Raw genomic sequence first — 72,089 nt, forward strand, 5'->3', positions numbered from 1 at the left:
TCACCACCTGCTAAGCCAGTCTCAAGCACTGTATCAGTCTCCTGTGACACTGAGTTCAGGAATTCAGAGGTAACTGCCTGACTCCTTGTTCAGAGGCTGTAAAATAAATACCTACTTTCTTTCACCATCCCAGTGTCAATAATGGACTTATTTCACAGAGGGTAGGTGGCCTTAGGATTTAGAGTTCAACAAGGAGTCCAGACCTGGCACAATGGCTCAATGGCTGAATCCCTAAGCCTTACAAGAGCTGGGATCCATTATGGATGACGGTGTGTGTCCTGACTGTTCCACTTTCAATCCATCTTCCTGCTTGTGGCCTGGGAAAGCAGCCTATGGACCCTGCACTCACATAGGAGACCTGGAGGAAGCTCCTGATTCCTAGCATTGGATCAGCTCAGCTCCGGCTGTTGCAGCCAACTGGGGAGTGAATCAGCAGATGGAAGATCTTTCTCTCTGCCTCTCCTCTCCATAACTCTGATCTCCCTTTCCAATAAAAGGAAAAAAATCCATTTTTGGGGTGGGAAAGAGTCTGAGAAATCATTTATAAAGAAATACAAATTCACTTTAGAGGAAATATATTTAGATTGATACAGAATATGGACATGAAGAAAGAAAGTTATCTCCCAAATTGATTCACTTCTGGAAAAATTTGTAGATTTATCTAAACTGCTGAGGTCTTGGGGAATGGGACCAGAGAAATCTATACTTTTAACAATATATATTAACTATATATTCTTTTAAGTTAAAAATATAGATTTTATAAATATATTTGTTGAAGGGCAGAGTCACATAAAGAGAGGGAGAGACAGAGACAGAGCCCTCTCGCTGCTTCACTCCCTAATTTGGTACCCACAATGACCTGGGGAGCTTCTTCTGGGTCTTCCATGTGATTGCAGGGGTCGAAGCATTTGTACCATATTCACTGCTTTTTCCAGGCTGTCAGTAGGGAGTTGGATAGGAAGTGTGGGCAGATGGACCTGAATCAGTACCCATGTGGGATGTTAGTGTTGCACACAGTGGCTAAGCCTGTCATGCCACTACACCAGCTCTTTCCATGTAGTTTTTTTTCAATTGCAAGTTATATTTTAAAAGTGAAACTGTATTACTTCAGTAACTTTTTAAGCAAAGATATTTTTAAAGTATTAGCTTGTACATTGTATGGAAGAAATAACTGAAATAGAGCACTGGCAATAACTGTAATTGTAAAATAAATGTAACATGTTATGTTATGTATGTTATATGTTGTGTATAAACTAAAATTGAAATGTCAATGAGGTGGTCACAGAAGGTGGTTAAGAACTCGTATTTACTTTTAACATATTGGTTACTCGTTACTATGTCAATTAATTCCATAATGATGTAAATTTTTGCTGATGGTATGTTGGAGCTTTTAGTTGACTGGGATGATACTCTGCTGGCTCTGTCTTCAGACCAGAGAGGGTATACCTAAGAAGCCGTTGAACTTGACTGGACAATAAGATGCTGGACTCTATGTTTGGTATATGCTTGCAATGGGGGAATCTCAACTGAACTTGAACTGTGGTTATGCAACAAGGTGGAGGAATCCACCAAAAAAAAAAAATAATAATAATGTAACCCAAAAGAAAGAGAACTAGAAAACAGAATCTGGAAGGGAATCCAGCCAAAAGTTTAATGGAGCATCTAAATGGTTGTAAGAAGATGTTTTAAATTACTGGGATGTTTTGCTTTGTTCTCTATGGTCAAAATAGCAAAAAAAAAAAAAAAAAAAAAAAGAATTTACATACACGGTCTTATTAAATTTTTTGTATTCATGTTATGATACATGTTCAAAAATGGGTCTCTAAACTTAGGTAAATCACAGCTTTCACAAAGAAATCTACTTAAATCAAAGTCTCCCCACCTTGGCCAGTGGTGTCCGATTGGTTCAGTTTCCTTTTCAAAGTTATTTAGAAAAAAGACAGTCATCTGTTCATAAAGGTTGTTTTCCAAAGTGCTAGAATAACCAGGGAGACGCTGTTCAAGCGTTCCTAGGAGGTGTTTGAAATCAAACATTTGACAAGTCATTTCAACAGAATTTCAAGCCTCCTCTGGCTTCCTCCCTGAGGTTTCTCTTTTCATCTCCACTGGAACGTCCCTGAGAAACCACAAACAAGACAACACCAAAACGAATCTCATATCCAGGTGCCTTCATATGCCTTCATGTTCCCTGCTCCTTCTCACAGCTTCTCTATATGGAAAGCAAGGCCAGTTTTCTCCAGAAAAAACAAACAAAACAAACAAACAAACAAACCTGGCTGCCCTGGAGGGGGCCTCATTTCTCCTAGTAGGATGCTAAGTTGGGGAGACTGCCAGAGAGAAGGATGAAGCTCTCCTTACAAGCAGTGTGGCAGCACAAGCACCATGGTGGAGGGAGACAGAGGTTAGCAGCCAGGGTGTGTACACCCCAAGAAGCAAGGCAGGTTGAAAGGGGATTTCTAGGAAAGTTTTCCTCGAATGTGCTTCAAGCCCTAGCACTGGCCTCCATCTTTCCTGTCCAGGCTTCTAACAAGCAGTGCAGTGTACATCCTTTACCCTTGGAATCCCTCTCTGCAGTTGGTTTTCAGTCAAATACAGACCAAAAACAGTACATTTGAAATTTCAGGAAGGACAATTCAGATATTTTATTTATTTGTTTGTTTGTTTAAAGATTTATTTATTTTTATTGCAAAGGCAGATAAACAGAGAGGAGGAGCAACAGAGAGGAAGATCATCCGTCTGCTGATTCTCCAAGTGACTGCAACAGCTGGAGCTGATCCATCAGAAGCCAGGAGCCAGAAGCTACTTCCGGGTTTCCCACACGGATGCAGGGTCCCAAAGCTCTGGGCTATCCTCGACTGATTTCCCAGGCCACAAGCAGAGAGCTGGATGGGAAGTGGGGTTGCCGGGATTAGAACCAGTGCCGCTATGGGATCCTGGCCCATTCAAGGTGGTGACTTTAACCGTTACGCTATCATGCTCGGCCCAATTCAGATATTTTAAACTGCAGCCATTCTGAACAGGGCAGTGACATCCCTCCCACATGTGATGGAAATCAACACTTTGTCCAGTACCTACCAGCTGTCCTAGAAGCCAAGCGAAAATTCCATGCTCCACCCTTTCAAGATTCCCAGAATAAACTAATGAAGAGTAAATAGGAGAAAAGGCATGCAAATGAATAATGTGCAGAAAGGGAAAACCACAGCACAGCATCACAGGCAATAGGCTTCCCGCCCACTTCACCTTACTTAGAAACACAAGAGGATCCGAGTCTCCTCTAGCATCAGGAAGAAGAAGGCATCATGGTAAGCTGAGCTCCACTTAGAGATGACATTAAACTTTCCCAGAAGACCTCACCTGTACTACACACTGCTCCAACCTCTCCCCATTTGTATATCCAATTAGGGTACCACTCTACCCCATACAGACGGCTACTGGATAGGGGAGCCTCTCTCTTTTTGCTCTCCCACATCATCTCCTTACGAGCAGCTCTCTCTAGCCCCATCATGTACTTGTGGAGTTACTTGCACTCATGCCTGGATGCATACCCACACTCTCAATTTAAATAAATTCTGCTCTGATCATTTCACTTCAATTACATGTTGGTTTTGAATTATTTTAGGCAGGGGAAAACCTGGAATAAAATCTGGGAAAGCCATTCCTGTGACAGTATGAAGGTATTTGTTTGCAAGTACCTTTTACTTCATGATGGTCTCACAGGACAAAGTGTGGTGATGCTGGTAACTTTATTACAGTACATGCTTATAATTGTTCTGTTATTGTTAGTTATTGCTAATGTATTAGTTATCATTAAACTCTTATAAATCAAGCCTTATCATAGATATGTTTAAGAGGGAAAATTGAAAAACATTTATGGAAAGATAAATTCAAAAGATTGCTTTGGTACAAAAATTTTGAAAGCCATTCTCATGAAAGGGTCTTTAAAAGGTACATGGGAAATGCATATTTTTGTAAAGATTTATTTTGAAAGGCACAATTACAGAGAGTGGTCTTCCATTCACTGGCTCACTCCCTAAATGGCCACAACTTCGGGGGCTGGGCAAGGCCAAGCCCAGGGTTAGGAGCTTCATGTAAGGTATCCCACATGGATACAGGACTAAAGGACACAGATAGTCTTACACTGCTTTCCCAGGCACATTACAGGGAGCTAGATCAGAAGAGGAGCAGCAACTAGGCTGCAGCCCCCATGGGTTTGTGTGAGGGCCGAGTATGAAGTGGGCAGGATTGGGCTGGATTGCAACAACCATCGGTTTGCGTGGAAGACAGGGCTCGAAACAGAACTGACCCAGCAATTACAACCACCAGCATGTGCATAAGCTGATTGGGGTGCCAGACGGTGCCAGACCCTGTTCTGGCAAGCACACACAAGAATCAGGTCAGGGATCACCTCAGACAAAGTTTCTTTGGAGATCCCTCCAACTGAACTGCTGATCTCAGAACCCCAACCATGAAGAGACTATGTCAGCCAGTGGATTCTGAATAGATTTCATTGCGATTGGAATGGTGATTTTAGCAGCAATTCAGAACTGTTTAACTATCAAAACTGCTTTGAGCAGAACCCTCAGAGCATGCCTCACACTGGGGACCTGGGATTGGGGGGGAGGCTGGGTGGGGCTTCTCCCTTTGTTTCTCCCGTGACCCCAGATACAGCGGAAAAAATGATGATATTAGTGTGGAAACAATGGTCTTACTCACTTTCCTGTAGCCCTTGACCCTTTGTACCCTAATCAGCTAAGTAAGATTATAAAATAAATAAATAAATAAATAAAATTTTAAAAAAGGAGCAGCTGGTACTTGAACCTGTGACTATTTGGGATGCCATCATTGTAGGTGACAGCTTTACCCACTATACAACACTGGCCCTTGGAAAATGTGCATTATACAAAATCATGTTTTTGTACCAAAAATGAATTTATCTGTGAATTTCATTTTCTACAACCTCTTTTGAAGTCCCTTTATAACCGGGGTTCAGTGCTATTTGTGGTTTCAGGCATCACTAAGGTCTTAAAATTACTTGAAATATTAAGATAGACTGCTTGCAATTTGAAATCTGACTCTACCAGTTACTGACCATATGACCCTGGACAAGTCAACATGCCTGTTCGAATGGATTTCCCCATCTGTGAAAATGGGAGTGTAGTCCTGCCTACTTTGTGGAATTGTGAAGATCAGCTAAACCAAACGGTTCCATAGATGATACAGTGGCTGACTATGCCGACTATGGAGTAATGCATGACTTCAGAATGCAAATCAATATAATCTTGAAAGTACTGTCAGGAGATTCTGGCTCAAAAGTTATCTTGAAATCACATTTCAGTAGTTGCCACTATTTTCTCCCCAGACTCAAGTGGTCAGCTAGTTCTGGGGATTCATCCTTGTAAGTATTCCTCTCCTCTCCAGTGCCTTGGACTCATTGCCGCTTGCTTAGATCTCTGCAATAGCTAAGAACTTGTTCTTCCCTCAGATTCTGCTAGCCTTGGTGACCTTCAAAATGGCACCACAGAGTCTCAAACAGAGCCATGTGTGCTACACCTCAATTGACAATCTGCACAATGTCCAATGTTCATTTCTCATCCTCAAGCCCTGCCTAGTCCCACTCCTATATCATCACTGCCCAAACACCTTGCACTGGCATGACCCGAGGTACTTAAATGTCTCCTACCCTTTCTCAGGGTAGACTTTATTATGACTCTTGGATTAATAAGTTGCTACCCAGCCTTTAAGATCCCAATAAAAAATGTTCTCTTCCCTGAAGTCTTTCTCAGCAATCCCAGGCAAAGTTAGTCATTCCCTCCTCTTTGCCTCCACTTTACCTGGTACATAGCCTTGTCTTAGCCTTGTCTTTGCATACAGCAGGTTGTGCTACAACTGCATGTTTATGGGTCTGCCTTCTTCAATAGACACTCATCTCCTCAAGAACAGGGATTATGCCAATTTTTCTTATCTGCCCAAAATCATGCCCACATGCTTGGTACATCAAAGATGCTTACCAACTACATGGCAAATGGATGAATTAACAAATGAATGGATTGGTTTAATACCACAGGTGAAATCTACATTGGTAGGAGAGTAAATATGAGTATACTTAACACAGAGTCAAGTAGTATATAGGTACTACCACCATAACCAAGCAACTCTGGGGCAATTCTCTGTGCCTCAGTGCTGAGGAATATACCTAGCACAGAGTAAGGAAGCTCCGTGTGTTAGTCTCTGTTGCTGTTTGTGAGGAGAGAATTACTGTAAATTCCATGAGAACTAGGCACTGTGTTCTGAATCAGCATTTAATTCCTAACATCTGTTACAGCATTTCATATACAATAGGCATTCAGTAAAGATTTGCTTAATATAAAAAGAACAAAGGAAAAGAAAACAAAAAAATTAAATAAGCTGAAAAACCCCAAAAAGGGTAAATGGGGATCCATTTGACACAAAGAACAAAGATGTTGCTAAGATAGCACATCAGGGGTTCACCCTACAGTGGGCCAGATGCCCCCAGAATTTCTGAATATTTCATTTTCGCTGGTGAGAACTGACTCTACTGGCTTCAATGTTCTCTCTCAGGGCAGCAAGGGCGAAAGGAACATTCACATAGAGTGATTTAATACGATGACATTAAGACCCAGGAAGACTTGGTTTCTCTTCCACTGTCCAAGAACTTATGACCCTGCATAAGACATCTTTGCTGGTCCTTAGCTTGATATGTTCAAAACAACCTTTAATGTGAGTATCTGCCAGGTGGTTAGAATGCAGCGCAGATGCCCCTGTCTCCTATTGGACTGCTTGGTATTGTGTCCCAGCTTGCTTCTAATTCCAGCTCCTTGTTACTGGACACCCAAAGAGACAGCAGATCATGGGTCAGGTTCTGGGCTTCCTCCATCCACCTGGGAGACATGGATTGAGTTCCTGTCTCTCAGCTTTATCAGCCTGACTGTACCAGCAGGAATTTGGGAAGTGAACCAGAGGGTGTGAATGTTGTCTCTTTTTCCTCCTCTTTCTGTACTTCTTCTTCTCTCTCTGACTCTCAAATAAATGAATAAAATTTTTAAAAACATAAACAATGATTAAGTACCTGCATGTTTTCTTACTCCCAAGACACTAGGGATCATGACTTCAACAATCTTCTTAGCCACACATGGGGAAGACAGCTATGTAAGACAAGTAGGGTGATCTGCTTCTTTACCATCCAAAAGACCTGAGAAAGTAACAAAGAGAAAGGATTATTCTATTCTAACTCAAGGAGGAACCACAAACTCTAAAAATAAAGCAAAAAAGGTAAGTTGAGCTTAAACATGGACACTTGGGATTGTATAGAAAATACTTTGAAAGCACAATGGGCACATTTTGTTATTCCATTTTTTTAAAGATTTTTTATTTTTATTGGAAAGGCAGATATACAGAGAGGAAGATCTTCCATCCACTGGCTTACTCCCCAAGTGGCCGCAACAGTCGGCACTGAACCAATCCGAAGCCAGGAGCCAGAAGCTTCTTCCAGGTCTCCCATGTGGGTGCAGAATCCCAAGGCCTTGGGCCATCCTCGATTGCTTTCCCAGGCCAAAAGCAGGGAGCTGAAAGGGAAGCAGGTTTGCTGGGACATGAACTGGTGCCTATATGGGATCCTGGCATGTGCAAGGCGAGGACTTTAGCTGCTAGACTACTGCACCAGGCCTATCATTCCATTTTAAAATAAGCAAACAGAAACTCTGAGGATCAAAGTTAAATGAATTCACCAAGAGCACGCAGCTGTAAGTGGTGAAGGTAAGATAGGGGACCTGGCTTTGACCTGATGAGCACAAGCAACAAGGACTGTGAGGGGACTTCAGGTGCCACAAACAGAACAATGCAAAACAATGAGCTGTGGGGTGCTCAAAGGGCCATATTTGTCTGAAGAAAATCTGGTTATGGTACACAGCTGGACTAACAGGAAAGTTTGAGGTGCATCCCAAGGGTCAGTCCCTCAGTCTCAGGTAAGCAAAAGTCCATTATTTTTGAGATTCAGAGAATCAAGATTCCAATTTTGATTTATAGAAATCACCTCCATAAGAGTAAGGAAACTGTGGATCATCTCATGATATAATCATAACTTGTAACAGTTGTTACTTTATTGAGTTATTTGGTTTATCTAACTACAGGACATGTGATAACACCCTTTTATGCCAGACATTTTGTGATCCCTTTTCTAGCTCTAAATATCCTGTTTTTCTATGACTTAAAAGAAAGGCATAACCAATTGTCACTTTTATTTAAGCCAGCTATCTTTATATTTGAATATGTTATTGCAAACATATTGTTTCAAGTGCATGTATTTAAAATGTGTATTATTGTACTCTTATAATTCTTACATCTTTCCACTCAAGGTCATAGACAAGAATATTGCCGAAAGTTTATGAAAAAATGGAACTGAGTTTATTTTGGTGGGAAAACTCTTTAAAGCCCATGTATAAAATTATATAAAAGTCATCCATGCCACTTTGGCCTACATCTGAACCAGTGCTGCTTACCAAGACATTAGACTTCGAGGTATGTGCCCTCCTCATTTTACTTGTCCGTTCTCCAACCATGAGCAACTAAATAGCCTCCAGCTCCCTGCCCTCCCTTTAAGGTAATGCAGGGAACATCTTTGCACATGTTCCTACATAGGCCCTTGGAAAATTTTCTTTGCAAAATATAGCAGAAGAATGGCTCATAGAATATATGTTTTCTTTGTTAACTTTTACTTATTAGGCAGAGAATGAGTAAGTGAGAGATGGAGAAGGGTCATCCATCAGTTGTCTGCCTAAAGGCTTACAATGACCAGGGCTGGGCCAGGGTCAATGACAGGAACTCAATCCTGGTTTCCTCACATCAGTGGCAGGAGTCCAAGTACTTGCACCATAATCTTCTAACTCCCAAGGTCTGCATTAGCAGAAACCTAAAACCAGGGTTGGACCTGGGAGTCGATTCAGACATTCTGATGTGGATTATACATCTCCTAACTAGTGTCTTAGCCACTATGCCAGAAATCTGTCCTGTGTATTTTTCATGAGATTAAGTCATGCTGATTCCTCTCCAGCTGCACTTGCTCATATACCCAGGAGCAGTCCTAACCCTTGGAATTATCCAAATTTCTGAAATTTGTTTGCCAGATATAACATGATATCCTTATGGATATTTTAGTTTGCATTTTCCTGAGTGCTAATAATTCACACATTAAATGACTAACCCATAGAAAAACTGATGCATCAACAAAGGGCAGGTTGAGCCTGTTGTTTCAGGTTCCTCTTGCACACTTTGTTCTGCTCCCCGGGTTAGGCCTGTATCATTTTTTGACAATCTTTTGTTAAATATGATTCATATACCATGTGGTTGACCCACTTAAAGTGGACAATTCACTTCTGAATCTGTTCACAGAGTTGTGCAACTATCACCATCATCAATTTTTGCTTATTATTGTCACCATCCAAAAAATGCTGTGCACATTAGCATTTACTTCCTTTCTCAAAGTCCCACACCTTCTAGCCCTAGATACCCAGAAATCAACTTTCTGTTTCTAGATTATCCTGTTGTGAATATTCATGTGAATGGAATTACACCCTTTATGGCCTTTCGGGATTGGCTTCTTTGGCTTATTTAGAATGCTTTATTTCACTAATTTAAAATGTTTTCTTTCTCTTTCTTTTTTATTTTCTCTTTCATTCTTAAGATTCATTTATTTATTTGAAAATCAGACTTATGGAGGGGGAGAAAGATGGCAAGGGCATGGGAGGAGAGAGAGAGATCCTCCATGTACTGGTTCACTTTCCAAATGGCTGGAAGAGTTATGGCTGGGTCCGGCCAAGGCCAGGAGCCAGGAATCTCTCCCATGTAGGTAGCAGGGACTCAAACACTGGGCTATTTTCTAATGCTTTTTTCAGGCCATTATCATAGAGTTGTATCAGGAGTAGAGTAGCCAGGATGTGAACTGGTGGGCAAATAGGATGCTGCTGTTATAGGCAGCAGCTTTACTTATTACACCACAGTGTCCACCCTGAGTTGAATGTTTTCAAAGTTCATTCATACCACCACACATATCTGTGCCTTATTCCTCTTCCTTGCTAAGCAATATTCCATTGCCTGGATGGGCCACCTTCCCAGTAACAGATGTGTTCAGTGTCCTGGAAACTCTTTGAACCCCACTGTCATGGGTTTCAAGGTAATTCCATAGATAGGCATGGTTGATTACACCTTTGGCCATTGATTATTGAACTCAATATTCAGTCTCTCTCCTCTTCAGTTGTTGGGGGTAGAGTGGGCAGGTAAAGTTAAATGGTTTTTTTGGTTTTCTTTTAATCTTCTCTTTGGGCTTAACATTTTAAATCTCCAATTGCACAATTAGATCCTTTGGCAACCATCTCCCAACCTGAAGCTAACCATGATCACCAACAATTAGTCATGTCATCAACACACAGAAATACACTCATCACTCTTGAGCTTTCCAGAGTCTTGGAAGCTCTTCTGTCAGAGAGCAGGTACTGAGACCAAAAGTAACACAAGTTGGTCCCATTAACTTTATCACTCAAAAATTACAAGGTTTTTAGGTGCCTTGTGTCAGGAACTGGGGAAAAGACTAAATGTATCATTCTTAGTTTATCACATAAGCCAATGAATGTTTGTGTGATTTGTTACACTGCAATAACTAACCAATTATGTGTCAAGAAAAAAACAACATGGGGGCCTGCGTGGTGACACAGTGGGTTGTCCCCTTTAATGCTAGCATCTCATGTCAGAGTACCAGTTCAAGTCCTGACTGATCCATCTCTGATAAAAAAAAATGGGGGAAAAAACACTGGTGTATGTTTAAGAATATAATCAGCACTTCTACAGAAAGCATTATTTCCAGGATCAACATTATCATCACCACTGATGGAATTTATTCATCAAATATTTATTGAGTGGCTAGTATATTATAAACACTTTTCTAGGAATTTGCCATCTACAGTGATTTTTAAAAAGTGCGTTGGCTATTATTTTCTCTAGCAACAGGTAACAGAAAACCCCAAACTTTTAGTGGGATTTTCTTATGAAGACAGGTGTTTAATTTCTGGTATTAAAAGATGTGTACACACAAAGGTGAACATATCAGATCTTTGGTTGTTGCCTCACATTTACCTTCTACCTCATTGCTATGCCATCTTTCCCATTTCACCTAATGATCCAAGTTGATACTTCAGTTCCAACTGGTATGTCTACATTTTAAGCAAAGGCAAACAACAGAATTGTTTGCCTCCTTCCCTGTTTCAGTGGTTCGTCAAAAAGAAAATGTGTGTTATTTAAAAAAAAAACTGTGTGTGGATTTCAAAAGATTTTTATATCAAAGTAAGTTTTTTAGTTTCATTTCTCCACAAAATTGTGGAAGTGTTCTTCCACTATGACTTTCTGGAAGTCTATATATTTCTACTTGCATTTTATTCAGCAGCAAGTCCTACATTATAAAGAAAGTTATGAAATTAGCTTATATTTTGGTCAACAACAAGCTTGAGCTCATACAAAAATCAGTTTCTGTTACTAAGTAAGAAGCATAGAAAGGATATGCAGTTGGGCATTTAGCTGTCTCTGTCACCATACATAATGTATCTCACCTCGTGGAAGTATCTCTATGTTAAACTATTTGCTATGATGTGTTAAATAATGATTGACGTCAGCTCTTAAGAGAGTCACCTTTCCTCATGTTCTTTCTTCTGGGAAATATATTATCAAAGAAATTCTAAGTGCAAGTTCCAGTGCATTCTTTTCTCTCCTTTTTGAAGATTTATTTTACTTTTTTTTTTTTTTATTGGAAAGTCAGATATACAGAGAGGGGTAGAGACAGAGAGGAACATCTTCCATCTGATGATTCACTCTGCAAGTGGCCACAATGGCTGGAGCTGAGCCAATCCGAAGCCAACCCAGAGCAGGAGCCAGGTGCCTCCTCCAGGTCTCCCCCATGGGCGCAGGGTCCAAGGCTTTGGCCCATCCTCGACTGCCTTCCCAGACCACAAGCAGGGAGCTGGATGGGGAGCAGGGCTGCCAGGAGATGACTGGCACCTATGTGGGATCCTGGTGCATTCAAGGTGAGGACTTTAGCCACTAGGCTACCACGCCACGCCCAAGTTCCAGTCTTTTCATGTAACAGTCAGAGGATGGTAGGGCCAATACCTATCATATTGCTTGGCATAGAAACTATGACTAAAAGTGGATGGATGGATCATTAACAATTTTTATTCTTATGTGTGAATTTACTTCCATATTTCTTATAAAGATATATGGCTACTGGTGACATTTTAATTGACATTAGGTATTAAATATATCAACTTATATGGTTCCAACTAAACTCCATCTCTGGGGAATTGCCTGCATTGGAAATTGGGACTGCTCCAGCAAACATGTGTCTTGTAATATCCAGTACTGGATCTTCATATCCTCATCTCATTGGTCATCCTGTTGATGACCTGTCCACTGCTGAGAATGCAATAAATCACCACTTTTTTTCTGGGCCTCTGGAGAGCACCCAGCCATACACTTAGGCCAAGAATGGATGCCCTTGTATAGTAGCTCTTTCTCCCAATTTTCCTCCATTATTTAATGAGATAGTTCCAAAATTCTTACATTAGAACTTCAAAAACTACAAAAACATGTCTTATCTCCTATGAAACAGAGGAGCCATTGGTGGTCCATTTGTTCCAGTTGGTCTCTGAATCCTATCTCTTCCCACCTACTGAGGAACTTTGCTCCTATAATCAACTCTGTCTCTTACAAACCTGTGCTTCATTTTCTTCAGAACTCTCTGAGTCAGCTATACTCTTTACTAATGGTGAAACATCCCTTCACTGCTGCCTCATTCTATGTGCCATCTGAAGTTGAAACCCCTAGGCTGTTTCCAGAGTTTTTCTTACTTCTCAATGTGCCTCCATTGCATGCAAACTGCTCATCATTGACCGCCATATGGGCAAATCCACTCCTCAATCCATAGACCTTATGTTACTTACTTACCTTCTTTTTTTTTTTTAAGATTTATTTTATTTTATTTTTATTACAAAGTCAGATATACTGAGAGGAGGAGAGACAGAGAGGAAGTGGAGCTGCCAGGACTAGAACCAGCGGCCATATGGGATCAAGGCGAGGACCTTAGCCACCAGGCCACGCCGCCAAGCCCCGTTACTTACTTTCTATCTGATACAAATGCACAGTCTCCTTGAAATTTCTTACAATTGTTTTTACCTCCCTGCATTAATGCTACTTCTCCTTTGGTCAAAGTTCTTCCTCTTTCCAAAGATTTAATTCTTCAAGATTTCATGGTTCTGATCTTTAGCCTCCTCTTTCCAACTATCCTCAGCCCACTGGTCACCTCATCCTGTGGCTTTACGACCACCTAGACACTGATGACTCCTGGGTTTATGTTCCACACTTAGGCTTCTCCTTGGAACAACAGAGGAATACACACAATCATCAGTGTTTAAATTGCATGCTTGCTTGGCATCACCAACTTAACAACCCTAAGGTAATACTCCTGATTCTCTTCCAACTCCACCAAGAGGACTTTTTTTGAAAAGATTTATTTCTTTTTACTGGAAAATCAGATACACAGAGAGGAGTAGAGACAGAGAGGAAGATCTTCTATCTGCTGATTCACTCCCCAAGAGGCTGCAATGGCTGGAGATGATCTGATCTGAAGCTAGGAGCCAGGAGCCTCCTCTGGGTCTCCCAAGCAGGTGCAGGGTTCCAAAGCCTTGGGCCATCCTCGACTGTTTCTCCAGTTCACAAGCAGGGAGCATGATTGGAAGTGGGGCCACTGGGATACAAACCGGCACCTATATGGGATCCTGGTGCAAGGCGAGGACTTTAGCCACTAGGCTACTGCGCCAGGTACTCACCAAGAGGATTTTAAACCCTCTGCCTCTGGTTGTTACTCCTATTCCCTGCAGCTTATTCTCTGCTTAGCAACTTGAGGGACCACTTGCACTCACAATTATTTTTAAATGATTTATTTGAAAGTAGAGATACACACACACACACACACACACACACACACACACACACACACAGAGAGAGAGAGAGAGACAAAGAGAGAGAGAGATCTTCAGTTTACTGGTTCACTCCCCAAATGGCCACAATGGCTGGAGATGGGCAGGTTGGAAGCCACGAGTCAAGATCCTGTTCCAGGTCTCCCAAGTGGGTGTTACAGCCCTAGGATTTTGGACCACCTTTGCTGCCTTTCAAGGAAGCTGGATTGGAATGGAGCTGCTGAAACTCGAACCAGGGCCCATATAGGATGCTGGTGCTACAGGTGGAGGCTTAGCCTGATATGCCACAGTTGTAGCCCCAGCACAAGTCAATTCTCAACTTTATTCAGCTTTTACTTTCTCTTTCTCAAGATCTTAACAGAATAGAATTCATATTCCTTCCTTTTGTTGGCCTGTAAGATCCTATAGGACCTGTCTTCTTTCCAACATCTTTCCTACTTAATTTCAGTCATTCATACTGGCTTCCTTGTCCTACTCCTGCCAAGGCCTTTGAACTTGTCCTTTCCTCTACCTGAAATACTTGGCCTGCTTTCGTGTTGGCCTTAGTGTCTGAAAGCCACAAACTCAGAGGGACTTTCCTACCTTTTTCCCTAACTCAGCCCACATTCCTTCCTTATCCCATTGTCACTGTGACTGTTCCACTGACTCTTAATGGTTACAGAGACCAAAGAATACATTTCTCTGTGTATATTCTTACAGCGTATATTCTATGAAACCGATGATTTCATCTGTTTTATTTATTATTGTATCCTTATCCCCTGTAATAGTTCCTGGCACCTAGGAAGATGCATTTCATAAACATGATTTCAGTGGATAAGTAGTTACTGAATAAATGAGGTGGTATATTTTAACAAGAGAAGAGACATCCTGCAAGAAGACAATGTCAGAGATCAGCTTAGCCTAGAGTAAGTAGGGTGTCCTGGGCAATACAGAAAAAAAAAAAAAAACAGTTATATACAAAGTAGCATAGCTGGCAAAGTTGCTATTTGCAACACAGGCATCTCATCTTGGCACTAGCTTGAATTCTGGCTACTCTGCTTCTGATCCAGGTCCCTTATAATACACATGGGAATGCAACAGAAGATGGTTCCCATGGCTCAAGTTCTTGGGGTCCTATACCCATGAAGCAGACTCAGAAGAAGACCCTGGTTCCTGCCTGGCACAGCTCTGGCTGTTGCAGCCATTTGGGGACTCCATCAGTGGATGGAAGCTATCTCTCTCTGCTTCTCCTTCTCTCCACCCATGCCTTTTAATTAAATAAATCTTTTAAAAAATAAAAACAAAATCCTAAATTTACCAAATTCCTTAGAGCCAAGGATGATGGCAGATCCTTTAAACAGATCAGCTCTTAGAAAGCCTGACTTGGGAATTACTAGCTTTTCCATTTTATCTGAGGACACTGAGCATGGCCTCAATCACACTGTTGTAAATGGTGGAGCTAAGATTTAGCAGGCTGGTGCCTTCAAGGTCACTTCCTCAATCACTACACTACACAGCCTTTGGGAAAAGGCAAGTGTGAGGCCATTCAAACTTTCCATAATCCTCAAATATTGCCCACAGTTAGTCCTTTCTAGGGTAACTTCAGTGTCCTTTTCAAGTGTTTTATAGGAGAAATAGATCTAACTTTGCAAAAATGTTTCTACCAAGTAGGGCATTTCTTTAATACATTCCTTATCTTGTTTCCTGTTCTGTTTATAGAAGTTATACTTGCCTGCAGGTGAGAAGGTGGAAGCAGCATGCGTCTGGAATACTAGATGTTTGCTCTACAATCCCCTTGACAGCAGTGTCTTGGGCAGACCTCCTTACCTCTCAGTGTTTGCATTGATTTTTCTGCAGAAGAGAAGTAGAGGAAATGAGTCTCAAGTTACCTCCCAGGTCTCAAATTCTTTGATCATATTGTTTTCTGGACAAGCCAAAGGATTTATCTGTGGCACCTGTCCCGAGCTTTGAGTTTTCGTCAGAGTTCAGAAGGAAGAAGTGAAAGTGATCACGGGTACAAGCACAGCTTTATCATGACCCTTATCCACAGCCTGATAGTGTGTTCTGCCTTCTAACAGCCTCATCAGGAAACCAGCATCCTTGTAGAATAAAGCTTTCTACTGCAGGCTCCTAAAAACAGACGGAGAATAAATCCCCTGAACTGAAATACAATGAGCCCACTTCATAAAAGGAGTGACTTTCCTGTTTTCAGTTTCCTTTCGTGTGGAAGCTCTTGCCAGAGGCAAACCCAAGTCAAATTCACCCTTTAGGCTCAATTTATATGCAACTCTGGTGGAATGAACCTACCTGCCCATCTCCCCTATGTCAGTATTTCAGGGAAGCAATGTTCTCTCCCTCCGTCTAAATACAGCAATCTCCGACACACAACATCATCGAATGTCTACTTGGCAAGACAGGAAATACTTCTCTTCATTTCTTCCTTCTTCTGTTTCTTTTCCTTTCATATACGCAAAAGGATTTCAAGAAGTTAATGGAAAGTGGAATTAAAAAAACAGGTTTGTTTTTGGTGCGATAAATATGAACTCATGCATCAATTTTCATAAAATGCATTAAAAATATTTATTTACTTATTTATTTGAAAGACAGAGAGGCAAAGACAGAGAGGTCTTTTATATGCTGGTTCAGTCACTGAATGACCACAAGGTCAGGGCTGAGCCAAGCTGGAGCCATGAGCCTACAACTCTGGGTGGGCCTCTCCTGAGTGACAGGGCCCAAGCACTTGGGCCATCTTTCTCTGCTTTTCCAGGGTATTAGCAGGGACTTAGATCAAAAGTAGAGGAGCTGGGGTTTGAACCAGTCCCATAGGGTATGCTGGCATCATAGCAGCAGCTTAATTCTGTGTCATAATGCTGCCACAACCCCCTCCCAGTCCTCTAAATGAATTCTCCAAGACTTTCTGAAGATTTTGCTCTGTATATCTGTTTCTCTCAAGGACGGTTATCAGTTATTATCTCTGCTTGCAGCATGAATTGATACCTTTTATCCTAGTGCTTTGATTCAACCACAAGCAACTGCTAATCATCTCATGACCTTTCACTTTGATCCTCCCAACTGACAAGATAAAACTAAGAGGAGAAAATTAAAATTTGCCTTTGAAAGACCCAAAGAGGCAAGAATGCTCATAGCAGGCTTAGAAAATGAAAAACCTGAGTAGAGTAAGTGTCCCTTTACCGAAGTAGTGGGACCTCAGTTTGGTGAAGAACAGGAGTGACCGATGGAAAGGTTGAAATCCGGCTCCTGATGTTAGAGATTTTAATTCTCCTATTAGGGAGGGGGATCCAGTGAAGCTTTGTGAAATGATGTTATGAGATGACAAAATATGAGCAGGGGATAGGCCTGGTTAGGAGGAGGAAAAGCCCAGGGAAAGAGCTTTCAGGTAGGAAGCACTATGCCAGCTGGCATTGCACAGCTAGGCATGGCACGATTCATGGCCAGCAGGGCAGAGCAGGATCTCATACAGTCTGTTAGGGGTCGCATTTGAGGCAACAGAGCGGTCCCTCATGTAGGCAGGCTGACGTCTCTCTCAATCACCTTTCCTTTTGTTCTCTACTGTGACTTTGCCCTCTTCCCAGGATCTAGCTTTCTATGGCTTGCACAAAGGTGGAAAGGGGGTCAGGGAACATAATTTATATTGTCCATTTGGACCTGAGTAAAATCTTCAGGTTTTACCACAAGAGGATGACTTTTTTTTCAAAGTATTTTTTCTTAGTTTTAATATGTTTCATTTCGTGAGTACTTATATCATGAATGCTGTGTGCTATTAGTTTATTTGAATTTTAAAACATTTTCTAGATAAGTCTTTCATATAAAATCTAAATAATCCAAAGTCAAAATAGCTTACAAAGTCATCTCTGAAAAAAATAAAGCTAACTCTGATTTTAAAGTCTATATTTAACACTGCCAGGGAAAGAAACACAGTTGGTTACTTTCCCAGAATATGCTAATTACCTAGAAAAATAATACTTTCTTATCTACCATTGGAGGAGAAGCTAACCAATAGAAAAGCAGTTCAGAACCTACACCCACTCCTTGTACAAAACAAGGTATGTTTGTACGTTCCAATTATGGCAAGCATTTGGTTGCTTGACAGCCAGTAACAAATGTGGCTTTCATCATCTCTCACAATGTTACCTTGAGATTTCCAACTCTAATCTGAATGACATTCTTAAGACAGAAGTCAGTTTAGAAAACTAGATATCATCTCCAACACGTTATAAGTATTTGTATACACTTCTAGCACAGGAGATACTAGAAACCATGGCAGTTTTCTTAATACCTCATACATTTTTCTGCTGTTTTCCACTTGCAAACAAACAAGACAAAGCAAAACAAAACAAAAAACCCAAACTAGCTATTCATGTGTTTGATTCCACTGACAAGAAAAGTGTACATGACATATTCTTCATGAGGATGATAAGGGGATTCCGGGCCTATTTCAGCCACATTTGAACAGCAGTGCATTTGTAGGCATTTCTTGGTAATAAATGTTAAAGAACCTTGAAGGTATCATTTTCACTAAGTCATTTGGCACCATTTCCCACAGCTAGAAGGGCACAATATTAGTTTAAATGTGTCTGTAGTGTTTTATAGCATTTCCAGTGATATCATTTTTTAAATTTCATATTCATGAGCTCCTCCAATGCACTATAAAATCTTCAAAGAATAACAACACTGCCTATTTTTATGGAACATTTGTGTTCTCTGCCTAATTGAATCCTTGCAGTAGTTCTATAAGTCAGGCAGAACAGGTTATCTTTAGAGCTGTTTATAGCTCATTAAAGAGCTGTAGTTGCTTGCCTGAGGCCCCACATTAGTAAAAAGCAATGTTGGATCCCTGGAAGGCTCCAGATTCAAATTCTGTAAAAAGATATACTTTCTGTGTTTCCACGGCACTTAGCAAGAGATAGAAGTGGGGTAGGCATTGTGGTGCAGTAGTTTAAGCTGCTGATAGGGACACCCACATTCCATATCAAGTCTTACTTATGCCTCCAATTCCAAATCCTGCCACCATGTGAGAGACCCAGATGCAGTTTCAGGGTCCTGTCCCAGTCTTGGCTATTGTCCGCATCCAGGGAGGGAATCAGCAAACGGCAGAACTCAGCATTAATTTAAACATGTCTATAGTAATTTATACCATTTCCTGTGCTGTCATTATTTTTCTTTTTTTTTAAAGATTTATTTTATTACAAAGTCAGATATACAGCGAGGAGGAGAGACAGAGAGGAAGATCTTCTGTCTGATGATTCACTCCCCAAGTGAGCGCAACGGCCAGTGCTGCGCTGATCTGAAGCCAGGAACCAGGAACCTCCTCCAGGTCTCCCACGCGGGATGGAAAGTGGAGCTGCCAGGATTAGAACCGGTGCCCATATGGGATCCCGGGGCATTCAAGGTGAGGACTTAAGCTGCTAGGCCACTGCACTAGGCCCTGTCATTATTTTTCAAGTTCATATTCATGAGCTCCTCCAATGAATTGTAAAATCTTCAAATAACACTCTCTCTTGGTCTATCAATGTTTCAAATACACAAATATATCTTTCTTAAAAGATACAGAGATGTAAGAAAATAGTAAGAATAAAGTATATGGAAGAGGGGAAAAGCTTGCTTTTTCTTTCTCCATTCTTGATAGCCTTGCATACTATTCAACAGCTGGATAACAACACTACACTTTTTGAATTGTACCTCTCTTAGGCGCATGTCTACCGTCTTCTTGTGTCCACTCAGTTTCATAACAGCAGAAAGCATGCTCATATCATTCATTCACAGTTACAAACCCAGAGACTAACATAGCACCTGAGAGATGGCAGAAATTTCATAGCTATTTCTTGAAGCAACTTATGACAATGTCTCCTAGGTTAAAATTGCCTCAAAGGAAATTCAAACAGAAGATTTTAAGTTAGAGCTAACATGTTTCAGTTGAGACAGAGAATGTGATATGAGGTTAAACGTTTTGAGGCAACAAAGTTTGTTTCGTGCTCAGGCTCCAAAGCCAGTATGGATGGCCAATGGGACTCTTTCCATGAGGGAGTGGCCTTTTCTGGAACACAATTGGCTGAAACAGCAGAACAAAATGAGACTTGGAGGGTCTTGCAAAGGAACATTAGATACAGCAACTCAGAAATGACACTGCCACTTCCACTCACAATTTATTGACCAGAGCTGCTCATAGGCACCCTGTCACCTTTTGGCACAACCCACAAAGATCCTGGCACTGCCTTGGTGGGAAATAGAAGGAAATAATTGGTCAAGTGCTAGCAATGCCTATCATATCTCCTTTTTTGATTTTGAGCTTCTGTGATTTAAATTAAAAAGGCAATTTTGTTCATAACCTTGCTGCTATTGTTCGGGCATGGTGTCTGTCCCCAAAAGGGTCATGTGCATAAAGCTTGGTCCTTAGTGTGGTGGCCCAGAGGTGACACAAACCTTCAAGGAAGTGGGGTCTAGTGGGAAGCCCTTAGGTCAAGGACTGTAGAGCCCAGCATCTCTCTGGATTTCTGTTTCAAGAGGAGATCTGTTCCTCCCATATGCACTTCTGCCTTGACATGGCACAGCCCATAATGCTTTCACTATAGTTGAGCCAAGGCCACTGCTATAACCTTGACCTTCCAAAAGTGTGACCTAAATAGGCCTCTGGATAAAGTTAGCAGGCCTCAGGTGCTTCATTATGGTATCAGAATCAGACTAATAAACTTAAAAAATACACTGCCTGCACAGTAGCTCTAATGAGAAAGTGATGTTTAGTGAAATTAAATACTTCAGTAAGATCAGATAGACTAATAAATAAAAGTAGAAATGAAGAGATTATCTAAATGTACATATCACTAGCACTGTATAAAACTTATTTAGCTTACATTTGTGAAAGTAAATTACTAGGGATATAAAATAATAATATTCTAGAATAAAAATACTGCCATAAATATAATTGAATTTCTATAGACAAGATTTAGCAATCCTGGCTTTTGGCAATTATCTTGGTGCCACAGAGAAGGGACAGCTGGGCTAGCAATTCAGGACAGAACAGCCTGAAGGGTGGACAAATATATCCTAGTGTCCCAGGCCCATGTTTTAGGCATGAAGCCAAGATTAGCAAACGGTTCTTACCTGGAAAATTATGGATTCTAAGTATAAAAAAGTTCCTAATTTAAAGCAATAAATAAACTGTTCAGTAATGAACACTAATAAAATTATCACTTCATTGTTGTACAACCATATACATAGGTAGAATTCCAGTGGCTCATTCACCTACATCCCCCACAGAACTACTCCAGACTCACAGATCTTTACTTTTATTTGATATGTCCCCACATTCAAATATTTCCCCTATTCAAAGCCCTGTGACATACTTTGGGCATAATTTCCCAATAGTTATTAGTTTTCTATAAAACATTGGCTAAAAGTAGAATGTATACAATGAAGGCATGTAGTGCTGAATCCACTTGATTCTTTTGGGACATGAAGCAGTGACTGCTGAGTCAGCTCTTGTGGTGAATTCTTTTTGGAGTATATTTGGTTGTACTTCTGAGATTCAAAAGCCAGAGCATCTAATTCAAAAGAAGTAAACTGCTGACTTAGTTGTGATAGGATATTGAATGATTTGATTTTAAAATGTAATTTCAAAGACTGTATTACCATCAAATATATTCTTCAGGACAGCCTAACTGCTTTTGCTTACCACATGATTGTGGACTACTGTCGATTAAAATAAAGGGATACAGGGATACAGCAAAGTCACTATGTCCTCCAATGCTGGGCATGTGGTTTTTAAGTGCTCAAAAATGAGGTCAAAGCTCCAAGGACAATTCAAAATACTTTCTATTTCCAAGCTCAAAAATTTCCCACGTCAGCAATTCCTTGTTGCCAAAAAATGTTCACATTTCTGAGAATAAAGCCTTTTCCTATTTGCTTCAAACTGTAGTCTAAATAGTTGAGATATTTTAATATGTTACTTATTGATGAGTACATAAAAATAATTATAACTCAGCTACTAAAATGCTCCATCAAAAGAAAAAGCCAATGGCCAAAGACAGGTACTAGAATGTTCATCATAGCACTGTCTATAATAGCTCCAACTGGAAACCACTTTAATTTCCACCAGAATAGTATTTTCATATATATATATGTATATAATATGTTCATGATATGGAATTAATCAGCCTACAACTGCACACAATATGGAAAAATCTCAAAATAATGTTGAACTAAAGAAGTCAAATATAGAAGACTGAATACTGAATGATTTTATATCAAATAGCAAGTCAGGTACAACTAATCTATGTTGTGAAAGTCAACATAGAATCTGCCCTTGGGACGAGCCTATGACAGGAAGGCCTTCTGATGGGGTTCTCAGGTGTTAGAAATATTGAGTTTTGATTTGGTGCTGGATAAAGCTGTATTCAGACTGTGAAGATTGGACTGTATTCACCTGGAGATACACACACACACACACACACACACACACTTCTCTGTATGTGTACCATAAACAAAAAGCTAAAAGGAAACCCAAGAAGTCCATGAAAATTAAATGTCAATCCAACACAGCAATCCTGAAGGTCATTCCCTGAATCTGTGTGTTGGATGTGAGAATCAGCTTCCAGGCAGCTAATTAAGCGCACTGTTTCTGCTAATACGTCAAAATAAACTAACCTTTTACCTTCAAAATCTCTCATCTCTGCTTTGCCCTACTCCCACGGATAGCTGTACATTTTAAGCCGTGTCATTTCTCACCTTCAGTCTCCTCAGCCATCCTGCCCTAACCAGCCTCCCGGCAGCCGGTTCCCTCTGTTTTCCACACATTCACTTAAGGGATTCGAGGTCCACCGGAGAGCCTTCCACACCCTCGCTGCCTCACTGAGCCGGGGCCACACTGACCTCCTTCCTACACGTACTTCCCCAAGGACGAGTCGTCCCTCCTCGCGACCATCTCTCCGCTGCCCCTGCCGCCCCCAACAACCCTCAGGGGACCAGTTCCGCGGCTCCACTGACGAGCCGCCCCCTCTGAGAAGCAGCCTACACGCCTTCCTACAAAGTTGCCCCAGAAGCTACCCTACCCGAAGTCAACCCCTCCATCCTCTCCATTCAGGCTGCCTTGTCTGTCACGTCTTGACCTGGTTCAATTTTGTTTGTTGTTTGTTTTTTCCCACACGTGCCGCCTTTTTGTCCTCCTCACTAGACCGCAGACGCCAAGGAGGCGGCTAGAGGGGCGTGTGCGGCACGACCACATCGCCAGCGCCTCACAGCTGCGTCGTCTTGCAGCGAGCTACTCGGAGCCCCCTCAGGTGGTTCAGCCGCCGCGAATGTTACCCTGTGAATTTTCTCAAAGAAGCGAAAGTGAAATCCCATGCCTTTCCAGCTGCATAACCATTGAAGAATTGGCATTCAGGGCTCGGTGTCCTAGCGGGCACAACCACGGCTCCCAGGCACCCTAAAACGCACGTCTTGTTCCTCCACCCGCGGGCCCCTCACGCATCGCCCGGATGCGCCCCGGCTCCGAGCCGGGCACCTACCGCGGGAGGGCGGGACGCCGCCGCGGGCCGCTATTGGCTGGAGCCGACGTCGCTCCGCCGCGCGCAGCGGCCCGTAGGCGGAGTCCGAGCACGGCGGCGGGAGGCTCGCTCTCAGCGGGGTTTGTGATTGGCTGCGCTCCAGGCCCGGCTCTCCTCTTCGCTGAGCGCGATTGGCCGTAGATGCCCGTCCGTCAGCGGGCTTGGCCCACAGCTGGGGAATATTTTTCGAGAATTTCTATGATACGAAGCAGTGGTGCTTTCGGTTGCTCGCTCTGGAGAACGGAAGACAACGGAGAGGGCAGTGACACTGGCCCACCACGGCAGCCCTGACGCCCTGCCCTGTCTTTGCTAATTAAAGCGCTTCCAGTGACTTAGCCAAACGCGAGGTGAGAACCTGGCGGGTGCAATTCATTTATTTCTACCCACCTTTCGCATAATTACATTTATTGGCGGCCCCGGGCGTGGAGAGTCAACGGAGAACGGCTTCCCTGCGGGGAAAGAGGGGAAGAAGATGGAGCTGAGGATGGTGAAGGAGGTTTCCTAGTCGCCGAGCCCGTATGGTGGGTCTCGGGGCGCTCCGAGCGCGGTTTGCTTCTCTTTCGAGGTCAAGAGCAGTTTGTCAGGGCGGGGCACACCCTGGCAAGTGCCGCTGGCAGCCTGCAAACGTTTCCTTTTCCTGACCACACTCGGCCTTGAACTTAGCCGCGAGCGAGGGGGCAGGTGAGGAGGGCCTCCGAGCCTCTGTCCGAGGCCGGACGCGGGGATGCCTGCTGAGGGGGTTCACAGCCACAGGCGAGGGAGACGTGGCGACCCCGAGGCTGTGTGTCCTGCTGGCGGTCCCACGGGGACCCAGCCCAGAATCTCGAACCTCTGGAGCTGGAACGGGCATGGTTGGAGGAGGAAGTCGGTGCAGAGAGGAGGATGCCGACTGGTGCTTGGTTTTGATGACAGGACTAGGGGATGTAGCTTTTGCTATGGCGCTGTTGCCGTCCTGAGGCCTTGCAGCTGGTGATGCCCCCCCCCCCCTTTTTTTTAAGTTGTAAATTGCAGCATTCTCAGGAGGCTGCAGGTGAAACTGAAATGGCATTCCGGGATTGCCGAGAGGTCTTTGTGGCCACGCTAGGCTTGGTGAGCTTAGGCCCGGAAATGTGCAGCGGGGTCTCTAAGGTGCTGGGCGTCCTTCGCCCACCAGTGCGCAGAAAAGAGCCAGGTTTTCGAGTGGCCTCAGGCTAAAGCGTGAAAGGATGCCTCGGCCTTGGAAAACCTGCCGAGGATTCTTGGTGGCTGCGGTGGCCGGAGGAAGAACCAGGCGCTCGGGGTGCCTGTTGCTGGCTGTGGAACTTGGACATGGATGGCCATTGTGATAAGAAAATGCTTGTGCTCTTGCCCTAGAGTGGTGGGTTTTCGCTCCTGTTGCTTTCTCGCAGCCTTAGTTGCGTTCTCTTGACCTCGGCCAGAATACACACAGCGGCACTAGCCTTGCCTGGAATCTTGGAGGAGAGCCGGGCAGGTGGTGGTGTAGATCGGAGTGAATGTAGGGGACAGTTCTTGTGAACCGAGTCTGAAATTACAGGCTTGGAACACGATCTGTGGCTTGGGTCCACATGAACTCGGATGTTTTCAAAGAGAGCTGTGGAATTAGGATGGGTTTTGCGGTTCTGTGTACTTTTCACCCTATTCGCAATTGGAAACATGAACTCCAGGAGCTTCTTAGGGGAGGCTTAGTGGCCTTTGTGCCTGTCGCTAGCACTTCAGTAGCCTGATACATCATCTTTCCCTTCCTCCTAGCATTCTGGGGAGGTTGCTTTTTAAGAGATGTTAAGAAAGACATTGGTTAAAGAATACTAACACCTTGGGTGATTTTTCTATTGTGGAAGTCACTGATAAAGAACCACTCTGTAATAATGGATGGGTATGAATGGTTTTTTTTGAAATTTCTCTTCTAGAAGGATACTATCTACACAGGTTTTAGTAGTTCCAATCCTTGGGATTCCTGCTTCATTTTGTCATGTTCTTAGGATGACAGAAATGAGCTGTCCTTTTGCCTGCTTCTGGCATTCAAGAATAGTTAAAACAGATTCGAATCCCTGTACATCCTTCTGCCTGAGAGACATGCTCATGTTTCCAGAAATACATTTGGACAGCTCTAGATGTTTACACCATCGAGGGAGTGTAAAGCAGGAACAAGATGAAAACATAAAACTGGCTTAGCAAACTTGGAGCTCTAGATAGGTCTTTTCTTCCCTGTTTCCTCTTTTAAATCAGGAGCAGAATTCAAATGTTTGCCACAAACTAAGTGCTTTTTTGTTTTCTTCTTCCTATTCTGGAGATGAGGTCTGTTGCTGGGGCTCTCATCTAAAATCTCTGTGTAAGCCCTCACAGTCTCACAGTGAATGTCCAGCTTACTTCTCTGCTGATATCCCTGTCTGTCTAAACTGTGTCCCCTAGTCACAGTTCTGGATCAGAGTGTCAACGAATGGAGGAGGAAGGAGGAAGACAGGAAAGGTGTGGCTACATTAATCAGTATGGACGGGGTGAAAAGAGAAAGTAGTTTCTTTTCCCGAAGATTTATATATTTATTTGTTTGGAGGGCAGAGCAATGTGCGTATACACACACACACACACACAGAGAGAGAGAGAGAGAGAGAGAGAAAGAGGGAGAGAGAGAGAGAGAGAGAGGAAGAGAGAAAGAGAGAGAGAGAGAGAGAGAGAGAGAGAGAGAGAGAATGAGAATGCTTGTATTCACTGGTTCATTCCCTGAAGGTCACAGTAGCTGAGCTTGGGCCAGGCTGAAATCAGGAACACCATTTGGGTGTTGCATTTGGGTGACAAGGTCCCAAGTGCTTGGGTTATCCTCCTCTGCTTTCACTGATGCACCCGCAGGGAGTCCATTGGAAGTGGAACAGCCGGGAATTGCCCTGTGCCCCCTTTGCATGACTCAACTCACTGAACTACCGCCCAGAGAAAGTATTGTGAGACTATTTATCAACAGTATCTAGAATGCATAGGTACTTTTGCACATGTATGTTCATGGATGTGCATATCCATGATTCCTGTAAACTCATGTGGACAAATTATGACAAACCAAAATTTTAAAAAATGTATTATATATATTTTTGAGAGGCAGAGGAAAAAAGAGACGAAGATTTTCCCTGTATTGGTTCATTCTTCACATGCCTAAAATTCCATCTGAGTATCTCAGGTGGTTGACAGAGACCCAAATACTTGGGCCATCATTGCTACCTCCCAGGATATACATGAGCAGGAAGCTGGAATGCTAAGAGGAACAAGGACTTAAATCAAAAGTGCTATAGATAGAAATGTTGAATTTTAAAAAATTTGTTAGCTGTGCACCAAACACCCATACCCACATTTGAATTTTGATTAGGAACTAGAAAGATCTGATGGATAGTTTTTAGGTTGAAGCTTGTATATTATTTGCTTTTGTTGTGTATCTCTCAGTATATTTCAGATTGATTATGTCATCATTGGTGAATCTCTGGACAAAACTTTTCTGAATGTTTAGGATTAATTCCAAGTTGTTCCATAACTTGGAAACATAGATTCTCTTTTAATGTTTTTTTTTTTCTTGAACGCAGAGTAGATCTGTATATATCAGTTACACTGCACATGGAAAAAGAGATGAAACCACTTTTGGGTTGTTTTTTTTGGGGGGGGGTTGTTGTTTTGCTTCCTCCCCCTTCAGGCTCCTTGCCTAACACCCCAATCCTGCCCCATCTTCCTCCAAACTGCTTCTTAAACAAAATCTCCTTTGTGCCTAAGTGACTGACCTTGTCTTGTGGTATTGATAAACTACCAGTGTATCTGGCTCACACTTCATCTCTGCCAGTCCTATTCCTTAGAGTAGATGTTTGCCTCTGTTCTGTTGCTGACTTTCTGAGATCATTGTAAATTGCAGGATCGAAGCCAAGCCGATGATGCATTCCAGGCAATGCAAGTCTAAAGAAAATGCTCAACTTGCATTTTCTCTTATTCTTAAAAAAATGTTTCCAGCGGATAACTTATCTCCACTGAGAATACATTTTATTTTATCACTTTCAAAATGATCAAGGAGGAGAGAAAGACAAAAGAGGGAACATTGTATTCTAGAAGAGCTGTAGAGCAACTTTATTCAGTATTTGTAATTCTAAAACTCTTGTTTAAAGAAGGTACACAGATTGGCCCAAGCCCGGCTATGGCATGCACTCTTTGGGCCAAAACCAAGATAATAGTGTTTTACTGTAATCTCTGGTACATTCCTTAAATATGATTATGTTTTATAACAAACACTTACTTAAAGCTTTGGTTCTTTCTTTGTGGTATAAAACTGCTTTGCAATTGTCTCCATCAAGAATTAGTACTTCTCTGGTAGCTTTTATGGCACAGCAGGTTAAGCTGTCATTTGAGACACCCAAATGCCCTATCTGAAGGAAAGGAACGAATGTCTCTTTTTTGATCATACAGTGTGTTACTTCACTACCTCCTTCACTTCTTCACACGTGTTACTTCTCCCCTTCTTCACTCCAATATTGTTATAAGAAGAAGTTAATATCAGTATTTTATGCATGATGATACCCAAAGAGCCGTAACAAGATGGCTTACATAATTCATCGATTGTTTTGGTGGCTATCTTTTTTCTAACCTCTGTGATGGCAGGATTCATGCATTTGTTATTGCTTAAATATCTAAGGATGTTCTTTGGAACTTCTTTTCTCTTTAATATTTTCTCCCACTGAAAGCAGTTATGGCCTTCCTATACCTATCTAGACTTATTTCCAAAAATTCACTGACAAGCAATTGTTTGAAGTCTGTAACGCATTTTTGTACAGATGCGCTTAAGCTGGATTGTGTATATGTGTGTTTGTGCCCCTTGAAGAGATAACTCTGTTATTTTTAAGTTTCTTTATGATTTTGAAAAACTCAAACCTAATATTGGAAATAATGTCACCTGCATTTCCTCTACCAGCATTATCAAATCTTAATTTATGCCATTTTGACAAGTTGCTTCTTAATTCATAAATGATGAAACAGTACTATAGAGATCACTTTCTGCTTGGAAGCTAATTTGTATGGAATTGCTAGAAGGATGGCTCAGGAATTGTCCCTAATAACACCCCATAATGGCAAGAGAGGCCTTAGGATTGAGTTTAGGAGTACAGACCAAAGCAGAGGTACCAGGTAATAGTTTTAAAGAAATGTAGTTTCTCATGTGGCTGTGCTGCTGGGATCTGGGAAGAGGGATTGCAGCTACAGTGAATTGCCTAGTTCACTTACTCATACATCAAGGCTGCTTGCTTGTCACAAATGCAGTGAAAACTATTTCCACCCATCCTCTCCATGAGTTACTTCCATAAGGGGCAGCATCAGAACTAGCTTATCTTTGTGCCTATGGGAAGGTTAGGGTTGGGGGAAGGGGGTGTTTGCACAAACCATTTTACATTAGCCATGGGCATAGAGTAGGAAATATGCTGAGAAATCGTCAAACAAAACTCAGATCCTAGATTGTGCCTTTGTGAAAACTTGGCCAGTCTTTTGGTACAAGCCATTGTGAATAATCTATGACCCATTTACTTTTTCTTTTCTTTCTAGCACTCATAAAGGACTTTGTTGCTATTGTTTTTGTCGCTACCTTTTTTCAGATCAGTGAAGTTAATGAAAGGAAGAATGTTTATTTCTTCTGTATTGCATATTCTGAAAGTGGGGCTTGCAGATCAGCAGTTCCTAACACCGGAATCTCAGGCCTGAAACAGAATTTGCATTTTCTAAAGCTCATCTAGTGATGGCAGGTTGAAGTTTGAAAGACAGGTTCTATCTGAAGTGCTCTGTGCAAGGTTTTCGTTATATTGAAATACTGTGAGTGAGGAAGGTAAATGCAACCATGTTTCATCCACGATTAAGAGAAGTAAGTTGGTGGGTATCTACCTAAACATAACTGATAGGTGTTTCCTGGCAGACCTTGTTGACTCTTGTTCTCAGTGATATCAGATAATGTATCTATTATGTTTGCAGTTGCTAACTGAGCCCCTTCTTCCATCTCTGCCTCCCACCTTCTGCCCAGGTATCATTTTCCTGAAGCCGCCCCATCATTGATCCACAGACCATTGCGTCCTCACTGGGTCCTTTGCAGCGGAGTTATGTCAACAGCTGCCTTAGTCACTTTGGTTCGCAGTGGCGGGAACCAGGTGAGAAGGAGAGCACTGCTGACCTCCCGCCTGCTGCAGGATGAACGCCGCCTAACGGCCACCTGTCACAGCTCCACTTCACAGGCCAGGTGTTCTCGGTTTGACCCGGACGGCAGTGGGCGGCCGGCCACCTGGGACAGTTTTGGGATCTGGGACAACCGCATCGACGAACCAATTCTCCTGCCCCCAAGCATTAAGTATGGCAAGCCAATTCCCAAAATCAGCTTGGACAATGTGGGCTGTGCCTCACATATTGGCAAACGGAAAGAGAATGAAGATCGATTGGACTTTGCCCAGCTGACGGAGGAGGTCCTCTACTTTGCGGTGTATGATGGACATGGCGGACCTGCAGCTGCTGATTTCTGCCACACCCACATGGAGAAATGTATTCTGTAGGTACCGTGACTGTCACTCTTGGCTGTGCAGTGCCATAGGCTTCACGTTTAAACTTTGACCCTCTGGCTGAGACTTCCTCTTAAACACAGCCACTTGGGTGATTTCCTACTGCACTCCTACTGCAGTAATTTCAGCATGCTACTCATAACTGTTGAGCCTTACTACTTCAAAATATGTGCATGGGGCGGGTGGTGGGGCCCAGCAGGTTAAGCCCCATTGTGGCTGCTCTGCTTCAGATCCAGCTTCCTACTTATGAGCCTGGGAAGGCAGCAGGATGACACAACCTTCTGGGCCCCTGTGACACACATGGAATGGAATTCTGGGCTGCTAGCTTTGGCCTGACCCAACCTTGCCAGTTGCAGGGATTGAACCACCAGAAGTACACACACTCTCTCTCTCTTCCTGTGCACTTTTTAAGTAGGTGAAATTAGAAAGACATACATATACACACCGAGATGTCTTTAAAATACATAGCTTAACTCCTCTGGTGAAGATGGTATCTGGTGTCTAGCATTTCAAGTGAATGGATCTGAATTCCAGGAGTCTCCAAAATGTTTACAGAAAATGCCTGTTATGACAATGTGCATAGATTTCCAGCATTTTTTTTTGCAATGAAATAAACTTATCTTTTAGTTCCATTTATCCACAAGTGTGCTGAAATGCTCTGGTTATGAACTTAACCCATGAGAAGCAGTTATTCCTATTAATGACAAGCTCATAGTAAGTGCTTCACAACTGCTCCTGGTTCTTTCAAGTTCCTGGACAAGCTCTGGGTCCAGGACTTTGCTGAAAGTAACTTTGGATGGTTGGTATCCAAAGTGGGAAGGAGGAAATGCATTTAATGCTGACACTTTAAATCATTTGTTTTTCCCAATTAGTATCATTGAGGCTCACACTATTGTTGGAGTTCAAAAATGGGGGACATGTGACAGAACAGAATTTTGGCCATGTGTAATTTTTCATCTTCCTGTATACTGGAAGTTCAAACTGTTGTTTTTTGCATATTTTACTTCAGTGCACCACAGAAACTTTGAGCTTTAAATTCTTGTGAAGGAACTCCACTTTCCCTAGGCTGTGGTTTGGATGACTCATTCTTTAATGTTAGAGATTTGAACTTTTTTCTCCCTGTACTCCTAAAAGCTTATCCCAGGAACCCTGGCACTTTAGAGACTCAATAAGCATTCCTCCCCAATAGCTCTTACACATCTGAAAGGCAGCTGCTGGGGTCCAATGAGGGAAAAACTGTGGTAGACACAGCGACTGTGACCAGAGAAACCTGTTGTAAAATGATTGTTTTGGGGCTCTCTTTTCCTCCCCACAAAGGGATTTGCTTCCTAAGGAGAAGAACTTGGAAACTGTGTTGACCTTGGCTTTTCTAGAAATAGATAAAGCCTTTGCCAGTCATGCCCACCTGTCTGCTGATGGTATGTAAAACAATCACATTCCTCCAGGTCTCGGGGAGTGGGGGAGGCCACAGAGAAATTCACTGAAGCCCTTTGGGGGTGGAAATTGTAATGTGTCAGGAAGCTTATTTGTCAGGAAGCTTATGTAGAAATTATCTTATGTAAACATTGGAAATGAGGTGTGGACTCCAAACTAATGTCAGTACTGCACTATGAGTTTTACGGAAAGAGAGGCAAGCACACAGCTTGGTTCTTGAATTTTAATCTTATAAAGATTTTAAAATGTTTTCATCTGTCTAATTACTGATTTTATGCACAAGAAGTCACTCTGAGAGGATCAGGGCTTTGTCTTTGGATGCATCTCTCGAGCAGATGCCAGAATACTCTGCAGGATAATCGTATCTAGCTGGGACGGTAATCGTAAAGGCAAGAAGAAAAGTGCTACAAGGTCTTGAATAAGCATGAGTTTGTGTAATTAGAAAGAAGATATTTTGTCCCCACTTCTTAAAAAAGTCCTGTCTTAAGAGCGTTTCTGTGGTGACTAGTGATATTTTGGTTAATCACAAGACATGCCAAATGAACTTTAAAATGTGTGCACTGTATACGCTTAGATTTTGAATGCAAAATGTTTCTGCTTTTGACTAAACTCACCAAGACCATTTGAGGTAATTGTAGCTAATATTTTCTACTTAGCTTGCCTCCATATCTTTGCCCTCAAAGTTAACTTTGAAAACTTCTGCATTGAATGTATGCACCTGGGCCTGAAATTGATTTGAAAATGAATCATGCATTCATCTTTATTGAGCTTATCATTTTCTTTTATAAAAAAAGAGATACATTCTCACAGTTTTGCATTGGACTGTGCAAGAAAGGGAATTCTCCCATTTCACAGATAAGAAATATAAGCTCAAGGAGAGTCAAAAGTCAGTTTAGACCTCGGCATTTTTCTGACACGCAGTATGGTTTCTGTCATGTGGTTGTTTAATGATGAGGAGGGAGGATAATTATTTTTACTACATTTTTTAAATGAAAATATTTTAAAGATCTTAATTTCATTTTTCCATGATTTCTCTTTTGAGAGACAGACAATGAGAAAGAGATCAATCTTCTATCCACTGTCACACTCCCCCAGTTCCCACAGCAGTCCCATCTGAGCTAGGGCTGAAGTGGGGTGCTGGGAACTGAATTCAGGTTTCCAACGTGGATAGCAGGAGCCCAATTACTTGAGCCATCACAGTTGCCTTCTAGGATCTGCACTGAAGGACACTGCAATGCAAGAATTCAAGTTTGCACCTTATGTCAGCTGGATAATAAATACAGAATCACCCAACAGGGACTTTTACATTACACGATCAGTCTAACCTGCCAGCACCCTATTCTCTGGATTTCCTCGCCCCCAGGGAGCAAGACCTACCAAGATTGAAATGCCCAAGAAAAGCTGGTCCAGTCCCCACCCACTCCTCCTTTTTCTTGGAATTCCCCCACCCCTAGAAGCACCCCCAAGACCCCAAACTATAAAAAACACAGCCTACTGGAGGTCTGCTCCTCTGCCATGCAAATGGCCACCTCTTTGGATTTTTCTCCAATAAATTCAGTTTGACTGTGAGTCCACTCTGGTTTCTTGTCTGTGTCTGCACCTCTTTCCTTACTTTGGGAGTCCCCGCTTTCTGTGCCACTTTGCTAACATGCAGTAGCAGGAAGCTGCAGTCAGGGGCTGGGAATGCAACCCCAGTACTCTGTTCTAGGCAGTAGGCATCTTAATGTCTAGGCCGAGTGCCTGCCTCTGTTTACTATTTGAGAAGTTTGCCTGCTCTTTTTTCCTCCAAAAACATTATACTCTACTCTCCCTTTGTCCAGGGATTCATTCTCTAGTTTGTAGGTGAGTTAGGCCCAAGTTTCTTTTCTTCGTTCTGTTGGATTACTCCCTACCCTTTCTTCTCTGGTTCCTCACCTTTAAGAAGATAGAAGTTGAACAAAGATGAATTGTATGCACAAGATTTAGCTTTTGTTTTTAATGAGTAAAAGCCAGGAAAGAGGAAACCAAAAAGCTTCTGATAATTTATTTTTTCTGAATTTAAATTCTGGTGTGTTCTTGTCTCCTCCCTAACCACATTAGCTACGACTGGTGCTGTAACTCCCACCTGTTTGCTGTGGTGCAGGTGCAATGCCCCAGCTGTTCTATAAACAGCTGCAGCTGAGTGCAGAGCTTCTCAGAAGAGAATGTTCAGAAATGTCAGGATGTGGCCAGCAGTCACACATTAACCCTTCATGGGTTCAGCCAAAAGATACTTGAAACAATTGGTGGAAAACTTGGTGTAGGATATGAGAGGGAATTTTGAACTATAGGATTTATGTAACTTGCATACCTTAAAACTTTCTAAATGTGACTTTGTCGCATAAATAAGCAGTTGTGTAAATAACATAAAAATGTCATTTCTAATCATGAAATTAAAGCATTTTTCCTCTGTTATATGCTTACAGGTAATGATCCCACAACTTTTATAAGATACTTTACATTTTATTTCTCATTTAATGACCATTGTGTAAAAGTATAGTAAAGCAAGATAGAATATTTTACTAAATGCTACCAAAAACCTATTATTATAATAGTGTCATTAGATAGTATTTTGTATTTGTTCTAATAAGTCACTTAGTCTGCATTTTTAAGTTAATTGTTCTGAGAATATTTAAAAATTTATTATTATTAAGTTATCAAAGTTTTCAATGATGGCAAAAAAAATTGCCTTTATCTACCTGGGGTCTATTTTGTGAAATATATTTTAAAAGTCACTGAAGATAGAATGTTGTATGCTGTTTAACTCTTCAACTTGTGGATTTCCAAAATTGTACATTTCAGAATTATTTTAAAAAATGTTTTTAAATGAAAAGATTTTAGTAAGAACTGAAGCAGTATCAGTATGATAAGTGACAGATCTACAGTAGAATCAGTGCTAGCTAATACAAATGTGTGGTTCCAACATTAGCCTCTCTACTCCTTTTCACCCTTTCGTTTGGCATTACCTCCTTTTCTCTCCTGTTGAACCCTTCCTGTGAGATCAGGCTCTGTGGCTTTTTTGTTTTTGAATTTCCAGACTTGAGCACTCTGCATAGCATCTGGAAGCTTCTCAGTCACTCATTATTTGGACTGATATCATCTCTACAACCTGCTCTTTCTCACCGGTTATTATTATTGTTCTGTAGCTCACATAACCGTGTTGTTAATAAAATATGTTTTAATGAGCTGTCACTCATGGTCAAATTTGAAAAATAAGTAGCAGAAACCTGAATGGGGATGCTTACACCATAGCAGAGTCTCTGATGCTGAAATTTTAGGCATGAGTGGTTAGGATGCCCCCTCCATCATTTCATGTTAGCTTTCTTTAAAAAAAGAGAAGAAGTGATAATAAAACATCTCTTTTAGACTTCAGTGCCACAGCTGTCACCTATAACTATACAGCTTCAAGCTGTCTTATTAGCATTTAACATGTTAACTGTTCCAGTTTTAACTGGGGGTGAAGAGAACAAAATCAGAATATCATTGATCATGAAACAGCAAGAATAAAATGCCTTTGCCCTTAAGAAATTGCTAGCTGCTTTTATGGATCTGTTGTCATGCATGTTGAAGTTGCCTTTTTTTCCCCGATAGCTAATGTTAGCAACCTCTTTGAGTTGTTCATATTCAGTTTGTACCAACAATGTGTAATTGTCCGATTAATGAAACTTGTCAGTGAATTCAAGTGATACCTCTTCAGGTCTGTGGTTTGCAGTTAGTAAAATAGATCAGGTGGTGAAAGATTTAGATTATAATCCTGTATATCCTGTAAACTCTTCAAAGTGTTTCTAGATTGCTTAAGCTTTGAAAGCAGCAAAGCTGCCCAGGGGACAAACGGATCAAAAAGAGAAGACTCGTTGCTCTGACGTTCAGAGTGGAGGCATTGATGGACAGCATTGTGAGTCTCATGGGAAACTCTCACATTCTTTCCCTTCTTTATGGAAAAATTACAGCACAAAATAACCCCTGGGGGTCTCAGTGCAGCCTGTTTGAGTTCCCCTTTCATGCTGGCTGGGAGCAGCAGCCAGAAGCACCCTGGGGACAGCTTGGAGGAGACAGTCTTATTGTGCTGTTACTGCTTCAGCTCCTTACTCTGATGTTGGCATTGATGAGTCACCCGAGTTGGATACCCGTTTTGAATAAGCACTGAAACTGGATTGACTGATGCATATCATTTACACAGTTGAATAATTACTGGGGGAGGAGGGGTTGTAACACTCTGAACAGAAGTGCTTGTACTGTTTATGTTGGCATTCAGTTTTGATCAATTTTCTTTAATTGTGTTGACCTGCAACACTGGGGAAAAGAGAGAGCTGCAGAAAAATACCTGCTATGTGAATTCCATAAAATGACAAGCATACCTGAGAGTGTAGGAGCAATGGGTTTAAAGTAATCATTCTACACCAAAAAATGCCTCCTCGATACTGAATTCCTGTGTACAGCACCATACACATTCCTGTGTTACTCCTTGTATTTGCTCTTGAGGTGCTTTGATTGTTTATTATTCTGTATTTAAGTTCCAATAATTTGGTGGTATGTTGTAGTTAGTATCCTTCCCCAACTGCGTAGTGCTTTTCAGATACAAATTACTCCGCGCTACAACCATGAATTGACCTACTCTGATATGCAGCAAAGTTACGGTGCATGTTTTTTGCAATGAAGTTCCAGTATTCATTGGTTGTGTTTAAGTGTACATGAGAGGGTGGGAATATGGGGGTCTGTGTGGGAGTGTGGACAATGTATCTGTGTCACCACTGGTGTATTTTGGTCCACATGCATCGGCATCTCATTTCTTTTCCTCCCTTGGACACCACACAAAGTGGGTAAGCAGTGTTACTCTGCATTGATAAAACAGATTCAACTACAAAATACCATCAACTTGAGCACATGGAGTTTTGAGATGGTCAATTTGGCATCTCCTGGAATATTTATGTAAATTTGCTAGTGACATCTTCACCGAAGTAAAAAGCCTTCCCCTTATTTTGCAGCTCTCTCTCTGTCCTCCCCTGTGTTGCAGGTTTGTAATGTTTGAGCACAATTCCTGGGTGAATTTCCTGTTTGCCTCTGTGCGTGTTATTTGTGGCAGAGAACTGTGCCTGGTCAGCAGCTCTAGACCTGGAGCCCGTGGACACTTATGCTGGGCTTCAGTGGAAAGAGAGATCTGCTTAATTTTGTCCCAGGTGAAGGAGTCCAGCGGTTCCTAGCCTGGACTACTGGAAGGCTGCCACATCCTCTTTGTCCCATTAGTTGAACTGACTTGCAGTAGAAATTGTCCAGTGAGTGTTAAGAACTTATTGAAAGATGTCTTAGTTTTATACTTTTGTTGTTAGGACGAACAGTGAAAACTTTTACTTCCATGTTAAATGTTAAATGAAATTAAATGCTGATTTACTATTTAGACTCTTAGATGCTTAGCAAAGCAGAATCAATCATTAGTTTTAAAACCTTTCCCATAAATCCTGGGATTTTGGAACTGTCACATTGGGGTTGGTAAGAACTGAAACTCTCCTGAAATGGCAGAGGCACGAATTACAAGCCTGAACAATGCAACTTTCACTTATGGAATTTTACCTCTTTGTGTGTGTGGTGGATTAAAATCCACTTTCAAAAAAGCTGTTGCTAACAGTGCAAGGAAGGGGCAAGGATACGAAATTCCCTTGTTGGAAAGCCCCCCAGAAAAACGCCTGTATTCTCTTGCCTGGCTCTCTGAAGCATTTGAAAAGATTATAGCAGGTTGAACTGCAAAGCCTCCTTTGCCATAATGTTTTGTTTGTTGTTAAGTCATCTGGATACTGGAAAGATCTGACAATCACCGATGTTTGGCTAAAACATTTATGTGATCCAATCACAAATTTATAATCTATTTTAGCATGGTAGAGACTGCTACTTTGGTAAAACAGTTCCAAAATCAAGAGAAAAGTGGGAGGGTAGTGCAATACAAATGATAATTCTCAATCATGTAAATTCAGCATGATTATAAAAGATTAAATAGAATTTATACATGCTTTATTTTACTTTTCTGATTAAAGCAGGCATTTTAATATGCTGATTGGAAAATCTATTTGTATATAAATTATCTTCCAAAATGCATCATTGATGAAGTTTTTGAAATTTTCTTTAAAAAAAGAAAACAAATCATGAAAAATTGAGTTTTAATAAATCAAATCAATAGCATTTCATTTTATCTACATCAACTTTTACAGCCAAAATCATCTTTGGATAATTGCCTACATATTTCATTTAAATATTCTAAAGAATTAATAATATACTGACATAATACCTGCTTTAAAAAGGTCATCTTTTGTAATTTCTTCCACTTTGCCTTTAGCCCATACATTCACTGTAGTCCTAACTTTCAGCAAGGCTCAATGCACCTTAAAAGTTTCTAAAATGGGGTAAAGAACTTAAATCGTTAGAGTGAGTTAAAGGCAAGTGCAAAAAACTGTAGTCTGACTTTGGTTGAGGAAAGAGTGAAAGCTTGAGCCCAGCAACCTTGAATTTTCTTTGTTATTAGAGATAACTAATTTTCTTGGAATGCTCTGGGCCCAGGCAGAACTCAGGAAGTGACACTGGCAGTGGCTATCCTACACTTGGAGATGTGCTGTTTGTATTGGATCCTGCTGGAGCTAGGGGAGGTAAAACTAGAGTGAATTTCATTCTACAACCCATACATTTTCCACCAATATGACAATGGCTGTAACTTTGTTTCATTTTGTGGGCAAAGATAAACAGAAAAGAATATGAGCTTTTTGGCTATAATAGGGCTTTTTGATGAACATTTGAAGATTTTTTTAGAAAAACTTTTTAAACAGTACAACATCTAGCATGTGAGGAGCAAATGGTATGCCCATGGCATATCTCTCTTAGCTTTTTAACTGCTAATGCTGTCATAGGACAGGAATCTGAAATGGAAGAGAAACCTTTCCAGACCCATAGATCAAAGAAAAGTTGGCTTGCTTGGATGGGTTCAGTAGATAATATCCATCATCTCATCGTATCCAATCTCATTAAATTAAATCTTTTACATGCAGAATTGTCATTCAATTGTAAGCTTAAGTCAGATCTAGTTTCTATGAATAGGGGTCATTTGGAAGCAGGGATGCATTGCTGACCAATTAGAGTAAAAGCCTTTTCTGTTTGCATGGAGCCTTGTTTCTGAATTAGATACTTATTTCTCTGCATGCTGGTAGTTACTTAGTTCATTTGCATTTTTTTGCATAGCCGTACTTCATTAAATTAAAATGTACATCCGAGCACTAGTTGATCATGCTTGCATTTTGTTTTGTAATAAAAATTCCATATCCAGTCCTTGGACTATCATTAACTGTATTCTTTTTCATAATATTTGTAGCAAGCCTTCTGACTTCTGGGACTACTGCCACAGTAGCCCTATTGCGAGATGGCATCGAACTGGTTGTAGCCAGTGTTGGGGACAGCCGGGCTATTTTGTGTAGAAAAGGAAAACCTATGAAGCTGACCATTGATCATACTCCAGAAAGAAAAGATGAAAAAGAAAGGTACCACTACCCATGTTTGCTCATTCCGTGGGGATGATGTTTCTAGTTCAAGAGGTGGAAGTTTGCATCTCTAAATCAATGTCTTGATTAAGTGACAGTGATATGGTTTCCTGCAAATCACATCTCTAGTCTTTGTTTCTCCTTGTCCAGGATCAAGAAATGTGGTGGTTTTGTAGCTTGGAATAGCTTGGGACAGCCTCATGTAAATGGCAGACTGGCCATGACCCGAAGCATTGGAGATTTAGATCTCAAAGCCAGCGGTGTAATAGCAGAACCAGAAACAAAGAGAATCAAGGTAAGGATGGAGTTGCAAGCACTTGTTGAACAGGCAAAGGATGGATACAGGATTGTCTCCATGTGCAGACTCTCTTACCAGCTTAACTGGAGCCAAAATGATTTTTCCAGAGTACTAATTTATGGGAGGATATGCACTTTACAGATAAAGTACAACTTGCCTGGCCTAAGAAAGAAGTCTTCGGCTGTTGTTTCTTCCTGCGTGGAATTCTGACAGAATGGTTCTGCTATCTTTTGCCACTTGCATCCCATTGTTGCTGTCATTCAACCTGGAAACTGACCTTGACTTCCCCTTCCTCCAGCTAAATTACAGCCTTCCTCTGTTTCCATGGTATCTTTGGATGCTACAAATCAGTACCCCATTATCCTAAACTACTCCCCAACACATTCTCAATCCAAGAGCTAGCATGTCCTTGTTTAAACCTCCCAGAAAGAAAGCTACAGATCCTGTGATGGCACAGCACAGGCTTCCAAGGATTGCAGCACAGTCTGTCCATTAATGGCACAAAGGGTTTCATATCTTACAGATATCCCACTTCCAATCATTTTATTGTATAAATAACCTATGTGTGGGTCATGATATGATGGGCTCTGTTCAAAACAGGTACTGTAGCACTTGGCAAACCTAAAGTATATAGAGATCAACTTGCCTCTCCTAACCAGGGATTCTCTAAGGCAGAAATCATACCAGGCAGTCCTGCTAGGGAGATGACATCTAACCACCTCCCAGCATTCGGCTATCTGGCTACCTTCGTTGTGGCACTAAACAGTAAACAGTAGGTTTATTTTTGATGTTTGCTACTGTTATTACTTTTGCTGTCCTTACCAACTGACTTTCCATTTTCCCCATTTACCTACAGCAAATCAGATAAAAATTCTCATGAATTACCCAGATTATCCTAAGGTAGAGCCTATTTTCTAATCGTATGCATTTGGCCCTAACTGCAGCTCCACCATGCTGATGACAGCTTCCTTGTCCTCACCACGGATGGCATCAACTTTATGGTGAACAGCCAGGAGATCTGTGACTTTGTCAATCAGTGCCATGATCCCAACGAAGCTGCCCATGCAGTGACTGAACAGGTGACGTGGCAGAGCCTCTGCTAGCAAAGGGCAAGAAGGGGTAGTAGGGGAGGCACAGGAAGGACAGCCTCAGCTGTGTGGGCCCCATGCAGCCAGGAGTGGCCACCATGAGCTGAAAGTTTCTTTGTTTTAGCTTAAGTGTGACACAGTGAATAATATGATTCCATAATGTCCTAGATCATCTTATGTTGTAAGATTCCTACAAATAGGGCCCAGCGGCGTGGCCTAGCGGCTAAAGTCCTCGCCTTGAACACGCCGGGATCCCATATGGCCGCCAGTTCTAATCCTGGCAGCTTCACTTCCCACCCAGCTCCCTGCTTGTAGCCTGGGAAAGCAGTTGAGGATGGCCCAAAGCTTTGGGACCCTGCACCCGCGTGGGAAACCTGGAAGAGGTTCCTGGTTCCTGGCTTTGGGTTGGCGCAGCCGTTGCGGCTCACTTGGGGAGTGAATCATTGGATGGAAGATCTTCCTCTCTGTCTCTCCTCCTCTCTGTATATCTGACTTTGTAATAAAAATAAATAAATCTTTAAAAAAAATATTCCCCCAAATAAAATTGATGTGAAGGAAATGTGCCAGACACTCTCCTATCATATAGATTAATTTATCTCATGACAAAATCTTAAAGAGACGGAAGCTGTTGTCCTTTGTCACACGATGAGGAAAACTGAGATACAGAAGCCCATGGCAGAACTGGGCTTCAAATTGAGTCAGGTTCTTGAGTCCCAGCACTTAGTTGGTAAACTGGATGGAGCCAAGTCAATATCCATCTTAAGGAAAATAATAGCATAGGCAACTTCTGATTATTAACATTAGGAGTGTGTGTTTGGTGTGGCACTCAGATGCTGAGACCATGGTGTTCCCTTTCCTAGTGCCAGGGTTTGATGCCTATCTGGCTCCTGACTCCAGCTTCCGGCCACTGCAGACCCTGAGAGGCAGCAGGTGATGCTCAAGTCATTGAGTTCCTGCCACCCATGTGGGAGACCTGGATTGAGTTCCCAGCTCCCAGCTTCAGCCTTGGCCCAGTGCTGGTCATTGTAGGCATTTGGGTAGTAAACTAGCAGATGGGAATTCTCTCTCTCTCTCTCTCTCTTTCTCTCAATGTTCTGCCTCTCAAAAAAAATAATAATTAAAATTAATGGGTGTGTGAAAAAGACTGTTATGCTAAGTGCTTTACTCATATCTTCTTCAGGAGCTGTATGTCATTGTTCCTTAGTCCACAGAATCCCTGTTGCCATAGTGGCTACAGTGCAATGTAGTTAATAGTGGTGTTTGATGCCACTAGTTATTCCATGTGCAGATCCATAAACCTTGTGGGCATTGATCCAGCAGGAGAGAATCCCCAGGTGCTGTGACATAGTTGGGCTGTAACTGCAGGAACGCCACTGTGGCTTTCCAGAGGAACTGCTGATGCTTTCTTTTCACAGTCTCTGATTTCCAGTGTTTTTCTCTCCTCCCTGCCAAACCTTGCAGGCAATCCAGTATGGCACCGAGGATAACAGTACTGCTGTCGTAGTGCCTTTTGGGGCCTGGGGGAAGTACAAGAACTCAGAAGTCAACTTCTCCTTCAGCAGAAGCTTTGCCTCCAGTGGCCGCTGGGCCTGAATGCTGGCCAGGACCCCGAGTTTCTGGGCCACGCTTTTTCACTGAGCACGTCTAGAACCCGATCAAGTCACAAATGTCATCTGTACTAGTGACCCACTAGATGAGTACACAGCATAAATGTAATGACTATTTGCATGGTGATCTTTTTCATGAATAATCATATTTATGTTCAACTGTACATACCTAGTCTACATGTATGTATAATTAAGCTGGCAAAGTTTCTAAGCAAGCAAATGAAAAGTGGTCTCAATACTCATGGTGAGTGTTGGGTTTCTAATTGTTAAGACTCTTAGGCAGCTATTGGTTTCTTTTCATTATTTTTGCCCTTTAGTTATTTGAACAGGTTCTTCAAATTCTTCAGCACTAATCCGTTTGAATTTTGATACTATTCAATATATTATCTGTAGGTGTTTACTTTTCATAACTTTGCCAAGGGGTAAATGTGAAAACTGAGTTCTCTACTACCATATTTTGTGTTCTAGACCACTTTCAGTAAATCTAATTGTGCAGGCGAAATGAATTCAGACAACATGATATTGCTAAATTATATGCATATTTATAAACAGTATACTTGTCTATTTCAGCTGTATCACCTCTGTCTTCCCTCCCATTCAGCCCTGTTTTCTGTACTTGTAGATGTTACAAAGATGGGACTCTACCTTTCTATCAGAAAAGAAGGCACCAGCTAAGGTTTTATGGCCAAAACAATACAGAATTAAATACTAAGGTATCGGGTATTTTGTATAGCTTTCAATTGTCTCTACATTTTGTGTTTTATTTGTAGTATGTATGTATCACCTTTTTATAGAGTAAGTAAGTTGGCTAATTTGTTAGTAAAAATAATACCACATTGACTTGCAGTACTATAGACAGAGCTTAAGGTTTAGGTCTCATCTTTGTTCATTTCTAAGACTTGCAAGGAATGATACATCTAAAACAAACATGAAAACATTCTGTATTTCAGCTTGTTGCGAATAGTTTAGATGTGCAAAACTATAATCTCTACTTGCATATAGGTTTGCTATTAAAATGTGAATCTGTACATGTATGATTGGAATGGTTATCTACGGCTTATTTCTATAGACTGTAAATTTGTCCCATATGTGGGTGTGTGTACATATGTATATTTTGGAGTAATATAAAATTAAAGGGAACAATCTTGTGTAGCTCCTTCACCAGTTAACCAGCTTTAAATTATTGTGTATTAAACCCTATAGACTCTTGATAAACTGAAGTAGTTCTTGTATAGTGGAGAGCCAATGGTTAGCACCCAATGAGAAAGTAGACGTAAAATGATTGTAGAAGGTATTTCATGGCAGGTAATTTATCTGGAAAATGTAGGAACAGGGCCAGGATGTTGATGTGGTTATTTGCATACAAAATAATGCGTGAGGAAAATACTGCGTCCTCATGGAATTTTGTGGTAGAACAAAAGGAAAAGAAAACTAAAGGACAACATTAACAGATAAAGGGTATACTTTCAGCTCTTCCAGGGCTGACTTTTCCTTTCTTTAAGCTTCATCCAAAGGTTTACTAGAAGAAAGAGAGCCCAGTATAAATGCTCACATCTTCTCGCCTTTGTGAGAACAGGAGAAAATAAATCTTCAGCTTTCCTGCCATGTTAGAAGGGAATTGTTTGAAAAATGCTAAATAAATCTTCCTTTTTTTTTTTCAAGAAAGTTAAGTGAAAGGAGGAAAAACATTAGGGGCATGAAGATGTTCATGGTCTGCGAGAAGAACCCAGGTACAGCTGGGAGTCCATCTTGCTTTTTGCAAGGCAGGTCTTAGGACTTTGAAGGGTTTCCAATTTAACGGGCAATGGAAAATGCTATTGCCCAAACAGGAAACAGGACATTCTAAAGGCTCAGGTTTTGTTTTTGCTTGGATTCTTTACATTACACCTCCCCACCATACACACATTAAAAACTAGTCACACGTGTCATCACATTCAAAGGCCTAAGGGCCATGGGTGACTGAGGCAGTGGCCAGCTTTGACAGAAGGAAGTTTGAAGGTTGATGGTCTGCGGTGGATCTGCTGCACCTGGAGTAGTGAGTTGAGCTGAACTGAGCAGAAAGCAAACTGGTGCTTACAGCTTTGCAAGCAATCATGTTAAAGAGTCCAATTTAAGATGTAGATGATTGTAGTCCATAGAGGTAAGCATGTGTGTCTTAGGCTTTCAAGGCTATTACTGGAAATCATGCAAATAGTAATAAAAAGAAAGGACTGTTCTACATATAGCTTTTTGTAACTGTGAATTTGCTATGTGGATATGAGCACGGTATACTTTATATTAATGTAATAAAAACATTGATTGTATTTCTGTTTGTTTTCCATGTATACATACTGTATAAATCATCTTTCAGAATGTGTTGCCAACATTTTTTGAAATACTCTTAAGCTTGCTGTCATATTTTACAAGTGTAAATTTAGTAGCTTGTACATATAAAAGTAAATGGAGTTCTGCTCTCATCAACTATTCATCTGTTGGGTATCTTTGTTTCTTAAGTGGTTCAAAGTCATGCATTTTTCTATGAAAGAATTTATTTTGGAGAGATCAGTTTTTAATCTTTGTATCTTTTGATGTGAGTCTTCCCTATGTTCCTATTAGTTTTTAAAAATTACTTCAAAGAATTATCTCCATGTAATCTAAGTTCCAGAAATTATTTTTTAAGTGAAAATTAATTTGGAAAAGGGATTTAGGTAGAAAATGTGTATGCCTATACTAATTATTTATTACCAGACAGGACATTTGTCTCCTTTCTAAGAATGAGCATAGATTTAACTTCATGATGATATGATAGTAAGGAAATCTTTCAGACAGGGGAAGTGAAGGCCTAAGTTATATACAGTTAAATGCAAGCATGTGTTCATACTTTCTGTACTGAGGTGGTAGTTGGATTATGTTTTATGTGTTCCTTAGGTTCCCTTATACAGATTATCGAAGTGGAAATCAAAAGTCACGTCTTTACAAATGAACAAACACAACTTCAGTGCCCTGCCTGTTGTCTTTGGCATCCAGATGGAGACCAGTTGACTCTCTGGCAGCTCCTTGTCTATAAGATGGTCCATTTATGGTCATGCTGAGTGTTCACGGATAGGATATCATGAAGCTTTCCACCTCCAAGAATGACTCATCTGCCTTGGATTCCAGCATGGAATTTAGCAGCCCAGTGCATCCCAGTTTTCTTCCTGAAGTGCTCTTGTGTGTATTTTGTGTACTCCTTGGGTGTATTGTGCCTTCTATTGTGAGCTGATGTAATTGCTTTTGTGACCATCATTTTGTATGAATGTATTAGAGTAATTGTGAACAAACTAAGATCATATTTATCAGTGTTCAAAATATCCTTCTACTAAAATGCATAATAAAATACAGAGTACAATTGTGTTTATTTGGCATCTAAACTTTCCAGCATTTATTATGGATGTGATCCTGTGAATAATACAAAAGAATGAGATCAAAGAATGATAAATAGTTGGGCATTTCTTCCAGTAGCCAAATTCTGCCCATTTACAAAATGAATGTGAAGAACCTTTGGGGTAAAAAATAAAAAGAGATATATTCTTACCAACTAAAATATTTTTGCTTCCTCTAAAGCAAATCTCATATTTTCTTCCGAAATATCTACTGGCACATCAAAGGAAAATAGGTCATGATGATCTCTACACTGATTTGCCTGTGGTTTCAGAAATTTTGCAGTATATTTCGCTGATACATCTGCAATAGTAAAAATTAGAAACAGGTGTTTGGCAGTGATACTGTAGAACTCCCATTATGCATCTTTTATGCGAGCAATTTTTCACATCTTGCTGGTTGAGTAAGATGGTTCCTATTCCATAGGCACGGGACCCCTTGTAAGAGTGTGTCCCTGCAGCAGAGTCCTGCTCTGGGTTATTCAGATGCCTTTTCTAGCACCTTCCATGAGTTTTTCAATAAGGCACAATCAGGAATGTTTATTGAGTGAGTAGCTTAATGCATTGAATATATTCTCATTAAATCTCTTACTGGGAAAATAGGTGCTAGGTGCTTTAAATAACTAAGTCAAGGGTAGTAGTTGATGCTGTGAAGGAGGCCATCTCCTCTCTGTGGTAGCTCCTTAGATGATAATTAGTTATGCCTTTGTAAAATACAAGTTGGGACAAAGATGACTCACAGTCTGGTTCCGAGACTCATTTGAAGAAAACCAAAACCTAAAAGCAGTGAAGTGTGAACGGGTCTAACTTGTTGCCTGAGAAGGCAGAGAGGGTAGATGAATGCATCTCTCACCGGCAGTTCTCCTCTGCATGTTTTGTCTCACTACCACAGCAAAGATGGGTAGCCTTTGTAAGTCTTTTTATAGAAGAGCCGGAGCCTTGGAGGAGCTAACAGTGGCAAAACTAGAATCCAACCCAGACCTCTTTCATTAGCGGAAGCGAAACCATTTCAGTGCTAACATCATCTAGTAGTATCCACCTGCAAAATGCTCTCTGAGGTCTGTGAAAAACAAGGTGTGACCCAGAGGTTCTCGTTCAGTGGTTGTATGAACAAGTTACAGGAGGTGACTGAGTGTAAGGTACACATGGTAAGGGTAATTTATGCCCACGCCGAGTATAATGGGAACACGTGTGAATGAATGGGCAGGGTTGTTGTTTAATTTTCTTTTTTTATTGATTATATTGCATTATGTGACACAGTTTTATAGACACTGGGATTGCCCCCCACCCCTCCTCAAACCCTCCCCCCATGGTGGATCCCTCCACCTTGTTGCATTACCACAGTTCAAATTCAGTTGAGATTCTTTCATTGCAAGCGTTTACCAAGCATAAAGTCCAGCATCTTATTGTCCAGGTAAGTTCAACGGTTTCTTGGGGAGACCATCTCTGTTCTGAAGGTAGAGCTGGCAGAGTATCATCCCGATCAATTAAAAGCCCCGACATAACATCAGTAACAATTTATAACGTTATGGAATTAGTTGACATGGTATTGAGTAACCAATATGTTAAAAGAAAAAAAAAGAATGCAAGTTCTGAACCACATCCTGTGACTTCTTCATTGACATTTCAATTATTAGTTTATATACAAACAGGTTCTATACACCTTAAAATGGCTATAGATTACTATTCAGCTCTCATGTCCATTTTAATTTTAGTATTTAGCAGTTTATAGCGTTGAAGCATGAATTTGCTGAACCTGGCTGTTTTTCAGGTAGTCTAACTCTATAACAAACAAGACATGTCAACAGTTTAGGTGAACAGTTTTAGGAGGGGTGTGCAGAGAAATCTTCAATACTCTAGTGAGGAGTAACTAATCTTTGTGTCCTACCTAGTGAGGTATAAGTGCATCCCCGCTGACCGTTTCCTGTCTGTTTCTAAGCTTTCCTTGTTGTTCTCTGTCTATTCTAGATTTTTTGTTTGTTTGTTTTGAGGGGTTTCTGGAGCGATCCTGATGGTCATTGCAAGAGAGGGTGGGGACCCAAAGTTGGAACCAGGCAAGGACTAGAGAAAACTCCCCTCCCTAGTCCCAAAGGAAGTTTACTGTTCTTCTGTTTCTGTGAACCTCTCAGGGCTCCTGGTTGTTGTTGACCTTGGATCCTGCAAGGCAGGATTTGGACTTCTTCCATCCCGTGTGGTAGATCCAAATGGGGGTGGGTAACCTCAGAGTTCTCGGCCTCCGAAGGCACTCCAATTCCCTGTGGTCTCCTTGGCAGTTGGGATGTAGTCCTTGGTGATGATCTGGGAGTCTTCAGGGTTGGGATACAAGCCTACTCCTGTCCACCTGCTCCACTCTGGGGTGCCCCCCCGCCCCGCTCCACGCGCATACCTCCTGTTAAGAGATTGTCAGGATTGCTCCTGATTCCCCCCATATGCCTTTGTAGTTTTACTATTGTTTAATGCTGATTCGAGTCTGTTGTCTATGAGTTACCAGTTATGATCCTGATAGGTTATACTTCCAGTCTCCCTCACACATTCTAGGGTGATGTAAGATTTCTCTGCTGTCCCTCCCCATTATGGAATACCATAGGGTATTAAAAGTATATTAGGTTTATGTCAATTCCATAATGTTGCAAATTGCTATTGATGCTATATTGGGACTCTTAATTGACTGGGATGATATTCTACCAGCTCTACTTCGGACCAGAGATGGTCTCCCCAAGAAACTGTTCAACCCATCTGGACAATAAGTAGCTGGACTCTATGCTTGGTATACGTTTGCAAGGAAAGAATCTTGATTGAATTTGAACTGTAATGCTGCATCAAAGTGGAGGAATCCACCGGGGGGAGGGGCGTGGGAAGGGGTGGGGGGGTTCCCAGAGCCTATGAAACTGTCACATAATGCAAAATAATTAATAATAAAAAAGTATATTAGGTTTTACAGTTCTTTGATGTAGATCATAAGCATTCTGACTCACATTGATTGTTGATTCATAGATTACATCATTAATTTTCTTTTTAAGATTTATTTTTATTTGAAAGGTAGAGTTAGAGAGAGAAAGAGAGAGAGAGAGAGAGAGAGAGAGAGAGAGAGAGACCTTCCATCCACTGGTTCACTCCCCAGATAATTACAGCAGCCAGAGTTGAGCTCATTCAAAGCCAGGAGCCAGGAGCTTCCTCCAGGTCTCCCACATGTGCACAAGGGTCCAAGAACTTGAGCCATTCTCTGCTGCTTTTCCAAGCCAGAAGCAGAGAACTGGTTTGTAAGTGGAGCAGCTGGGACATGAACCTGGACCCATATGGGACACTGGCACCACAGGTGGAGGCTTAGTCTGATATACCACACTGCCAGTCCAAGAATTATCACTGTAAACATCACAGTATTTATTTGAAAGGCAGAGCGACAGAGAGACAGAGACATACATATGAAGATCCCCCATCCAAACTACACCTACAAATGCCAGGTCTCCCTGGTGGGTGGCAGGAACCCAGGTCCTTGGGGCATTGTCCTCTGCCTCCAAGGGGCATTTATGGGTTGCTGGGTTGGCAGCATTGAAGGCACTAGATTCCAGGCACTCAGCCAATGGATGCAGGTGTCCCAAGAAGCAGCTTAGCCTAGTGTGCACAAGGCACACCCCAGCGGGATAGGTTTCAAAGGTGACTGTATACTGGCATTCAGTGGGTCAGTCTATCAACAATAATCATTGGGAATCCATTGTCCATTCCTGTAAAACACCAGGGTGGATACAGTAGAGTTTGGAAGAAAGGTTAACTTGTGTGTGTGTGTGTGTGTGTGTCTTTAGAGAAACTTCATCAAGAAGAAAAAAAAAGGATGAAAGCAACTTCTGCCTGAAAGAGCCATGTTCAGCTGAGTAAGTGACTTGACTGTTTTCAGGGAAGCTGGAGAGATCAGCCCAGCAACAAAGCCTCTGGTGTCACCAGCAGGGCAAATCCAAGAGAATCCTGTCATCTGTTGGGAGATAGCAACTAGAGGCAAGACCAGTGACATCTGCTTCAGAGAGTCTATTGCAAAGGTGACAATTCAGGGCCCTCATGACAAAATGATTGGGAATTTTAAAATCTCAAGTGCAGAGCACTAACCCAAGCATGGGCTCCCCGCCATTTATGCCAGGACTTGCGCAGTTACACCTGTCACACTGACGAAGCTGACCATGGTCACATGAAACATATCCTCTGAGGGCACATCCTGCAAGTTAATGCAGAGCAAGGAGGGTAAAAAGCAAAATAGAAACAAGCCACGGAACAGTGTCCTAGAGAAGTATGAAGATGCTGAGAGAATGCACACCCCATAGAAGTAACAGGAGAAAATGTGGTGGTCAGAGCCAAGGGCACTAAGTCTCAATAAAGAATATAAAGAGTATAATGCAATAGTCCCTGGGCATCTTTACTCGCGATCTCATTTATCCCTTTCTAAAATATTGTAAGCTGAGAATAAGAACTCCCAGGTTAGGATGTTGTCCCAGGTTAGGGCTCCTGGGAAGCAGAATTTGAGGTAGAGATGACAGTGCCAGGGTGGAAGATAGCTCAAGGCCTCGGGACCCTGCACTTACATGTGAAATCTGGAGGAAGCTTGGATCGACCCAGTTCTGGCCATTGCGGCCACCTGGGGAATAAACCTGGGGATGGAAGAGCTCTTTCTCCATCTTTCCTATTCTCTGTAACTCTGCCTTTCAAATAAAAATAAGTCTTTGAAAAGAAAGCAAAACTTAAAACAAGAGTTGTCAGGCTCTCTTGCTACATAATAGGAACAACCGGGAGTGAAATATTGCACTAAACTGGCCTGGCTGTCTCTGAAAGGCATGTGCAACACCAAGTAGAGATGAGAGAAGAGACTTCCCAGAGAGGGCTGAGAGAGTGCATGTGAGAGCCACCTCAGTCCCAGCAGAGCCTTAGTAAAAGGGTCAGTATGGTGGCATAGCATGCCAATCCTTCATCTGGGGCGCCAACATCCCATATGGGCACCAGCTCATGTCCCGGCTGCTCCACTTCCCACCCAGCCCCCTGACTTATAGCCTGGGAAATCAGCCAGTATATGAATTTGTGCCCATATGGAATCCCAGTGCTTGCGAGCGGAGGATCAACCAACTGAGCCATCACACCAGCTTCTCAACGTCTTTAACATGAAAAATGGGATTTCCACCCAAGCTTCTTCCTCCTCATTTTGTCTAATGAAGGGCAATGCCTCCCGTTCAGACCACCAAAGCAAAACCCTGTGAACCAACTTTCTTTCTTCTGCCTCTTGCGTTGTATCCTCATGACAACACTGTGATTTCCCAAACGATGGTCCCACCATCAGCTTCTTCCCTCTGCATTCTTCACTCGTTAATCAAAGCACCTTTTAGATAAAACTGGTTGCACCTTTTAGATAAAACTCAAAATCCAGAGAGATGCCCCTGCTAACACAGCTGAGAACACAGGACAACGGTGCTGGAAATAAGAAATAATGATAATGTTGTGGGATGATTCAAATCTGACAGTCTTCTCAGGCCCTGCCTAATCTTCACACAGTGATATTTCCCTGATAGCAAACCTGTTCTTAACCTAAAGCATTCCCTTTTCCAACAACTAGAAGGTTAAGCTACCTGCACTGTCAGCATCCTATATGAGCACTGGTTTGTGTCCCAGTTGCTCCATTTCTGATCCAGCTCCCTGCTAACGGCTTGGGAAGAGCAGCAGAAAACGGTGCAAGTCACATGGGCCCATCTCCCACGTGGGAGATCCAGACGAAGCTCCTTTCTCCTGGTTTTTGCAAAGCCTAGCTCTGGACATTGTCACCATTTGGGAAATGAACCCCACCCCCTCTCTTTCTCTCCCTCTAACTCTGCCTTTCAAACAAATAACTAAATCTTTGAAAAAAAAAGTCTTGATGATAGATATGTAGAATAGAGAATGTAACTCTTGGTAAACAACTGTTAAACTTTCAATTTTATTGTATGATCTAGGCCTTGAAGAAAATTTGGAACTATTATTCCATATAATGAATTTGTAAGAATAGATGATCACAAATTTGTATGTGTTAATTCTAGAAGCTTCCGAAGACTCCTTTAAAATTGATACTGAGTAGATAACAGATCAAATTGAGACACTATAAAGACCCGCCAATAAATTTCAAGAGAATAATTTTTTAAAAATTGTCTGTTATTGACTCTTAGAGCAATGAAGAACAATCCAGACAGGAGTTTAGAGGTGTTCTGCCCTACCTTCCAGGTTGTTCAGCTGGAACTGGTTTCATTCCCACTCCTTTTCCCTTCTCCCCTTCTTCCCCCTTGTCACGGATTCTGACCAAAGCTTTGAAGGAGTCAAGGAAGCTGGCTAGCATTTTCCTTCTTCCTTGTCCCAAGGTTACACATTTGCTCAAACAGGACTCAGGATGAAATTCCATCCACATTCTTGGGTTCACATATTTTCTTTGGATTAGGAGAAAGGAAGCATCCAGGAGTTCGTAAGCAAGATTTTTCTTTTTGCCACAACTCTTCACCTTACACTGTGTCTCTTGTGAGAGACAAGGGTTCTTAATTGGCTGGGGATTTGATCCAGGTTTCTAGGCATGATCAATCTCCTTTTTTTTTTTTTCCAAAGTCATATATACAGAGAGGAGGAGAGACAGAGAGAAAGATCTTCCGTCCGACGATTCATTCCCCAAGTGAGCGCAATGGCCGGCGCCATGCTGTTCCGAAGCCAGGAACCAGGAACCTCCTCCGGGTCTCCCACGTGGGTGCAGGGTCCCAAAGCTTTGGGCCACCCTTGACCTGCTTCCCAGGCCACAAGTAGGGAGCAAGATGGGAAGTGGAGCTGCTGGGATTAGAACTGGCCCCCACATGGGATCCCAGCATGCTCAAGGCGAGGACTTCAGCCGCTAGGCCACACCGCCGGGCCCGATAAATCTCCTTTTAACTGTTTGAAAAAGAAATGTTCCAAAGTGAGCTGGCATGCACAGGTGGTGAGTGGGTCTACGTGTATGTGAGCTCTGTCTAATTTAGCTTTGGGTAGGAGCGTTCCCACAGAGGCCTGCAAGAGTTTCTCAGTACTTGGTTGCAACATTTTGTTTGTCTGATGGGTGGTGATGTTTGATTTACAGACATTTATTTTTGGGAATATGCAAACAATACTAGAATATACTTTGGTGAAGACTTATGACTAGATTATCAAGTTCATTAAGAGCTAGTTTACCTGGCACAATTCTAGGAACAGAGGATAAATCAAGGAACAAAGCCAATAAAGTTTCATGACCTTAGGAACATACACTCTAGAGGAAGAAGAAAAATAGACAAAGCAAATACCAAAATTATACAACATGTGAGAAGGTAAATAATACTGCTACCAAGCACACGGGGAGGTGGATCAGGAGTGCTAGTGGGTAGAACTGCAACTGTACGCTGGGGAGGAAGGAAGAATGCTAAAGTTTCTATTTGAAGCTTGAAAAAAAGAAAAGAGGAACAGAAAAAATGAGTGAAGGGAAAAACAAAGAAAGAAGTAGAGAAATAAGTGGCATTGATGTATGAGGGAAGAGCATTCAGGCTGGGGAACAGCCAGTGTGGAGGCGTCATATGGGTTAATGTGCATGTGTTTCAGGCACAGCAAGACAGATCTCACTGGACTGCAATTCAGTGAGGGAGAAATATCAGAGAAGTGCTTGGCTTGTACTTTAAGAGAAACAGAGGAACTCCTGAATGTGTATTCAGAAGTCTAAGCTAGGGTTGGCCCTGTGGCACAGCGGTGGGGATGGGATAGGGTTAAGTCACTTCTTCTGATGCTGGCTTCCCACATGTGCTGCTCTGTTTCCAATCCAACTCCCTGTTAGTGCACCTGGGAAAGCTGTGGATGACAACCCAAGTGCTTGAGCCCCTCCCACTCACGTGGGAAACCTAGACGGAATTTCAAGCTACTGCCTTCAGCCTGGCCCAGGCCCAGCTGTTACAGCCATCCGAGAGTGAACCAGTAGATGGAAGCTCTGTTTCTCTGTCTCTCTTGCCATGTATAATTCTGCCTTCTAAACAAATAAAATAAATCTTAAGGAAGAACATCTTTTGGCATAGGAGATGTTTATTTGCATTCCTAGCTCTGAAAGGCATATTATTTCCCATCAGTTGCTGCCATTTGGGGGTGTATCTTTGCCAAGATTTTTCCTGGTGACTATGTACTTAAACGAATACAAGCAGGAACACAATTTTGTGTTGTGATGGTGTATGTATGCGTGTCTTTTGGCATGCCTGCCTTGACATAGTGAGTTTTATATGCTGTATTAATGAGCAACTTGCTTTTTAATAACTCTGTCCAGAGATTTTTTTTCCTGGTCAATACAGCACAGATATTTCTATCTCATTCTCCTTAACTGTTGCATAATATTTATTGGGTACATTCATTCTACTTTACTTAACCACATGTGGTATCACCATATGTGTGTTTTGGTTTCCATCCACAGCTCCTGATTCATATCTCCCACTGATCTTATTATTTCCTAACTGACAACAATGAAGGTCAGGTATTTGGCCTTTTGTCCTTGGTCCCTCAAGCAGCTTCGGAACAGATTTAGAGTCATAAAGGTAAAAGATGGCCTTTTACTATTGCTGGAAACCAGCTCCGGCTGACTGAGAGCTTGCAAAGGATGTGTGGATCAGCGAGACGATAAGAAGAAGAGATAAGACGTGGACCACTATGACATGATGCTCATAATGGGACAACTCAGAAAAGCTGCCTTCTTTATTGATACACAAATCATCACAAACTTTTGCACAATATCCAACTGTTTCATTTTTACATCATGATTAAGAGAATACAAAAAACAATCCTAAGGAAAACATTTTCAACAATCGTTACTCATTGAAACCTGCAGTCACCTGGTTAAAGCCAGGAACTCCACACTTGATCTTAGCCAAAAGGCCAAGAAGCGATAAAGCCAGGAACTCCACAGTTGGCAGTGCATGTGGTTACATAGTGACAAACGATTTACTTATACTTAAAATCAATTTTTACTAAACACAAACAAACTAATATTGCTTAGAATACTAAGAGTACAGAACTAAAAGATCATAAAAGGATCTTATAAAAGCATATAACATAAATCCTTTGCTAAATCTTATAATCAAGTCATGCATTAATTACCGTCACCTTCACCTAGTGCTGCTTCAATTGTTTTTTGTTCTTTTGTTGAAGGGCAGTGAAAGGGATCAAGGCAGCTCAGCCAATCTACAAACAGAGGGCTTTTACAAGAAACTTCCTTTTATTTTTATAAACTGTTTTCTTTCCCTAAATGTAAGTGCCAATATAAGATAGAGATTTTAAGCCATTTTTTGGGGGGGTTCACATTTGTTTCCCTTTAGAAGATGCCCCATATACTTTTGCTTTCTGTGGTGAGAAACTAAAATGCGTCATATCATGTGTTGTAACAGTTTGAGGTGCATGGTAAACAAACTCTTTGTACCTCCATGATTGCCACCTGTTCCAAGATATTATCAAGCCATTTCTTAAGGAAAACATTACTTTTACTAGGGCAAATTCCAGGACAAAAGTAGGCACATAACAGGATGTTTGGAGACATTATGGGCTCAATTGTACTATTGTATACTTTTAGCTGTGTGTCATAGCCTTACATCACTAAAGATGTTTTTATCATAGCATGATTGATCAATTTGAGGTGTCATACCAGTTACAGGAATCACTTCACATTAGCAGAAAAACAACAGCAACACCCTCAGGAGAATTCTATGAAACGTCAGAGGTGATTGAGTGTCCATACAATGGGGTAAGGCAGCAATGAGGTGACCAGAGACATTTTGCCGGGCCTTGCCTCGCTGCCAGAAACTCCTCGCAGCCTTGCTAACCAAGGAGCGGTGCTCATCACTCACTCATGCCATCCGACCCAACTGCATGGCTCCCCACATCCTATAACGCCAAGACACCTGAGGCGCCAGAAACAGATCCCAGAAAGCTCTCACTTTCCTTGTTCCTTTCCCCCATCCATCCAGCATCACCCCAAGACAGGCCCTGGAAACTATTACTCTTCCCTAAGGTAGGTTATGGAAACTAAAAATATCTCCTACTGTTTAGCCAGCTCTCCTGTCTTGGAGTAAAGCAATTCCCTGACCTATTCTGTTTTAGGGTGACATTGCCCCCTGCCCTACCCCACACCCAGGAGAAAGGAATGCTTCTAGAGGGTCCAAGAAGTTTCTGAACAGAGAGTAACAGAGTGACAGTGTGGCTGCTCCACTCAGTCTATCAGTGGTAGATGATGCTCTTCCAAAAAAAAAAAAAAAAAAAAAAAAAGGTAATTGGTGACACAGTGGCTTAAACCACTGCCTTCAATGTCAGTATTCCATGTGGGCACCAGTTAGAATCCCAGCTGCTTTACTTCTACTCCAGCTCCCTGCTGTTGCCCCTGGGAAAGCAGCAGCAGATGATTCAAGTGCTTGGACCCCTAACACTAACTTGGGAAACCCCGGTGGAGGTGCAGATTCCTGACTTTGAGCTGGCCCAGCTCTGGGTGTTGCATTTGGGATGTGAAGCATTGATGGAAGGTTTCACTCACACACTCTGTCTCTGTAACTCTGCTTTTAAAATAAATAAATATTAAAATTTTAATTAATTTATTTGAAGGGTAAAGTAACAGGGAGAGACGGGGAGTGGGAAGACAGAGAGAATGATCTTCCATCCCACCTATTCACCCAGGCCAAATCTCAGAACTCTATCCACCTGTGGCAGGGACTGAAGTGCTTGGATTGTTGCCTGCTGCCTCCCAGTGTGTACAGTAGCAGGAAGCTAGATCATCAGCAGAGCAGGGATTCGAGCCCAGGCACTCTGAAATGGGATGCAAGCTTCCTAACTGTTGAGCCAAACTTCTGCCCTAGATTGTGTCCTTCTAATCCAAGCACATTCCTATTCAGTTGTCCAAGCTTCAATCATGCCTATGAAGTGCAGTGTCTATAAAACCCCAAAAACACAGGGTGCAGAGGGTTTCCCCATGTCAGACACATGGGGATCCCCAGGATACGGTGCCCAAGCAGCTCCATAGCCCTTCCTCAAATCTCACCCCACACATTGCTTCATCTGTGTTTACACCAAAGCTTTCGAAACCAACTGGTATACACAAGTGTTTCCCTGAGTTCTGTGAGCCTCACGAGCAAATTCATCAAACCTGAACAGGGAGGTGTGGGAATGCCAATTTCCAGCCAGTCATTGAGAAGCAGAGGACAGACACACTGTGGGGCTCTTGACTGGCATCTAAAGGTGTGCAGTCAGAATTGGAAACTAAGCCCTCCACCTGTGGGATCTGTTGCTGGTGCTGGGTATCTGATCTGATACAGCAGATGTAGTTGCATCATGAATTACTTGCTGGGTTCGTAGAAAGGATCTGTATTGTGAACATGGAGCAGGAAAAAGTGAGTCTGTGCTTGGATCGTTTTTCCTCCCTTTGGCCCATCTTCAGATATGCCCTCATTAGTAAACATTTTGGTTCTACTTTATTTCCTCCCTTTATTTCCCTCTACTTTATTTCTTTAGCAGTGGACACTGCTAAAAAAAAGGACTTACCCAGCATTTATTGTTCTGGAATCAATGGAAATCGTGAGAACTCGAGCCCAGTGACTCTGAGCTTGGCATTATGCATTAGTCTACAACCATAACCCGTAAGGCTCAATGGGGCTGGCATTGTGGTATAACAAGTTAAGCTACCACCGGAAGCACCAACATCTCATATGGCACCCATTAGAGTCCCTGTTGTTCCACTTCCAATTCAGCTCCCTGTTGATATGCCTGGGAGAGTAACAGAGGATGGCCCAAGTCCTTAGGCCACTGCACTCATGTAGGAGACCAGAAGAAGCATTGGATAAACCCAGCATCAGCTAGGGTGGCCATTTGGGAAATGACCCAGCAGATGGAAGATCTCTATCTCTGCTCTCTCTGTGACACTGCCTTTTAAATAAAAATAAGGTTGTTTTTTTTTTTAAACTGTGATTTCCATGTTTTATTTGATATAGGAAAAATCTTAAAATTTCTTGGGACTGGCATTGTTGCATAGCAAGTTCAGTTGCTGCTGGTGATGCCAGCATCCCATATTAGAGCATCTGTTTGAGTGCCAACTGCTCTGCTTTCAATCCTGCTTCTGGCTAATGAGCCTGGGAAAGCAATGAATGATGACTCAACTACTTGGACCTCTGTCACCTGCATGCAAGACCTGGATAGAGTTCTAGGTTCCTAACTTTAGAGAGCAAATCAGCAGGTATAAGCTCTCTCTCTCTCTTTCAAATAAATACAAAATTTTAAAAGAAGTTCAAATATATTCACAGATGCAGATATTTTATTTCAAAGTTTATTCTGGACTTTTTTCTTACTGATAGAATAAATATGAATATTTCAAAGGGCAAATATTTGCCTGGTAAGATTATGGTATATGTGTATTTGAAAGAGTTCCTTGAAGTGTTCTTAACATTATATATTTTCTATGCAAGGATGTTTAAAGTACAGCTACTACCAGGGGAGGTGAAGGGTCTCCCTCACAATCAAAAATGATCCCTACATTTAAACTAGATCTGAAGGAGTCATTGTACAAGTGGTGACTTGGTATCTGTTGATGAAATAGTTTTAGAAAGAGTGGCACAAATTTATGAATTTAATTAATGCCCCTTGAACACTTAGAATGGTTAAAGTGGTAAAATTTAAGCTACCCATATTTTACCACAATGCAACAAACACCTATAAACACCCGAATGGAGTTTTTGACAATCTCAATATTTCTGAACTTTTCAATAACTATTTCTTGATTACCCAGTTTGTCTTAAGAGCTGCCCAATAGAAGGGAGAATCAGGATGAAGACTTAGAGAGTTAATGGTATGACAAATGCAGTAATCATTTCAAGTGTCTTGCAATATCATACAACAAACAGCTGGACGAGAAGTGGATTATTGTTGTCACTCTTTGATAGTGGGGGAAGGTGTGGATTTAACAACCTGTCAGATCATGTAAAAGTGGATTCAGAAGCCTCCAATAGCTGTTCTTTTTTCCATCCAACATCTATCAGATTTTTAGAATATTAAGTGCCTCTTTAACACAGTCTTCACTTCCTATCATATTTGTGGCTTTGGAAAGAATCGCACTAAACAGGCAGCACGATCAAGTTCAGCTTCGCTCTCCCCCTTCACTCTTGGGTGGGCCTGTGCAGTGAAACCTAACTCTGTTTTTACTTTGGTTTCATTCACTTCCTTTACAAATCTGGGTCATCTTCCTGCCTTTTTTTTTTTTTTTTTTCTCTCTGCTAGAACGCAGGGCCTGTGAAAGTCGACCCCTGCACTCCCAGGCTGGTAAGAGACAGGAAGTTTACACAGAGTAAAACCGTTTGCTAGAATTCATTCAGAGCTGTCTGTTTCCAAAATAGTGGAGATGCTGCCTTCAGGCTCCTATTGCACAAAGAGCAAGATTTACAAAAATATCTCACATAAGTCTCTCCTTTTTGTTTTTCAGCCCCTGGCCATCGACACTGGAAAAGGATCCTGAGCTGTTTAGAGGCGTTAGGACATCAGTGTGAATTCCAGCGATCTTGAAAGGCATGTGAGCAAGGACCAGCAGAGGACAAAGGAACTTTGCAGCATCTGAGAGCTGTTCATTTCCTTTTGGACATTTCCTGCTTGTTCTGAAAAGTCTCGACTGTCTCAGTGGCTGCAGGATCTACTCTGGGGGCTGGCAAGTTTCTTCTGGGAGCCGGCATCAAGCAACACTCCTGGAAGGCTTTTGTTTCCTTGAACAGGCATGGATCTTGGCTGAAGGTACTCCAGAACCCCTAAGGGTATAGATGTCTGGGGGGAGGGCACTGCCCAAGCATCATACGCCTCGACGGAGATGAGCTGGTTCTGGTTCTGTATTTAGAAAGCTTCATACTGAGCAGAAAACCCCAACTGCTTTTCGATACGTGCTTTCCCAAATGTGTCCCACACACTGGTCCTGCAGCAAGCACGTTTGCCACACAGGGAGACCAGGTTGTAAAACGGGACTTACATAATTCAGGATGCTCTGGGGTAGGCCTGAAATCTCGGCTCCTAGCATTTCTTCCAGGAATTTCTCTTGCTGTGGTCTGTGGTCCATTTCTTGAGTCATGAGAGCTTACACTCTGCAGCTTTTGGCTTTTCAAGGCAGGTTTGGGGACTGTAAATGGCATGGCAAATGGAGAAATGGAGAATGGGGGTACCTAACTGAGCACCTGATTTATTCTGGACAGCTAAGAAGAAACTCCATGTCCCCATGTGATGGAGTCTCCAAGTTTTGTGGTGTCTGTTAAATAACTCCTAACTAGAAAGCCAGGTTGCTCCAAGTAACAGAGGACATGGGGGCGGGGAGAGGGTGGATTTCCTTAGGTTAAATGGCTACTTTGAATAGAGCCAGACATCTCCTTGTAAGTTTAGTATTAGCTGCATAGATCATGCCTCAACTTGTGTGATCGCAGCTCATTTGAACTTTTTAGCTTCAACTGAAAAAAATATATAATGCTTGCTAGAAAAATAGCTGGCCTTGTCCTCTTACCATTCTGCATCAAAGTCTCTGAGGCCTTTGGGTCTGTTAAGGTTTTGAACATCAGTCTAAGTAAGGAGTACCATCAATACACAGGAGGGGTCTGAGAAGGTCTAAATGGAATGTGTTCCCCTATCCTCAATAAGACATGTGTGTCTGAAATTGTCACTGACCCAGGAGAGATGACTGCAGAGGGGAGCATGTGCTCCTATTCTGTCTGTCACTGACAGGAATGGAAAGGAGAGGGGAAGGGGAGTGTAGGCCAGGAGTGGATGGAAGACCCAGGTCAACAGCCACAATCAAATATGCTGGCCTGGACATGGGAACTACAAGACTCACACATGGGCATTCCCACAGGGCAGGGAGCTGGTGTCTTCCTCAGTGGGGAAAATGGGAGAGGAGCTAAGGGGCACCTTGTGTTGTTCTACTCAATACGTGGTACGTGAAGCCCACGATGGGCTGATCACCTCTTCCCAGACAGATGGGGTCCCAGGGTTCATGCAGCATCCCCTCCTTCAACGGGGTATGACCAGAGCAGTTTTGTAAAACAAGGAATACACTCAACAAGCCAAATGCAAGCTAGCTAGCTGTAAGAGGCTGTCCCAGAGCAGGCTTCCCCAGGTTTCAATGTTTAGGGGCAGAAATTGGAAACAATAGATGAATCAAGAGATGTGCTCATTTCCTACTACCAATCTGCCAAGTTGCTGACAAACTGTCAGGTTAGGTGACCCCTTTCTTCCAAGCCCAGAACAAGTCCTCACTCTAGCTGCATAGCTCCCACAATCTACACAAAATAGAGTTCTCCTAAGTCACAAAATCCTGTTGACTGAGGAAACATAGGTGTGTATTCTACAGGTATGCTTTAAAATGCAAAATGAAACTCGGTCAGCAGGCTGTCCTAGCCACTGTATGAAAGCATTGCCTCATAGGTACTCCTACTTGGTTTTCCACAACCATTCTGGCAACGGGTCGAGGAGATTGTTAGTTTAACCTTTTGATGAAGAAAGCAAGGCTCCAGCAGTCTGCCAAGTGGCAAAGCAGGTTAGTGGCTGTGCCAGAAGCCCACAGACTTGTTTGCTCTGAGTGCAGGTGGATCCTGTTCTCTTGCGGCAGCATCTTTGCAATATGGATGTGGCCCTGTATTGTTTGTTTGTTTTTTCTTTCAGAATTTAAAACCCTTGTATGAAAGAATCCTACTGGCATTTCTTTTCTCAAAATTATTCCTGTGTCTGTCATAAGTTTCCCCTCCATTAAGGTCTTTACTCTCCAGGAAAAGGTTGTTTTAAAGTAGTATGTCTCACACATTCTCCTGCTCAAATCCTGCTAAATGCAGCACCCGGAGCCCCAACTCCACAGAACCTGATTCAGTAGGTCAGTCCTGGGCCTGGAGATAGGCATTTCTAGTTCTAACCTAAGGGACTGGGATGCTTTACTCCAGAGCTACACTTAAGAAGAGAGAGGACACAGCTTTAATCCTATTTTAAGAGAACATATACAGCAATGGTTTTGTAAGAGGACACAGAGTACTTAATAATATGGATTTTGGAGCCAGAATTCCTGAGTTAATGCCCCATTACGTGCATAAGCTGTGGGATTCTAGAAGAGCTATTGCACTGGGGACTCAGTTGCCTAATATGTAAAATGGAATAATGATGTCACCTACCTCTTAGGGTAACTGTGAGGACTAAATAAACTAATATCACTGGGGACTAAGTATCTCTGGATGACTTTGTTGTAATTATTACTTCATTAAGTCGTGTCTAACATGCAATTATACTTTACCCTGGAAATAGTGCAAACAGGAAATCACACAGATAGAAAATGTTCTTCTTTGATGTAGGTATTATATCAGGTTTAACCAGAGCATATTATTCGTGTGTGTGAGAGAGAGAGAGAGAGAGAGAGAGAGAGATAAATAGAGGAGGGAGGGAGAGAGAGAAGGAGAGAGAGAGAGAGTGTATGAGTGGTGGGATATTGGCAATAAATTGTCCTCAGAGCTTAGACTTGACTTTGTCAGAGATTAAAGGCCATCAACGTGGTTTTCAATCTCTCTGTGTTTCAGAAACATGTTTTTCTGCTAAGAGGAAGCTAGTCTGGAAGAAGCTGAGACTAGAGTCAGAAACCTGTTTGAAAGGGTTTCTGAGATATTCCTAAAGAGAGGTAATACAGACTTGAACAATGGCAGTAGGACAAAGCACCAAGCAAGGAGCCCATGGTTTAGTTTTCTATTAAACATTCTCAGCTTATGCCTTGACTCAGTCAACTGTTTATTACTGTAAGGAAATGCTTGAGAGAAGCTAACATTTTAAGGATCAAAGGGTTGTCTTGGTTCACAGTTCTGGAGGTACACAGTCTGTGAGCCAGTGGCACAGTGCTTGGCACCTGCTGTTAGAGTTCTTGCTGACAGAGTCCCGCACGGTGCGTGGCATTACAGGCAAGAGAGAACACATGTGGCTAGGTGTTTACCACAAGTCGCAGGCTCCCTTGATAGCTGATTCCAGCCTGATCACTTCCCTAAACCCACACCTCCACACAGTGTAACTGGATGAAGTTTCTACTCTCTTAGTACTACTAGCATAACACCGGGGTGGGAGTCCCAGTGGATTGTGAGCCCCATGCTGCCACCCTCTTCAGAGTAGGGAGAGGCATACAGAGGAAGAATGGGCTAGTGGACTAGCATAGTGGTAGACCAACGTGGGTCTTAGTCCTGATGTCTGTCTGATGGGACCTCAGTACCCTAATGTTTAATCCAGGGTCTTGTTTCCCATAGTGATAAGAATTCTAAGTGGAGGCATAATAAAGTGACAGCCAGGTTTATTCAAAAGTGAGAGAGTGAGCATGTATTTCAGGCATTAATATGGGCAATCCCACATGGGTGGGCAAAAGTGCCACCCTCCAGGAGGGAGATAGACAGGGGAGAAGTACCTTTGAGTGTAGGCAGAGGTACTGCCCAGGCTCAGCTTTTTCTGTGATAAAAAGGGTAGTACCTTAACTGAGTGAGGTCTTAGCATGTGTGAGGCCTTCTGGGATTTCTATGGCACCTCCATGTGAAATCTAATTTTCATGTAGTCATTATGACACAGGAGACGCAGGTGTATCCTGGGAAGGTGGGTGTTTCTGTTTTTACAGATAAAGGAATAAAGTGACATTGCGGGGCTGCTGGCAAAAATTCCAACTCACCCAGCCCATTCACCTCCCTGCCTATCTTCACCATATCATTTCAACTTCAGTGGGCAGTAGATGGCCATCTGCTCTAGTGACCACATGTCAAGATCTGAGATAAAAGTGAAAAGCAGGGATTGGCATTGCCATGCAGTTGGAAGCCACACAGCGGGTCTGTTTGATGTGTAATTTGCACAGATTTTGGCTTCATGTTCTTTTGACCAAAGAGCTCCTGTGTGGAAAAAGAGAATGGGAGAGTCAAATGTGAGGACAGAGTTGATGGCTTAGTAAGGCAACTCTAGTGGGCAGCAAAATAAGCATTACCAGTGTGAAGCTGGCTGCTATGCATATGGGTCTAATGTTAGCAACCTGTCCAGCAGGCGGTATAGTGCTGATGTGCGAGGCACGGGATGTCAAGGAATCTCAGCCAGGAGTGCCCGTGGCATGCTAGGGCAAGTAAGCTCAGCTGCAATTGTATTTCTTGGAACCCCTCAAGTTCTCATGTTCATTCTCCCATGACAGCTACAGGAACTGATGACAGTAGTCCAAACACAATGGCCAAGGTTCAGATTCTTGAATATCCTGAAAACACCAGCAAGTATGCAACAATGGAAACTCTTCTAACGGTCACTGATCCTGTATGTGATATTGCATCGATTGCAAACTTGGAAAGACCTTTCCATAGTCTAGCTTGAGCAGTCAACAACACGAGAATTGTTAGACTAAGGCCTGTAAGGGAAAAAACCTCCTCTGGTGAGCACCCTGCCGACCCCAAATCTGAAATCCATACAGTAACTCAGTTGGATGATCACTGTTCTCAGGTGAGTGAGTTGGATTATACCAGAAACAGTTGCTAGCACCCTCAGGAGATGATGGCTGGGTGTGTGATGCTGTGGGAAGCTGTATGGACAACTGAGATGTATTGGTATTTGGGAAAGCAATGGGAACCCAGCCAATAGGAGTTGTCAGGGGAGAAATGTAAAACCCCTCCCTGAGTTTAAGTATTCCAAATCTTCACAGCTCATTAAGTTCATCTTCTGCTGCCAAAAAGCACAGCTGGGTACAAGCTAGTTGGAATGACTTTGCTGTTTGTTGCGTGCACACAGGGATAGACCATGGCTCTTCTTCCATTCCCGAGTGCTATTTGACCCCTCCATGCTACACCAGTAGCTAGCTTACACACAGTCCATAAGACCTTTAGAAAGACAATGGAGAGGATCTGGCCTAATAGCTAAATTCTTGCCTTGCAGGCCCAGAATCCTATACTGGCGCCAGTTCATACTCCAGCTGCTCCATTTCCCATCCAGCTCCCTGCTCGTGGCCTGGGAAAGCAGTGGAGGATGGCCCAAAGCCTTGAGATCCTGCAACTGCGTGGGAGTCCCAGAAGATGTTCCTGAATCCTGGCTTTGGATAAACTTAGCTCCAGGTGTTGTGGTGGCTTGGGGAGTGAACCAGCGGATGGAAGATCTTTCTGCATCTCTTTCTCTCTGTAGATCTGACTTTCCAATAAAAATAAGATAAAGCAGGTAAAGCCACTGTCTGCAATGCCTGGGTTTATAAACTGCCGTTCCACTTCATACCTGTCTCCCTGACAATGGCGTGGCTCTGCGCCTCTGCCACCTGTGAAAGAGACCTATATTAAGCTCTTGGCTTTAAAACCTGCCCCAGTCCTGGCTGTTGCAACCATTTGGGAAGTGAGCCAGTGGATGGAAGAACTCTCTGTCTCTCCTTTTCCAAGTAAATAAATAAATTTCTAAAATTTAAGAAAACACAATAAGTATCCATTTTTGCAGTGGTCAGTTGACACTATCTGAAACTCTTGAGAAATGAATGGAGAGGCTTTCTGCTGAGAAACTGTCATCAAAACAATTTTTAAAAATGTTCCTGAAATTAATTTGAGCTTAGATACGGGAGAGGTCATTAACAGCCATCTAAGAAACTGTGAGGAGGGAAAATATGTTCCTCCTTTTGGTGAATATACATTTCTTTTGTTTCCTGACACAGTAAAAATGAATTTTTATTATTTTAAAAGATTCATCTATTTTTATTGGAAAGGCAGATTTATAGAGAGAAGGAGAGACAGAGAGAAAAATGTTTCATCTGCTGGTTCAAGCCCCAAATGGCTGCAACAGCCAGAGCTGAGCCGATCTGAAGCCAGGAGCCAGGAGCTTCCTCCGGGTCTCCCACATGGGTGCAGGGTCCAAGGTTTTGGGCCATCCTCTACTGCTTTCCCAGGCCACAAGCAGAGAGCTAGATGGGAAGTGGAGCAGCCAGGACATGAACCAGTTCCCGTATGGAATCCTAGCAGTTGCAACGTGAAGATTTAGCCAGCAGGCTATTGCAGAGCCCAAATTTTTATCATCTTAAATTGAAGGTTGAATAAATATCCTTCCTTGAAAACAACACTTTTCGGAGTCTAGCCTTTAACACATGGACCCCTTGAGGGTCACCCAAGCTAATATCCAAACCACAACAGAAACTCTGAGAGCCCAGGAGCCGACTCCCATGTGGATCCAGACACAGCGCCTGGCAGGTCCTGGATAGACCCTTGGTGAAGGACTGGGAAAGGAGAGAATGTCACAAGTCCCTGTGGTCGCTAAGACTCTGTGTGACCTGTCTCTCGAACCTTATCGCCCTCTGCTCTCACATTCCTGGACTTCCTTCAAGCCTTTGCTTAAAAAAACTGTGGCTTCCAGTGGGCACGTTCTAAAATGATTGCGTTTTAGGCTGTTCCCCAACAGTTTTCTTTTCTTTCTTTCTTTTTTAAGATTTATTTATTTTTATTGGAAAGTCAGATATACAGAGAAGGAGAGACAGAGAGGAAGATCTTCCATCCACTGATTCACCCCCAAGTGGTCGCAACAGCCACAACTGAGCCAATCCGAAGTTAGGAGCCAGGAGCCAAGAGCCAGGAGCCAGGAGCCAGGAGCCAGGAGCCAGGAGCCAGGAGCCAGAAGCTTCTCCCAGGTCTCCCATGTGGATGCAGGGTTCTAAGGCTTGGGGTTATCCTCTATTATCTTCCCAGACCACAAGCAGGGAGCTGGATGGGAAGTAGGGCACCAGGACTTGAACCTGCGCCCATTTGGGATCCCGGCTCCTCCAAGGCAACAGTTTTATGAACGAAGATTTTTAGGACATGGCCACATGCATTTGGATTGCATCATCTGCAGTGCTCCAACCGCAGAGGGAGGAGGGCAGAGGCCTCAGGCCTTGGAAGCTTAGTTATTATTTATCTTTTTAACAGGAAAAGTTGGCCCAGCCCTGCTCTAGTCCCTTGCACTCTTTTTCTTTTCTTTCTTCTTTTTTTTTTTTTTTTTAGGATTTACTTATTGGAATGTCAAATCAACACAGAGGAGAAACAGAAAGATCTTCCATCCACTGATTCACTCCCTAAGTGTCCACAACAGCCGAAGCTGAGCTGATCCGAAGCCAGCAGCCTCCCCAGGGTCTCCCATGCTGGTTCAGGGCTGTCCTTGACTGCTTTCCCAGACCACAAGCAGGGAGTTGGATGGGGAGTAGAGTAGCTGCGGTATTAACTGGTGCCCATATGAGATCTTGGTGCATGCAAGCCATTATACTACCATGCCAGGCCCTATACTCATTCTTAACGCTGATTTAAAAATCCCCCCTCATTAATACACATTGTGACCATGTATTAGTGTCGTACTGTACCCCATAATTATATGAAATATGTATTACACATATTATATATTAAAATATTATAAATATGTATTATATAAATAACATACTATATACATATATTATTGTTAATAATTTTTTATAATGTGGTAAATAAAAATATTTCAAATTTAAGAAATCATTCTTCTCTCAACAAGTTTACATTAGAGACTGGCATTGTGGCACAGCACATTAAACTGCTGCTGGTGATACTGGAAGTCCTAGCTAATGAACATTTGGTGCAGCAGTTACAATGCCTGTGCTTCCTGTCAGGGTGCCTGGGATTGAGTCCCAACCAAACTCTTGACTCCAGCTTCCTGTTCATGTACACTCTGGGAGCAGCAGTGATGGCTCCAGTGGTGGGTTCCTGACACTCCCCATGACAAACCCAGATGGCGTACCCAGCTTTGCCTTCAGCCTGGCCTGGAGGCAGCGCCTATAGGCATTTGGAGAGTGAACCAATGGATGGGAGATGTCTTGTCTGTTTATCTTTCTCTGTTCAGGATCTTTCTGTCCCTCTGACTTTCAAACAAAACAAATAGATTTTGAAACCTGTATAATATTTTAGGAAAATCACACAGATAGAAAATGAACTTGCCGTTTAGGATGTGGTGGAACCAGAACCCTTCTGCATTGCTGAGGTGACTCTAATCCAATGCAACTGCTACAGAAAACCATGTAGTGATCTTCAGCATAACAGGTGACCGAGCAATGCCAATTCTGCTTCTGTAGCCAAAAGAAATGAAGCTGGAGCTCAAATAGATATTTAAACATCCATGTCCATAGCAGCATGTTAACTTTAACAGAGGAAGAAGGAGTTCCTTACTTATCTGAAAGTCAGAATTTCGGAGAGAGAGGAAGAAACATACACACACGCATACATCTCCCAGTCACTGAGTTCACTCTCCAGGTGGCCACAACAGCCAGGGATGGGGCAGACAAGCCAGGAACCAAGGGTCTCCCAAGTGGGTGCAGGGGCTCAAACATTTAGGCTGTCTTCCCCTGATTTTCCCATGCCATTAGTATGGAGTTGGATTGAAAGTGGAGCAGCTGGGAATTCAACTGGCACTTATGTGGGATACTGGAAGTGCAGGCAGAAGTTATAGTCAGAATTAAAGAAAAAGAAACACAGAGAAATAATTTTAGTTATTTAAGATCAGACTGAGGGAGAGAGAGAATGGGATCAAGAGAACACACCTAAATGCCTATAATAGGTGGGATTGGACCAGGTCGAAGCCAGGAGCTAGGATACCATCCACTTTTCCCAGATGGGAAACAGGGAGCCAGCTCGTTGAGCCATCACTTGCTGCTTCCCAGGGTCTTCCTGCATTAGCAGAAAACTAAAACCGGAAGTAGAGCCAGGAGTCAACCCACACAGTCCAATATGTACATGGGCATCTTTTTTTAAAATTACTTATTTTATTTGAAAGGTAGAACAGAGAGAGAGAGGGAGAGATGCAGACAGCTGTATCTTCCACCCACTAGTTCACTCACCAGATGGCTGCAACATTCAGAACCAGGCCAGGCTGAAGATAGGATCCAGGAACCCTGTAGGATCTCCTATGTGAGTGCTTTCCCAGGCACATTAGCAGAGAGCTGGATTGGAAGAAGAGTTAGAATCAGAACCTGTACTCCAATAAGGGTTGTAGGCAGCCCAAATGGCAACTTAACCTGCTATTTCACACAGGCTGTTCTGATGCAGGCATCTTAACCAGCATTCCATCCACCTGGAAATGCCTGCCCTACACTTGCATTATTTATAGAAATCATGAGTAGAAACAGCTCAAGCATTCACCAATAGATTAATGGATAAACAAAATAGGTTACATACATAGGATGGGATATTAGTGGACCTTAAAAAGGAGAAGGATTCTGACATATTACAACTGGGATAGGTCTTAAAAATATTATGCTAAGTAAAATAAACCAATTATAAAAAGCTTTCTACAGTAGTATCTACAAGGGTCAAGTTCATAGAACTGGAGTGCCAGTTATATCCCACCTGCTCTGCTTTTTTTAGTTTTAAATTTTATTATTATTTTTTAAATTTTATGTTACAATTGCATAGGGTCTGGGATTTCTCTACCCCCTCCCCAAATTCCCAACCCCCAAGTGATTTTCCCCATATTATTACAATAGTATAGTCCTTCATAAGTAATCATATGTTCATCATTCTGTTATTTAAGTGTGTCCTGACATTGCTGGTATAGATAATGCCAGATAGTCCAGCATCCTATTGTCAAGATATAGCCAACAGTTTCATTGGGCGTCCATCTGTAAGTTGGAAGTAGAGATGCATACTGCATTGTATCTTCACATTTGGATACTGATAAGTCTCCATTATGCTGTCACTATACTTTCCCTCAAATGAGAAGCCATGAAAGAAATTCAACAACAGGAATGAAGTTAAAAGAAAAAATTTACAGCACCATGGAGTCAAACAACATGCTACTAAATAACCAATGTATTGATGAAGAAATGAAAAAGAAAACATAACAGCCTCTTGGGTAAAATGATGCTACTGTGTGATCTACAAGTCAGTGAAGAATTTGACAAAATAAACTATTTGGAAGAAATGAAAATAAAAACAAAAATATCAAAATACATGGGTTGCAGCAAAAAGATTATGGAAAGGGTTATTGATCTTACCATTTGCATGAAGGCTGCCTTACATCAGAGAGAACATATGGTATTTGTCCTTTTGGGATTGACTTATTTCACTCAACATAATGGTCTCTACTTGGGACCATCCATTTGCAAATGGTAGAAATTCATTCTTTTTAATGGCTGTGTGCTGCTCTGCCTTGATTCCGCACCTGCTAACCATCCTGGGAAAAGCAGTAGATGATGGTTCAAGTATTGAGTCCCTACCATCCACGTGGGGGAGCTCCCAGCTCCAGGTTTTGGCATGGTTAAAAAAAAATGAGTAGATGGGGACAGGCATAGTGGCATAATGGGTTAAGCTGCTGTTTGGGCATTTGCATCCACATTGAAGTACCTGAGATTGAGCCCTGCCTCCACTTCTGGTCCAACCTCTAGCCAATGTGCCTGGCAGGCAGCAACAATGACTCAAATACTTGGGTTCTTACCACACATGTGGGAGACAAGGATGGAATTACAGGCTCCAGGCTTCAGCCTGACCCAACCACAGCTGTTCTGGGCATTTTGGGAGTGAATCAGTAGATGAAAGATCTCTCTCTTCTCATTGTATCTTCCAAATTTATATCTATTAGAATGGTACATTTTATGTTACACATATTTTGCATGACAGAAAAAAATAGAATAATTCTACCCTGAGGTATTTTCATGGCTGGCTCTTACTTATTCTTTAGTTCACTGTTCAAATACAGTTTCCTCAGGGAAAGCCTTCCCACTACTATATGTAATTTCCTGTAGGGCATATTACTATCTGAAATCATTCATACATTTAATATTTACTATCTGTCTTCTTTATCCATTAGGATGTAAAGTTCCAGGGATAGGTCCTTTGCCTAATTCAAATCTGTGCTCTGTGAAGACTTTGTTGTCTTCACAGGTAGATGTTTAACAAATAGCCAGCTTACTGTTGGGAAAGGTGTTTGGAACAGTGAGTAAGATGCTGCTTGGGATGCCTGCATCCCATATCCAGGTTTCTGCATTTGAGTTCTGGCTCTGTTCCCAATCCAGCTTCTGCTAAGACGCTGCCGTGATGGGATAAAAGCTGGTTCAAATACTTAAGTCCCTAACACTTATGTGGAGACCGGGATGGAGTTCCAGCCCCTGGCTTTGGCTCAGCTGTTACAGGTATTTGAGGAGTGAACTAGACGGGAGATCTCTTGCTCTTTTTCTCTCTCAAGTAAATAAATGAATAAATACAAAAATATTAACTTATGCAAAAAGAAAGGGCGCCATCTGGAGGTCATAATTGTAAATGCGCTCTGGGTGCATTTGTGCAATATTCAAAAATCAGTCTGCTGAAAACCTAACTTCAGCAGTACTGATTGTGAGAGTGAACAAAGAGGATGCGCAGAAAAATAAATCAAGCATATTTGTGAAAAATATTTTCCCTTGCCAACTTCATCAACTCCAACACAGGCTCCCGAATCTCAGGAATTCAACAATCCCATTCCCTGTCTGTGCAGCACCCAGCCACCACCTCACTGCCTCTGTTAGATGCTCTCCCACTACAAGAGGAGATTGAAGTGGCTGTGACCGAGATTCCATGGTCCACAAGCCTTTATTTACTTATTTGTTTAATAGCATTTATTTGAAAGAGAGAGAGATCACCCATTCACTAGCTTACTCACCAATGACTGTGAAAGCTAGGGCTGGGCCAGGTGAAACCCACAAGTTAGGTACCCCACCTGGGTCTCCCGAGCTGGTGGCAGAGCTCAATCCTTGAACCACCATCTGCTCTCTCCCAGGGTGCACATGAGGAGGAGGCTGGAATTGGACGTAGAGCCAAGACTGAAACCCGGACAGTCTGACTTTATGTGATGTAGGCATCAAAGAGGAAAGTTTAACTGTGAGATCAACGCCTCTCCCTGAAGCATTCACTCTCTGGCCTTCCATGGAAAATGTTTTCCAAATAGCTCTTGTTGTAGGTAAGGGTAGCAGATTAAGGATGCTTGTGCATTCTTCTCCAAGAACTTTCATGATATTCACATAAGTCAATTAAGAAATATTCACTGGGACCTGGTGCGGTTGCCTAGTGGTTAAACTCCTCATCTTGCATGCGCTGGGATTCCATACTGGCACCATTCTGTATCTGGCTGCTCTAATTTCCATTTCCCTGTTTGAGGTCTTAGAAGGCAGAGGAATACGACCCAAAGCATTGAGGCCCTGTGCCCACATGGGAGACATGGAAGAAGCTCCTGGCTCCTGGCTTTGGATCAATTGCAGCCAACTGGGGAGTGAAGCAGTAGGTGGTAGATCTTTCTCTCTGTCTCTCCTTCTCTCTGTAAATCTGCCTTTCCAATAAAAATAAATAGATCTTTTTTTAAAAAAAATAAATATTGACTGATCTCCTGCTGTGTTTCAGGTGCCATCTTAGGTGGCGGAGATAAAACAGTGGATGAAATAGTAATTGCATCTCTTAACAAGCTCACCACTTATAGAGGGGGTGGGGAGATAGGTAATACATACTATAGTAAGTTAAAAGGTTTAACATGAAATTCATTTACGTTTCAGTGTGCCCTTCTATATATACAATACCTTCTATTATACAATATTTCTAGAATATCTGTAGTTTTAGTACAATGCATCCCTTGTAGTTAGATATGGA

The 72,089-nt window shown here is 42.2% G+C and overlaps 1 protein-coding gene, 1 long non-coding RNA gene and 1 pseudogene across 3 annotated transcripts; 2 read left to right on the forward strand and 1 right to left on the reverse strand.

Annotated features, from left to right (window-relative positions):
• Positions 1-15,646: 15,646 nt before the first annotated feature.
• Positions 15,647-23,518, reverse strand: LOC131480827 (uncharacterized). 2 transcript variants are annotated; one of them, XR_009245848.1, is made up of 3 exons: positions 23,331-23,518; positions 16,320-16,470; positions 15,647-16,142 (listed from the first exon to the last, which is right to left on the reverse strand). It is a non-coding gene; the product is annotated as an uncharacterized LOC131480827 (long non-coding RNA). The 2 variants fall into 2 exon arrangements; XR_009245849.1 differs by having other exon boundaries at positions 15,648-15,863.
• A 223-nt stretch (positions 23,519-23,741) lies between these two features.
• On the forward strand, positions 23,742-45,459 carry PPM1K (protein phosphatase, Mg2+/Mn2+ dependent 1K). The gene is made up of 7 exons (XM_004590579.3): positions 23,742-23,919; positions 29,592-30,107; positions 31,435-31,535; positions 38,918-39,083; positions 39,234-39,378; positions 40,326-40,460; positions 41,931-45,459. Exons 2-7 carry the CDS (start codon positions 29,668-29,670, stop codon positions 42,060-42,062), a joined length of 1,119 nt encoding a protein of 372 aa, XP_004590636.1. The 5' UTR covers positions 23,742-23,919; positions 29,592-29,667; the 3' UTR covers positions 42,063-45,459.
• A 17,601-nt stretch (positions 45,460-63,060) lies between these two features.
• Positions 63,061-64,356, forward strand: LOC101521084 (nucleoporin SEH1-like; annotated as a pseudogene).
• Positions 64,357-72,089: the final 7,733 nt, after the last annotated feature.

Source organism: Ochotona princeps, chromosome 7 (assembly GCF_030435755.1).
Source record: "Ochotona princeps isolate mOchPri1 chromosome 7, mOchPri1.hap1, whole genome shotgun sequence".
Taxonomy (NCBI): domain Eukaryota; kingdom Metazoa; phylum Chordata; class Mammalia; order Lagomorpha; family Ochotonidae; genus Ochotona; species Ochotona princeps.

Coding starts and splice junctions, on each gene's coding strand:
- PPM1K (XM_004590579.3), top strand. CDS start 29,668: ATGTCAACAGCTGCCTTAGTCACTTTGGTTCGCAGTGGCGGGAACCAG. Junction 39,379..40,325: donor CAGAAACAAAGAGAATCAAG/GTAAGGATGGAG, acceptor CCCTAACTGCAG/CTCCACCATGCTGATGACAG. Junction 40,461..41,930: donor CCCATGCAGTGACTGAACAG/GTGACGTGGCAG, acceptor CAAACCTTGCAG/GCAATCCAGTATGGCACCGA.